Raw genomic sequence first — 68,147 nt, forward strand, 5'->3', positions numbered from 1 at the left:
GGGGGGGGGGGGGGGGGGGGGGGGGACCTTGAATATTGACCATATAATATGAAAGATTTGACTTGGTAAAAGTGAACCCAAAAAATGGTGACCAAGAAGGTGGGCTTAGACCGTGGAGTTTGGAATAGGAATTTTTTTTCCTTCAAAAAAGATTAAAATAACAACCGATCACTGTTGTGGTGAGATGAATAAAATTTCTTTATATAATGGCAGCGATAGATTATTCTCGAGAGGTTCATCATTTATTAGTTTTCCAAAAATAAAAAAAGAGTCAGATGAAAGGAGTCCGAATGAACCACTCAACCCCTAGGGCAAAATTAGTATAAATATTACAGGTTCACATGAATTTAATAATTTTTTTGTCAAATTTAAACATTTTCCTTTTATACTTTATTCTCTATGCTCAATATAGAGAAAGTAAGAAATTCACTAAATATCTATAAATATTTGATTGTAAATGTATATTTATTCGAGGTCGTTATAAAAACTCATAAATTTTGAATCTTGAATTTTCTTCTGTCTGCTTTTGTACGTCTCGCCCTTAATCAGATATTTCGCGTTTGAAGTTTGAACCATGTGAATAAAATATTTCCTAATAAGGAACATTATCTTACTTTTAATAAGTATTACACAATACAAATCTGAATTAGTCAAGATCTCAAAATATGTAACGAAAATCGAAAGAAAAAGAAGAAAAAAAAGAAAGAATCAATGAGTTTGATTTTTGACAAGACAATGAGAATAAACAAGTCCGTCAAAAGACGGGGTCGGTGTGACCCGACTAAGATTTGAGAAGTAATACTAACGTTTATTGTTTGATCAATTTTTATTTATTTGGGATAACTACACTTTCCTCCCTATAAGTTTTGTTTATTACATATCAGTCCATATTTATTTGTTTATTTATTGTATATGTATTTTCTTATATAATTAATTTCATCAATCCTTTTTATGAGCTCAAAACTATGATATACATCTAGTTTATACGTATATCGTTTGTCCAACTTATGATTTTCTGGCGCTTAGTCACCAATATTTCGTAAATCCTTTTCATCATGTTTATTTCAATATAACTCATATATATTTATTTTTTAAAATTCTTGCACTAGTTTAGAAGAGGAAAACTTCTTATAAACATGTTTTTTTTTTCAATTTTCAAGATGGAAATACTTTTATAAAAGAGGAGTATTTGAGGCTTATCTTTGATATAATGTAATAGTTAGGCTATCCACAAGGGTGGAGCTAGGTTGTACCCTGACTGCTGGTTTGACTGAATTCAGTAGCTTTGGTTCAAATCTTATAGTTATCTTTAAAATTTATTAAATATGTATGAATTATTAATTTTGAACAACTTGAAAAGATTAGAATTAAGAAAATTCATAAACCTCAAATCCTGACTCCGATTCTTGCAATCCATACGTTAAAATAATTAACTTTCATATAATCTCAATGGTTACAATTCAATCGACAAGTTGAAGGGGTTATAACATAAGTCTACAAAAATTAGAGAGGTTATTTGTCAAACATAAAAGATAAAAGGACTAAACTGCACTAATTTTATTTTCTTTTTCTTTTTTGGGTTTATTGTTTTGTTTACGCGTACTCGTTTTTCAGGTAAATATATAATTACGCTGCTTGTACGCGAATCTAACACGCATGCTTTACGAAAATTCCTCGGTTTTAATTTATTTATCAAGTTTTGAGTTAATATGAAATTTAAGAATCTTGTGGATTTAAATTAAAGATACGTAGAATAGAATGTATCAAAATATCTTATTTTTTAAAACTAACTAAAAAAGAAAAAGACAAATAAATTAAAACAAAGCGTGTAGCTTCTAATTACAAATATATATATTTTTAAGTATTTTTTTTCTTAAAAAAATAAATTATATAAGAGAATGTTGGAAGGGTTGATTTACTCTAATGTCCCTCTTTTAGGTTGTCGTTTTGATTTTGTCCCTATTTTTAGAACTTGTAAGAATATGTCTTAGAAAATTACCCTTTTAAATAACGTTAGACTCAAGGCTAATGTGCGCCCTTCTTTTAAAAAAATAAATATATATTTGCTTATATATATATATTGCTTGAAATTTGAATACCGATAAAAGATTAGACTACCATCTACCTTTTAAAATCATTTACAAAAAAATAGTTGTACTCTAACTTCTTCTTTTGTTGTAATATTCATATGGGAGCACATATGTTGTCATAAATATATTAATCCTCGCAACAAATGCTTCAGAGAGGTTTTGAATTGTAATAAAGTAGTAAGAACTCTTTCATTATTAATTAAAAATCTTAATTCAAACGCTAATAGATTTAGAGTCGCCTTTGTAACGATTTGAATCTCATATATATATTCATATATATATGTGACAGATACTTTTGTCTTACATATTCTTCTTTTGCATTAATTTGCTTTTCTTATTACCTATTGTTCTCTCGTAGTACTTAAACTTTTGGTTAGCTTGTCAGTTCAACTTTCTAATTCATTAATTAAAGAGAATTTTAATTATAAATGTTTAAGCAAGATTCTTCACAAACTATGGTGGATTTACCTTGACTCAATTAGTTTCAATAAATAAATAAATATTATATATTGGGATAAATTTGCATACTTTGTTTCAAGTGATGTCACAAAATAGCACTTCAACGAAATGTTTTGAATAGATAGATAGTAAGGAGTACGATATCAAAAATTTTGTGTACGCTACTGATCATAAAACATTTTGAAGATATATATTTTAAAAGATTAACACAAGAGAAGAAGAAAATGAGAAATTAATAAATTAAAACAAAAGAAAATGAAAACATAAAAAGAGAAAAAAGTAAAATATATATGAAAGCAAAATAATTTTTTTTTTTTGGGTCCTAGAATATTAAAGTTGTTTATTTAAAAAAATAATAAAAAATAGGCCTACAAGTGATGGTTTTGTCTTTTCTGTTATGCCTTGCCAATGCACAAAGTTAAAAAGAAATAAATACCAAACTTTCATAAGAAGCAAATTAAAACCCTTTAACAAAGTATATTTATATGCAAGCTTTCTATATAAATAGTGATCAAATCATACATTAAAAATATCAAACTAAAAAAAAAAAATACACAACAAAAATCTAACTAAATTTTTTCTCTTCTTTCTTCTTCATCCACAATTCCATTTGTTAATTATTCTTTTTCCTCTAATTAGAAGCCATGGATACCATTGTAACGCACCGATACTATCGACCAGCTTCAAGGATAACAATTTTTGCTTACATTTTTGGCATTATAGCTGCGATTCTTATGCTTGTTTGGTTGTTGCATTATCGTGAAGGCGTTGATCTCGATTCATACGATCCTAATAAGATTTTTAATGTAAGTATATACTATTGAAATTTTAGTGTAGCTTAGTTGGTTATTTACCTGAAATCCTGGACATTTACCTTGTTGATTATGAGAGTTCAATTTCCCGCCTTGTAATCCCCTTCCCATTTCCCTTTTTAACTTTTTTTTTTAAAAAAAAAATGTAAGTATATACTATAGTCTATATATATGTACCTTGATTTTAATTAATTGAAATTTAATGTTTAATTAAATGTCTTAATTAGACTTTATTGTTAAATGCTATTGTAAATATCTGCAGGTCCACCCACTCTTGATGTTCTTGGGGTTGGTTTTCTTGTCTGGTCAAGGTATCCACTATCGATATCTTTAGTATGTTATAACAAGTTTACTATAATTTATATTATAAATATACAGTTTGTACGATGTTATAAGTCATCTTAATGTGATAATGTAAAATAATTTAAATATTGACGGTAAATATACAAGTAAAACTCATTTCAAAATAGGTAAGTCGTAGAAAATAGTGGATGAACAATTACGTTGCAACTATTAATCCTTTCAATTCAATTTAGGTAACAAAGTTTTAATAGGTACGAAGTTTTAAGGGGAAAAAAATTGAAACTTTCAAACATACGAGTTTATGTTTCTATAATAAGATCTTCTTTTGAAGGTAAAATTAGAAGATCATTTCCAAATTTAATAACTATTTCTAAATTTAAAAATAACTAATTTTACGCTTCTCATTTCACACTTAATGACAAGTTTAATCTTATAATTACACAAATGTTATAACATGTTTAATGTCACAATTCACAAGTTCCAAAATATCATTATAGATCACACACACAAATAATCATTTTCAGAACCACAAATATCAAAATTCTACATTTCTTTCTTAAACTCAGATTGATTAATCAAATTGGAGTATGTTACATATATTAGAACATAAGTACATGCATAATAAATTTTGATTATTATTTTTGTATGTACAGCACTTATGGCATACATGACAGTGAGAGCAGAGAAGAAAGTACAAAAAATTGCACATTTTTTACTTCATTTATGTGCAATTATTCTGGGAATTGTTGGATTACATGCTGCATTCAAGTACCATGATAGAAGGGGTTTGAGAAACTTGTATAGCTTTCATTCATGGATAGGCATTGGCACCTTCTGCCTCTACATTTTACAGGTACTTATCCCGTCTCAGATAATCTGTCGTGTTTCTCTTTTACACATCTCATAAAAAAATAATAGTTAAAAGGGATTTTGACTATTTTACCCTCATTTTACGTCTTAAGATATACATATATCAGTCAAAAATGTATCTGAACTATTGTTTTTTCACGAGCTTCACATCCCAACTATCAATTGTTCCTTTTTCTAGTTGAAATATATATCATCATCTATGTATTAAAACATACCTCAATCAGTCGGTTAAAAAAAATTCTATCCACCTAGCCGTCGCCCGTCGACAATGTATACTCAATATATAATCAATATGTAATGTATACGTGTTGATTATACAAGCAAACATCTCTATAATAACATCACTTGTTCTCATATATTTTACTGGCATAGTGAAATGTTGTTATAGAGAACATATAATATAACATAACATGAAATATCGATTCCACAAAATTATGGTTGTTATAGTGAAATATTGATTACTCTTTCAAACTTCTTTGAAATGCTTTATAACTTAAGCGGAGGGTCTATTGGACACAACGTAATTTCTTTACCTCTATAAGGTAAAGATACGATCTATGTATACTCTACTCAAACCTCACTTGTAAAATTACACCAAGTATGCTTGTAATCCCGGCCCCCATTGTTCATTAATTTTAATTGTCTTCTAATTATGATTCTTAATTTTTTCAGTGGGTGATTGGACTATGTATGTACATGTTACCATACACAAGAAGAGAAACAAGAGCAGTAAATTTACCATGGCACATATCTGGTGGTAGAGCAATATTCTACATGATAATTGTTACAGCATTGACTGGATTAATGCAAAAATCAACATTTTTGCAACTTCCATTATTTTCTGGAGAATCAATTTTGATTAATTTCCTTGCAATTTTCATCCTACTTTTTGGTGTTACTGTTGATTTTTCTGTTTCTCTTGGACGTTATGCATGATAATTATTTGTTAAACATAGTTAAATTTCATATTATCAATCAATTAATAAGTACTTTTATACTCTAGAGGAGTGATGTATTGATGGGGTGATGTTCTTTGTATAATTTGTTTTTTTTTTGGGGGGGTTTGTTTTGCTTTTGAATTGTGTAAATTGTAATTGAAGTTTGTTTTTAATGAAGTGTTTGTTTTTATTTCAATTTTTTGCCTATGTAATTCTTCATAAGTTGAGTGTCTATCAGAATTAGTAGTCTCTATATATACCTCTCAAGGTAGGGATACGATTTACGTATATTTTATCCTCTTTAGATTCAGTTTGTGGTACTACACTGAATCAGATGTATCTCAGAAAGTCATGATCTTTCTTCTTGATTCTAATTTTTTTTAACGAAGAATACGACTTTCTAAGATAATAACTATTAGTTGACTAACAATCTGATAAATTAACCTCAAATGAAGTATAGAGTTATTTATTAATAATATGAACGACTTTTTTCGTGAGGTAATTAACCATGGTTACGTTGCACGACCACGCCATAGCTCCAATATGTATTACTAATCATTTGTTCGGTACACTGTTTCAATCTTCGTGTAACTAATGTTTGCATTAATACACTCAATTATGCATTGAAGAGTGTATTAGTAGTACTATGTATTTCTATGCATCAATAATGCAATGGGTTCTAATGCATGCTACTGCATGATTAAAGACACAATTATCCCTCAAAAACTTGTCCACAATCTCTCCACTATATTTGTGGAGGGTATTTTTGTAAACAAATATTTTTAAAAAAAATTATGCAATCGGTGATATTTTTAGTACATCAAACCAAACACTACATAAGAAAAATCTTAGCATAACTAATACAAATATAACTAATATAAACATTATTAATACACTATATATTTTTATTCGTATACATTCTAGCAATGAACCCTAAATTCATTGCACCCATGGTACAAGACCGTCTTAACCACTAAGCCTCTAAAGTCATCGCTTGGGGTCCCATATTTTCGGGGCCCCCAATTTAAAAAAAAAATACTTATACATATTACTTAAAATTATATGTATTTTTAAATTAAAAAAAAACATGTAAGAAGTATAAAAAAAATAACTGTTAGTATTCCCCACTTTTCTAAGGGAATGAAACATTTTTTGAAAATAATTCCCTTAAGTGGGAAATTGTGTTTCCTTATTTATCTCCTAAAAATTTGACCTTATATTATTATTTACCTTATACTCATCTTTTTATTCTCTATTTTATTATTTTTATTCTCAATATTGAACTCTCTCCTAAAAAAAATGATTTATTATTGCTTACAAGTTAAAAAAGAACAAAATTTTCTTTTGAGTGTCTTCTTCAAAATCTTAAGAAGTGCAACAAGCAATCATTATATTGAAGGAACCCAACACTATTTCAATATTGTTATATCAACTTATCAAATTCATGAGCCAGGTTTTATTATTCTTACTTTATTTTATAATTTTTCTTGAACTTTTGTTACTGTTGATATTCTTAGTTAGTAAGTATATATATTCTCGTTTTAGTTATTATTAAGAGAAATAATACAAGTAGAAGATAATGGTTTAATGGAAATACTCAATCACTTGAATAAAATAATGTTGAACAATTCTTGTAACTATTGTCCCGGCTGAAAGAAGTTTTTCGAATCTAAAATTGATAAAATCTTATCTAAGATCAACAATGTGAGATTGATGCATTAGCTATATTATCAATTGAAAAGGAATTACTAAAACAAATTGATTAGAAAACAATTAATGACTTCACATCTAAAAATGCTAGAAAATAGATTTTAAATAAATATATACATGATTTTTTATTTTTTTTATTTTGAAAAAAAAATAAAAAAAATATTAGGACCCCTCTTTAAGGTTTGACTTTAGGCTCCCAATCTTGTTGAGTCGACCCTGCCATGGTAGAATTGTCTTATAAAAGCTTACATCACAATTCACAACTAATTACTCTAAGTATATTTAATGGATTATTTTAAATCTACCCCAAATATAAGGAAAACTTTATTGTCATTTTCTCTTGAATATTTCCACAGTAACAAATTAATCACTCAAGTAAGGCATCCAAAACATTGAAGAAGAAAGTGAATCAAAAAATGACAAGTAGTCACCATTTATCAATGTGTGCCCACCTTAGTTCAACGTCTACAATCTTTTTGGTAAAATAATGCCAAAACCATATGATTATTTTATAAAAAATGAAATAATTGTCACTTGTCATGAATTTACGTGACTATCTAAGTAAGAGAAAAAGGAAGTCCAAGTGGCCTTGAAATAAACATAACAAGTGGATTATTATATTATATAATATATATAGTGTTTACTAAAAGTTAATTATCTACTTAACCAAAACCACAAATATTGGGTTAAAGAGCTCCACGTTGTAACTATATTAGACTTTGTGATCATTCTTTTTTATTCATCCAACTTCATCATCTTTAATAAAAAAAAAATTGAGTTCGAATTATGAAACAAAAAAATCTTGACAAAAAGTATTGGATGAGTCATCAAAAAATTTGTGTGAATAATATTATTTCACATTATATTGGTCCAGTTTTATTTAGTACATACTTCTTTGATTAAGACCTTATTATGAAGCATAAAAAGGGGTTAACATGTAACAATCAAAAATCCAATAAGGGGTCCATAATTTGGTTCCATCTTTGAAAATTTGACCCTTATTGAGTCTTTTTTAAAATAATTATTATTATATCTAATCCCAATATCTTATATTGTTTTATTTAAATAATATTAAACAGACTTATCTCTTTACTTGATGGAGAGTTTTTGATTAACGATAAAATTATTTTTGTGTGATTCATAAAATTTTCGTTATTTACATCACACATATTGAGGTGCGACCTTTCCTCAAACCCTGCATGAACAAGGAATGTTTTATACACGGATTGTCCATATCTCTTCTTTACTCCCTTTATTGGAAAAGTCTCGAAATTACAAACAATTCGATCATTATTCAATTAAGGGCCCCGTTAATTAAGATGAGAGTCAATACAAAGCTAACAAGTTAAGCTTTCTTAAACAGAAATCCTAATCTAAATACTTCCCGATCAATTGATATTGTTTAAATAATCAACTTCACAAAAAAGCATTTTTTTTATGTTTAACAAATTCTAAAATATATTCAACATAAAACATAATGACAGATCTAGACATTGTTATAAACTACAAATTCTCTACGTAACGTAAGCATATTAAATTCCTCTTTCACTTTGTCAACCACAAGTCTATGATAAATCTAGACACGAGGTTTCAAATTTAAATATAATTACTAAGGAAAAAAAAAATACTAAATAATTTCTTCTCATATGAACAAGTCCTAATAAACAAAGTTACTGGATGAAAAATAATAAATATCTCATAAAATTTGCCCAAAGATGCGCAAATTAATTTGAACATCATAATTGCATATATTAAAAAATAATAACAGTTAATCTAAAAGACACATATTAAGTATTCAAGTCTTTAACCAAAATTTTCACTCAAGTTCTACCAAACGTAAGTGTGGTTTAATAGGTTATACCTAAATATTTAAGGTCATTGTCTCACATTAACTATAGGCATTTAACTCTATTAATGTGTTTTAGTGTATATATAAAGATTAAATTAAATGTTCTGTTCCCTCCAATTCATTTCATATGCATGTGAGATATTGTCTAACTAGTGATAAAAAATAAAAATAAAAATAAAAAACATTAGAAAACATATCTCGCTGATTGTGTATTGAAGTCATTATTTTTTATGCGGTTAACCGTTGTTAAAATCACAATATATCACGCTCTCTTGTTAATGAATTATCCCTTTTGGTTAAAAAAAAAAAAGAGTGACCCTTTATACATTATGGAGGGAAAAAGTAGTTATTTTGATTCCGAACTCCAAATATCTTATTAGTATTATATATTAAACTTGGCAATAAGCAAGCAACCACTTTGGAACTCTTCTTTATTTGCCTATTTATCCTTTAGCCCTTTTCAAAACTATCCCATTTACACTTCTTCTTCCTTCTTTATCTTGTTCTTGTATCCTTCTTGTGTTGAATAAAATAATTGAAAGAATTAGTAAAAAAAAATCTTTTTAAAATGCCAAACAAGATTAGTAGTTCAAGCTACAAAGTGAAATCTCCAATGGCAATAACAATATTTGGACACTTGTTGTTCATAGCTATAACAACACTTGTGTTAGTTTGGCTTTTGCACTTTAGAGAAGGCCTTGCTTTCTCTTCATCCAATAAGCCCAAGATTTTCAATGTAAGTTTCTCATAGAACTAGTATTTACTGGTCACTTTTATATCATATCTTCGAGAAATATCTACGGTCTTAAAATTTGATCTACAATTTCAAATTTCAGAACTGAAACTTCAAGAGAGCTTTATTTGTAGAATTTGAAATTTCAAGACAACGGTTATTTTTTGTTGTAACTATTTTTTTAGAAACTATAGTGTCAGCTGACCACTTTTCAACTCTATTTTCAAAAAATATTCTTTGTCTAGGATATTAGTTATTTCTCAAAAGTAGTTTGTGGGAATTTTTTTTAATTTCTATATTTTATTTTTTATATGTTTAATTTCTCTTGTACTAATTATTTGGGTATTTTGGTACTTGCAGATTCATCCATTGCTTATGGTTATTGGATTTGTCTTAATGGCTGGAGAAGGTAGGATATTTTTTTCTGACATTACCAAAAATCTGTTTTATAAAAAAAATATTTTTTTAATTCTAGTATTATATTTGGTTTTTCAATTATCTTTGCTTTAGACACTTTCCTTTTTTTCTCGAAATTTCAATATTGCTTCTTCACTTTATATTTTCAAATTTGATTTTGAAAACTTTTTTTTTTTTGAGTTGAGAGTTAATCGAAAACCTCACATCTCATACAAGATGGAGGTAAAGTCCGTATGTATATACACTATACTTCCCAGATCACACTGAATATATTGTGGTCGTTGTTTACTTCTACTTTATATTCCAATCAACGGTCTCTTACTAGGTGATATTGATGAGGGTCGGACCTTTTTTTATTTATTTACTTGTTTGTTTGTTTCTCTTACTATATTATGAATTAACAATCTAAAATTTTGGATTTTTTTGAACAGCAATAATGGCATACACAACAACTCCAACATCAAGGAAAAATCATAAATTATTTCACATGATTCTTCATTTGATAGCTCTTTTGACTGGAATTATTGGAGTAATTGCAGTTTTCAAATTTCACAATGAATCTGGAATTCCTCATATGTATACATTTCACTCTTGGATTGGTCTTTCCACCATCATTCTCTTTGGTTTGCAGGTAAAATCAGTACGTCTCAATTTACGTGGCACAGTTTGAATTTTGATTCAATCTTTTAATTTTGACAACTACATAGAACATACTATAAGTCATAATACTTACAAGACGTAAAAAAAATATACAATCAGAAAGACTCATTTGAATCTCAAAATTCAGATACCATGACGATTTTTTTTGTTGTTTTTGCTAGTGGATATTGTCCTTTTTGACCTTCTTATACCCCCGGGCACGATCATCGACAAGGTCAAGGGTTGCACCATGGCATGCCCTAATTGGGATCACCATATTTTTCATGGCAATAGTAGCTGCAGAGACAGGCTTGGTGCAAAAATTCATATTTTTGGGCCTTACAAGGAACCAAGAAGGACTTATAGTTAATTTCATTGGCCTTTTGATCCTCCTCTTTGGAATTTCGGTTGGTGTCACTGTTCTCGTGTAAAATTCACAAATAATCACTTTTCAGTCTATGTAATTGAAAATCATAGTCGTTAATATGGATCTTCACTGAAACTCTACGATAATGACTATTTAAAAACGACAAAAAATGAGATGATGTGGTTATTAGTCAAATATTTAAATTTGTTGTAAATATTTTTTTGTATGTTGCTTCGTGTGTTATAAAGAATTACTTGGTTTTTGTATGGGTGGTTTGGTTTTGTATATATTTTTTTTCACTTACATATTTTTTTTTCTTGTATTTAAAACGGCTATGTAAATAGACTATTTTGTTTCTCTTTTAGTTGATTGTGTCAAGTGTATGACTATGACCTTTCTTTCGTAGTTTTGATTGATTGGATATTTTCATCACGCAAGTAGAGTGTATGCAAACCTTACCTTTACCTCAGAATTGAGGTAGAAGGTTGTTTTTTATAGAGATAGACCCTCGGCTCAAAACAAAAACAGACTAAAAAACACGTAATGGAAGTACAAGAGACAACACGTAGTAAACAAAACAACAAATAGTACTTAGCAGAATAGTACTACAACCAAACAATATTACCATCGAACTACATGAAACAACATATCAACAAAATCGAAGAACAAGAAACTACGAGCACATCACTCTAACTACTAGTAAGTAGTAAGGGCACCTTCTTATTCAATACACTATCCCACCTAAAATAATATATAGATTCCAGCATATCTTATACAAGGTTAGTAATAACGCACGGGTTATTACTAATCCTCACACTCTTATTTCATATACTATCCCGCAAATAAAATAATATATAGATTCCAGCATACCTTATACAGGTATTTATGCAGAAAAGGAAACTAAAACCAAATATTGTATTGAATAATGTTTAGTTTCATATGGAAAAAAACAAATGAACCAAACATTATAACTTAAAGGTATTCCAAAGACTTATAATATTTCACCAACCATTTACTATTAGAAAACTTGCAACAAGGAAACTAAGTAACTGTCACAATTACTGGAGAAACTGGCAAGGAAGAGATTATGCTATACCAATAGCTGTTTGGCGGCTTCCATTCTGTTTAATAAGCCTGCAACTTCTCTATCCAATCTCATCTTCATCTCACAATAATCGGAATGAGCGTTCTCCAAGGTCTTAAGATCTTCCATTTTTTTCCTTCTCCTTTCCTCCGTTTCTTGCAAACACAATTTGGAGAGTTTTTCATAATACACTTCGTTCAGTTTCATACTCTCCAGCCGAGCCAACTGCCTTAAACTCACTGCCTCTCCTCGTGCATCAGCTGCATGACTCTGAAACATTTGTGCCTCTGCTTCTTTGATGCGTACAATGCTTCCCAAGCTATCAACCTCATCTTTCTTTGATCGTTTCACTGGCCATTCATCTTCAATTGTTTTGATAGCTGTGAAAGAAGTGTTAAAATCATTTGGACAAGGATCAACATGCCTCATATCTTTTTGTCCGCTTGAAAAGCTCATGTCATAGAATGAGGACTTGGGAATAAGGGAGGTAGAGATAGAAAGATCAACAACTACATGCTTTCCAACAATAGTTACATTACCAAAGTCTGGCAATCCGTTGTTGCTTGTTAATTAAAGAAAATATAACTTGGAAAAGAAATGGCATGTTTTGTGTCAATGAAACATGTACTGGACGCTAAGGAACTAAGGAAAACTGGGAAAAGTGTTTTCGTTGATAATCTCTAATTCTTCTAAATTCATGAGGTTAAAGAAGAGCAATACTTGAAAATAGAAAAAATTCATAGGCATACAAGTAGGAAAATAGAACATTCATAACAAATTGCAACTAGGAAATAAATCATTCTTGAAGTACAAAACCATGAACAATTTAATAAACTTGCCCATTGCTAAGTGTCCCATACCGGTTGTGGGATGTGGAATTGGTTTTTTTGTATGGTCTTACACAATGCTCAACTCATCCGCTAGCTTTCAGGGTTGAGTTTAGTCCAAGATCCATATTTCCTTATCATGGCATTAGAGTCAAGCTCATCTAAACTCTTGGTTTACCCAGTGTTAGGTCCCCAATTATGTTGTCCACGTTCCAGTTGGCAGATTGGGGGAAAGATATGTGTCCCACATTGATTGTGTAATGTGGAATTGATCTGCTTATATGATATCAGATAATTCTCACCTCATGAGCTAGCTTCTAGGGTTAGGCAAGCGAAGGTCCATTTATTATCATCCATAGATTGTAGATTTCTAGAAATTGTAGGCGAGCTAATTGTGGTTATCTAAACACATGGCTAATTGTATATATACCAACATAACCATTTCAAATGGAAGTAATATTACGATTAAGGTAGCTACTATTTCTAACTTCATATTCCCTTTCGTGGTTTGGGCACCAAAAATCAGAAATAAGAATGAGTATAACATAAGGAAAACCAGAAATTGAAAAATAGAAACTTGTTCTTATGCTAATAAAGATAAAATGAATTGGTTTGTATACTTACTGCTGAATAACTGAAATATAAAATCGCAGGCGTCTGAAGGGGAAATCATCTTCATAGCTAGCTTTGTATGCAAGACATCTGCCTTAACATGCAACTCCTTGCCTTTAAAATCTTCACTCCCTTGGAAGATTTTCCGAACATAATCAAGCTCTTTCATCAGGGTCTCCTCACCCCATTCATTTGCAGAAGACATGAACACGTCCTTAATGAAGCCAAACATTTCCGAGGCATGACCACATCCCAGACAGTAAAATTGCATCTCGGTTGTCCCGGAGGGTCCTTTGAGACTTGGACCTGGCTTTATAAGATTTTGACGAATACCACAAACAGCATGACACCAATGCAAGCATGCATCACACCCTACCCAACTGCAAGTATTATTGGCACAGTCGAATTTCAGACACACAAGACACATGCATTCGCTGCAGAATCCCTTCTTCGTTGAACAAATCTTGCAACCGCGATCCTCAATAGGCAAAAGCCTCCTGCAATTAATGTTTCGACACCTTTCAAGTAAGAAAATTTCAACCAATTCTGATGTTAGAAGGCGGGTGTTTTTCGATAAGAAGCTTCCAAGACCTGTTCTTATTGAAACCAAAAATTCTAGTTGGATCTTATGGCAGTTCAAGAGAGTCCGATTGGTAAGATCAGATCTCTCATCGAGTCTGTTTTGAAGACTAATGAACTCATATATCCTTTCCGGCATTGTTATTAGGTTACTCAAGTATTCTTTTGTTGATTCAACTGTTTCGTCATCAAGCTGTTGCACAATCTGAGCCATAAGAGGAATAGGCTCTGACACTATTCTTCTAAGTAATTTCTGTTGCCTAGAAACCTCGTATGCTTTTCCTCCATCCCTTTTCTCCAAAAGTTTCAAATATCCCGAGCCTCTTTTCCTCGAATCCCTTGACTGACCGTCAACAACTCTAGGCCTTGCAGACAAGTCGGATAGGAAAATTGAATTGTTATCCGAGCTTGTAGTCCTATGAATACGATCACTACATGTTTCCTTATTGACCACTCGACTGTCAAACCATGTTCCACCAACATGGTTTGACAATGCAACACCACCGTCACCAATTGGCCTAAACCTGCTATGAACTGATCGAATAGTTCCTTTTCCGCAATTCTCTTGCCTAGCAAGCTTATGTGCATTTCCTCCATAACGTTTCAAATATCCCGAACCTCTTCCTCTCAAAGCATCTGACTGACCACTAACCATTATATCTAGAAGAATAAAAATTGCAGAGAGGTTAAAAAACTGACAGATTGGAAGGAAGAACTTCAGAAATTTGTCCTCTGAATTTCTCTCTGGGTAAAAATATTTTCACACCTTTTTTATACTAAAGCAAAATCCTATCTGTCTTTACAGATAGACACTAGCAAAATGACAAAAATGGTTTGTTATGTCTGAGGATAATTTCAAAGTAGTTTGTTAGATGGAATCTGATAGTGATTATTTTCTCCAGAGATTTTTTATTTTGAGTATCTATTTTTTTGTTCATTCTTTCCCTCTATTTTCCCTCAATTATCTCATGCAAAATACTCTAAGAAATCAGTAACATGTTTAGCGCGTTGAAGTCCAGAACTTAAATTATCATTGGGTTTTAAATAAAATCGTGTATATCAGCAATCAACACAACAATATGTGCTACTACCGTAAAGATATGGCATTTGGGTCTAACTCAACCCCAAAAGCTATCTCATGACGGGAGGTTTGTCCAAGTCCATATAAGGAGATCAATTTCCCATCCATTCCCCGATGTGGGACTTCTTAAAGCCTACAGCTCAATGAGAAGTCTCATTCTATCGATTTCACATCGATTCATTGGCATTTTCTAGTCTCACATATACTAGTTGTAGTCTCTGAACAATGGTCACTATACTGGTGAAGACGATCCTGTTCTATGTAATCTTGACATAAAGGACTCGCAAATGACACAATTGCACAACTTAATCAAGATTGTCAATACAGTCTCGTGTCAATAATTCAAAATTATGTAAATTTGTTTAGATTGGACACTGTAAAATTACTATTGTCAAACGAGAAAAGAAGAAGATTGCTAACCTTAATATCATGGACAAGTTGATGATTTGCATATATGAGGTAATTACTGTATAGCTACCATGCTGAAACCGATTATTCCACCAACGTGGGACTAATATGTCAGTGGTATTGAGAATGTCAGGCCCAAACATGTTTCTTAACACTTCCATTGCTTCTCTTAATGTGTCTCTTGATCAGATAGCTTCAACACGTTTCGACTCACCATTTGTCAAGGTTACCACCACCATATCGGAGCACAGGTAAGCATTTTTCATGTGCTGATGACATGAACACAGATCAACATCAAAAGACAGCTAAAAGCAGTTCTTGAGCACATAATGATGACTAGATGATGCATGGGAAAAATAGAAGTCTGAAGTTTATGCAAGTGTACTGTTGTATTCTCTTAATAAGACGTCTTAAGATACGTAATTGGTAGTCAACTTATATTGGCAGCTCCAAGAGAGGGGTTGTAGCATGAGGCATTCGTAAAAAAAGTAGCATTTTTTTATATGTGTGTGTGCAGAAGCCAAAATTATGCTCAGTTGAGTCATGAGTGTACAATTGTATAACCAAGAAAATTTCGCCGTGCCAAATCAGTAGATCTACACGAGTCTAGCATTATACTAATGTTCACATAAGAAAGTGGTACTCAGGAATAACATAGTGCATCAGAAGGACCGACCACCGACGTCATTTTTAAACTCACCAAGAACCTCTGAGGTTAGTTACTGGAATATATATAAACTCAAGGATATCAAGACCAGAAGCCTCACCTACTCTGCTAATAAGAAGAAAAATATGAGGTAACTGACTCTAATCGTACAGATAAACCTTTTTTTACCTATAGCAAGTTGATTCCTCCTGTAGACATCTCAAGAATGTGACCTTTCTAATATATGCAAGTATAACTGTGTAATTTGTCACTACAACTCTTTCCTGACAGATTATCTCAGTTATTGATCTCTCCTTGAAGCACAAAACCAATTTCCAAAAGAATATATCTTGAGCTAGCTTCTAAGCATATGAAAGTCCTACTTCCTCCCTCCTTACGAGACAAATGATTTATGTAGTAGCGTGCCCCGGCATGAATCCGATCTGGTTCTCGAAAATAGCCACATCCCTCCTCACCCTCATCTCCACCACTCTCTACCACGCATTCATAGTGTGGTTTAACAGCTTGTTACCCCTATAGTTGTAAAAATTCTAAAAGTCACCCTTGTTCTTGAACAACGGAATCATTGTACTCCATGCATCGGGCACCCTCGCCGTCTTGAAAACAACTTAGACAGCCGCACCATACCTACCCAGCCTGTGCTCTTCCAAAATTCCACTGGGATCTCGTCGGCCCGATCGTTCTAGCCATACGCATCCTACGAAAAGCACCCTCCTCAACATTTATACACCTACAATACCAACAATTGTGATGCTTCTCTGAGTGCTCCAAATCCCCAGCACAATGTCTATGTCCCTCTCTTCGTTCAAGAGTTTATAGAAGTATGACTACAAGAAGAATGAAAAACATTCAGCATGCTTATAAGTAGGAAAATAGAACATATATGCAAAATACAACTAGGATATAAATCATTCTAACAAATACAAACACCATGAACAATTTAATTAACTTGCCCATAGACTATAGGCTTCTTGAAGACTATAAACACCCGAATAATTATTTAACGAAGAGAAATTATATCTTAAGACATAGATGAGAATAAAATAGTAAAAATAAAAACCTTTTAATTAATGATTTCTTAAAGGGAAGGTAAAAGAGACATACCACAGATAATTTTGAGATGGAGGAAGTATTATAAAAATTACCCCATAATAGGAAACAAGATTTGACAATTTTGTAAAAAAAATGGATCCTGGGAAAAACTTAACCCCAAAAGCTAGCTGATGGTGCAAGACCCTTTAAGTAAACCAATTATACATCCCTCAACCGGTGTGGGACACTTAGCAATGGGCAAATTTATTCAATTGTACATGGTATTGTACTTACAGAAGGAATTATTTCCCAGTTGCAATTTGTGTTTAATGTTCTATTTTCCTACTTATAAGCGTATTGAATTTTTTCAATTTTCAATTATTGCTCTTCTTTAACCTCTATGAATTAAGAAGAATTAGAGAGTATCAGCGGAAACACTTTTCCCACCTTAGTTCTTCAGCGTCCACTTCATGTTTCATTGACACAAAACATGTCATTTCTTTACTAATTTATATTTTCTTTAATTAACTGGCAGCGACGGACTGTCAGACTTTAGTAATCCAACTAGTCTTGGAAAACATGCAGTTACTGATCTTACTGCATCGACCTCCCTTATTCCCAAATCCAAATTCTATGACACAAGCTCTTCAAGCGAACAAAAAGATATGAGACCTGTTGATCCTTGTCCAAATAATATTAACACTTCTTTCACAACTATGAAAACGTTGAAGATCAATGGTCAGTGAAACGATCGAAGAAAGATGAGGCCAATAGCTTTGGAAGCATTGTACACATCAAAGAAGCAGAGACACGAATGTTTCAGAGTTGTGCAGATGATGCACGAGGAGAGGCAGTGAGTTTAAAGTGGTTGGCTTGGCGGGAGAGTAAGAAACTGAACAAAGCGTATTATGAAAAACTCTCCAAATTGTGCTTGCAAGAACCAGAGGAAAGGAGGAGCAATTAAGACCTTTTGAGAATGCTCATTTCGATTATAATTATATGTAAATGAGAACAGATATGGAGATAGCAGGCTTATTAAACAGAATGGAAGCAGCTAAACAACTACTGGTATAGCCTAATCACTTCCTTGCTAGAAACTATATATTATTTTATGTGGGATAGTGTATTGAATAAGAATGCGGGGATAAGTTGTTCAGAATCAGAATCAGAAATGTAATCACTAATATATATATGCATCTAATGCACAGATATTTTGATCAGAATCAGAATCTAAGTTTCTCTAAGCTTCTTTATGTGATATATTTTCTTTTTTAGTCTATACCAAAAGAAGGAAATTTTTCTACGTTTAGAAATCTAACTTTTAAACTTTTTATTTTATCCTTAATGAGATAATTTATAGTCATACAAATATTTATGGTTTGTTTTAGACCACAAATTTCAAAAGTATTTTTTCTTTCTTAAACTTCGTCTGAGTCAAGGTCGGAGCTAGCATGGGAAATACAGGCTCGACAAAACTTAATAACTTCGGTCCAATCCTAATATATTTGTTGAAAAAATCACTAAATATGTATATATAATATACTCCAGAACCTATCAAATTTTGAATCCGTCTCCGATCTCAGTTAAAGTGCATTACATAAATTGGGACGGAATAAGTAATATTTTGGGAAAACATACATGTAACTCTAAAAACTCCTACAAAATGTGGCAGTGTTAGATAGTAAGTTCAATACTTCTGAACATCAAGACTCCAACTGTGCCAAAGGTAATATAGCATATGGTTTTCCAAATCCCAAAGTGAACATCAACACAAATTTCATAACAATAAACCACTGAGCTAAAAAGGAAATAGTCAACTATTTGAAGGATCACTTGGTTTAGAAGCAAGTTATGCGAGGATTAGTAAAGCACAGGTTATTACTAATCCTCATATTCTTATTCAATATACTATCCTACATAAAATAATATATAGATTTCATCGTACCTTATACAAGATTAGTAATTACGCCCGATTTATTATTAATCCTCGCATTCTTATTCCATACACTATCCTGCATATAAAATAATAAATAGATTCCAGCATACCTTATACATGTATTAGTCATGCGGAAAAGAAAACTAAAACCAAACATTGTATTGAATAATGCTAAGTTTTATATGGAAAAAACAAATGAACCAAACATTGTAACTTAAAGGTATTTCAAAGACTTATAATAGTTCACCAACCATTTACTATTAAATATTTGCAACAAGGAAACTAAGTAGCTATCACAATTACTAGAGAAACTGACAAGAGATTATGCTATACCAATAGCCGTTTGACGGCTTCCATTTTGTTTAATAAGCATGCAACCTCCGTATCCAATTTCATCTTCATCTCACAATAACAGGAATGAGAATTCTCCAAGGTTTTAAGCTCTTCCAATTTTTTCCTCCTCCTTTCCTCCGTTTCCTGCAAGCGCAATTTGGAGAGTTTTTCATAATACATTTCGTTCAGTTTCTTACTCTCCAGCCGAGCCAACCGCCTTAAACTCACTGCCTCTCCTCGTGCATCAGCTGCACGACTCTGAAACAGTTGTGCCTCTAATTCTTTGATGCGTACAATGCTTCCCAAGCCATCGACCTCATCTTTCTTCGATCGTTTCACTGACCGTTCATCTTCAATCGTTTTGATAGCTGTGAAAGAAGCGTTAAAATCATTTATAAAAGGATCAAAAGGCCTCATATCTTTTTGTCTGCTTGAAAAGTTCATGTCATAGAATGAGGAATTGGGAATAAGAAAAGTAGAGGCAGGAAAATCAGTAACTACAAGCTTTCCAAGAATAGCGATTACTTAAGTTTGGCAATTCGTTATTGCCTGTTAATTAAAGAAAAATATAATTAGTTAAGAAATGACACGTTTTGTGTCAATGAAACATGTAGTGGACGCTAAGGAACTAAGGGAGACTGGGAAAAGTGTTTCCGTTGAGAATCTCTAATTCTTTTAAATTCATAGAGGTTAAAGAAGCGCAATACTTGAAAATAGAAAAAATTCAGGCCTATAAGTAGGAAAATAGAACATTTATCACAAATTGCTACTAGGAAATAAATCATTCTTGAAGTAAAAAACCATGAACAATTTAATAAACTTGCCCATTGCTAAGTGTCCCATACCGATTGTGGGATGTGGAATTGGTTTCCTTGTATGGTCTTACACAATGCTCAACTTATCCGCTAGCTTTCAGGGTTGAGTTTTTCTCAAGATCCATATTTCCTTATTATGGCATTAGAGTCAAGCACATCCCAAACTCTAGGTTTACCCGGTGTTGGGTCCCCAATTATGTTGTCCACACTCCAGTTGGCAAGTTGGGGGAAGATATGTGCCCAGATCGATTGTGTAATGTGGAATTGGTCTTCTTATATGATATCAAATAATTCTAACCTCATGAGCTAGCTTCTAGGGTTAGGCTAGTAAAGGTCCATCTATTATCACCCATAGACTATAGATTTCTAGTAACTGTAAGCGAGCTACAAGGGGATTCAGTAATATTCAAGTTGACAAATGCAAGACAGAAGTCAGAGAATGACATCTCACTGCCCCTACTGTCAATTGTGGTTATCTAAACGCATGGTTAATTGTATATATACCAACACAACCATTTCAAACGGAATTAATATAACGATTTAGGTAGCAACTATTTCTAACTTAATATTCCCTTTCATGGTTTGTGCACCAAAAATAAAAAATAGGAATGAGTATAACATAAGGAAAACCAGAACATTGTAAAATAAAGACTTGTTCTTATGCAAATAAGATAAAATGAATTGGTTTGTATACTTACCGCTGAAAAACTGAAATATAAAATTGCAGGCGTCTGAAGGGGAAATCATCTTTGTAGCTAGCTTTGTATGCAAGACATCTGCCTTAACATGTAACTCCTTGCCTTTAAAATCTTCACTCCCTTGGAAGATTTTCCGAACATAATCAAGCTCTTTTATCAGGGTCTCCTCACCCCATTCATTCGCACAAGATATGAACACATCCTTAATGAAGCCAAACATTTCCGAGGCATGACCACATCCCAGACAGTAAAATTGCATCTCGGTTGTCCCAGAGGGTCCTTTGAGACTTGGACCTGGCTTTATAAGATTTCGACGAATACCACAAACAGCATGACACCAATGCAAGCATGCATCACACCCTACCCAACTGCAAGTATTATTGGCACAGTCGAATTTCAGACACACAAGACACATGCATTCGCTGCAGAATCCCTTCTTCGTTGAACAAATCTTGCAACCGCGATCCTCAATAGGCAAAATCCTCCTGCAATTAATGTTTCGACACCTTTCAAGTAAGAAAATTTCAACCAATTCTGATGTTAGAAGGTGGGTGTTTTCCAATAAGAAGCTTCCAAGACCTGTTCTTATTGAAACCAAAAATTCTAGTTGGATCTTATGGCAGTTCAAGAGAGTCTGATTGGTAAGATCAGATCTCTCATCAAGCCTGTTCTGAAGGCTAACAAACTCATATATCCCTTCCGGCATTGTTATTAGGTTCCTCAAGTATTCTTTTGTTGTGTCAACTGTTTCGTCATCAAGTTGTTGCATAATCTGAGCCATAAGAGGAATAGGCTCTGACACTATTCTTCTAAGTATTTTCTGTTGCCTAGAAAACTTATATGCTCCTCCTTCATCTCTTTTCTCCAAACGTTTCAAATATCCCGAGCCTCTTTTCCTCGAATCCCTTGACAGACCATCAACAACTCTAGGTCTCGCAGACAAGTTGGATAGGAAAATTGAATTGTTATTCGAGCTTGTAGTCCTATGAATACGATCACTACATGTTTCCTTATCGACCACTCGATTGTCAAACCATGTTCCACCAACATGGTTTGACAATGCAACACCACCGTCACCAATTGGCCTAAACCTGCTATGAACTGATCGAATAGTTCCTTTTCCGCAATTCTCTTGCCTAGTAAGCTTATGTGCATTTCCTCCATAACGTTTCAAATATCCCGAACCTCTTCCTCTCAAAGCATTTGACTGACCACTAACCATTATATCTAGAAGAATAAAAATTGCAGAGAGGTTAAAAAACTGACAGATTGGAAGGAAGAACTTCAGAAATTTGTCCTCTGAATTTTCTCTCTGGGTAAAAATATTTTCACACCTTTTTTATACTAAAGCATAAAAGTAAAATCCTATCTGTCTTTACAGATAGACACTAGCAAAATGACAAAAATGGTTTGTTATGTCTAAGGATAATTTCAAAGTAGTTTGTTAGATGTAATCTGATTGTGATTATTATTCATATTTTCTCTATTTTACTCAAAATCTCCTGCAAAATACTCTAAGAAATCATTAATAGTAAATCAAATAATTTCAAAAAGAGCACCAGCTCGGCTTATCATTAAGCTATCAATGGGTTTAAAATAAAATCACATAGATCAGCAATCAGAACAACAATATATGCCACAGCTCAATGAGAAATTGGAAAAAAGTTTATCAAAGAAATTCGATTCAATAACCTCTAGAAGATTTTGTTAAGAGTTCTAGACGCGATAAGTGCTTCCTTATGCGTAACTAGTTCCAAATATATTTTATCGTCTTCAACTTCATCATCAATATTATTTTCTCCAATGGTATCCACAATTTCTTCTAAGCTCTAGACCTCTAAACATGTATCATTTTTCACCTCGGATAATCTAAGAGGCTATTGACATCCATTTTACTGTGGTTTGTTTTAGAGCACAAATTTCAAAAGTATCAGAAAGTCACGCAAAAAACTATGGTTTGTTTTAGAGCACAAATTTCAAAAGTATTTCTTTCTTTCTTAAACTCCATCCGAGTCAAGGTCAGAGCTAGCTCGGGAAGTACGGATTTGAAAAAACCCAATAACTTCCATCCAAACCCTATATATTTTTTGAAAAAGTTCACTAAATATGTATATACAATAAACTCATAAACCTCAAATTTTGGATCTGTCTCTTTGGCCAAAGGCTATCTATGGCTGAACATCAAGACTCCAACTGTGCCAAAGATAAGATTCAGCCAAAGACTATCCATGGTTGTATCCAACAAGGCTCGGACAGAGAAATGCACAGTTACTTGAGAAATAGTCAAAGAAGGTTATACCAATGGCTGTTTGGCTGCTTCCTTTCTACTTAACAAGCCTGAAATCTCCATATGCAATTGCATTTTCATCTCGTTGTAATCGCAATGCAAATTCTCCAAAGTCTAGAGCTCTTCCAAAAAATTTCAACTCCTTTTCTCAGTTTCCAGCAAGCTCAGTTTGGAGGGTCATTCGGAATACTCTTCTTCCAGTATCTCGCTCTTCGGCCTAGTCAGACGCCTCAAACTCCCTACCTCTCCTAGTGCATCATTTGCAAGACTCTGAATCATTCGTGCCTCGGCTTCTTTGATCTGTACAATACTTTCCAAGATATCTACATCATCTTTCTTCAATCGTTTCACGGACCATTCATCTTCAATCGTTTTGGTCGGTGTGAAAGAAGAATTAACATTATGTGGACAATGATCAGCAGGCCTCATATCTTTTCGTCCGCTTGAAGAGCTCACGTCATAGAAGGAAAATTTGGGAATAAGGGAGGTAGATGCAGGATATAGTAACTGCATGTTTCCTAAGACTACGAGCCAGATTATTGAAGTCTGTTGCAGGAAAATTAAAAGGAGGAAAGTCCGACAAGCCATTGCTGCCTGTTAATTACAGAAAATCAAAATTAGTAAGATAATCGATATACTTGTGTAAATGAAAAACAAGAAGTGGAAGCTGTAAGAAATGCAATTCTTGAGAATGAAAAACATTCAACAGGCTTTTAAGTAGGAAAATAGAATATGCAAAGTGCAACTAGGATATAAATCATTCTAAAATGTACAAACACCATGAACAATTTACACCCATAGACTATAGGTTTCTTGAAGACTATGAACACCCGAATAAATATTTAATGAAGAGAGATCATATCATAAGACATAAATGAGGGTAAAATAGTCAAAAAAAAAACATGTTTTCTTAAGGGGCATGTAAAAGAGAAACAAGACAGATAATTTGAGTCGGAGGGAGTATTACACAAATTACCCCTTAATAGGAAACAAGATTTGACATTTTTCTGAAGGCTAACGAACTCATATTTCCTTTCAGGTGTTGTATTCTTTTTGTTGATTCAACTGTTTCTTCAGCAAGATGTTGCACAATCTGAGCCATTTTCCATTGCCTAGAAAGCTCATGTGCTCTTCCTCCATCCCTCTCCAAACATTTCAAATATCCCAAGCCTCTTCACCTTTGAATACTATTCCTACATGTTAACCATTCGACTGCCAAGACTAAAAGTTCCACCAAGATGGTTTTGACAATGCACCATCACCAATTGGACTTAACCAGCTAAACGGATCGATTACTTCCTTCTCCATAATTCTCTGCAAAAACGGATGAGAAAACAAGCATGACAAAGGAACTACCATAAAATCATTGGAACTAGTAGCCCCTTGTATTGTTCTTTGATAGTTCTAGTAACTGTATGCTCCTCCTAGGCCATAAATTGGCTGGAAGGTCACCTTCTCGAACCCGGTTCAAACCGGCTAAGGAGAGGAACATCAGGCATTGCTAAAGAGAAGGCAAGTTTCAATTTTTATCTTCTTATATCTGTTTTCTACTTCATGTTCAACCTCTATTTTACAACTATTCAATTTTTCAACAAATTTGTACTTTTCTTCAAAACCCAACTTGGAATTTTAACAAAGATAGCTTAGAATTAGCTCTTGACTGCCTAAAGTTTCAATCTTTTCCATTTCTGATACTGATTTCTCAAGAAAATGAATACCCTTTTCTTGATTCTCTATATTCTATACATTTTTTTTCCTCAGATTCACTGTTTTCACTTCAATTTTCCTTCTCATTAATCATTATATTTATGGAACTAGAAAAATTAAAATTTGCAGAGAGATTAAAAAACTTACAGATTGGAAGGAACAGCTTCAGAAATTTGTCCATCCGATAAAAAACTCTGCATAAATTTCGGTATATATCCCTCAACTTTGAATAATAGATAATTAAAAAAAAATCCTTTTTTTTTATATATTTTTCAATTTCTATCTGTATAAATATAACCAGTAAAATTGAAAGAAAACTCGTATTAGAAATGCAAAACAACAGTTTTCTAATACTCAAATATAAGATTTTAAAATTTTTTAAAATCCAAATAGATAAATTGCATGTTTTTATTAATCCATTTTATAATTGGTTCTATAGTTTTTTTTCTTCTAATTAATTTCCACTACTACTTTATTCTTTTATATACTTGATTTTGTGGCATTGTCATAAAACATAGGGATAGAAGTGTGCATTATATTTAAGATAGAAAAAATTCAATTATATTTCTTAATTGAACTTTATATGTGATATCTTTTTGGTTTCTAATATATATATATATGGTATATAATATAAATTATTAAATAAGGAAACTTATAAATATAAGTTGATCCAATATTGATGTTTGCAACAAATTTTATAGTGACAAAAAATAAATTGCAATCCCAAAAAAATATGATGAAACAATAATATTTTATTAATAAATAGTTCATGTACAATTTGCTCCTTCCTTGATTTTTCCTTCACAACATTTATCACTGATTAGAATATCATTAGTGATGTATTTCTCGAACTATGATTATTTGAATTTGATTATTTGAATTTGCGGAATATTCGAGATGGCTCCAAGAATTCTAACTGTAATCGAATACATCAAGTAGAGTTTCAACTTGAATCGAACACGTCTTTCAGAGTTGGAGTTGCATTGTTAAATAAGGAAACTTATTATAAGTTAAATCCAATACTAAATCGGACTTGCACTAATTAATCGTAACCAATTAAGGATGGGAAAGTTTTTATTTTCCATTATATATATCAATGAAAAATCCCTAATGTTCTTCTTATTGTTGTAATTAAATTCAATTTTGTAATAATGGACAAAATTAATGAGTATTGGAAGGCAACAAACAAGAATATGATGGATTACTTGGTGCGATACAATTAATAAGCCTTTTCCTCATAAGCATACTATTATGAAAGTCGATGATATTTATGGAATCACATTGTTTACTCCATCGCAAATTTTTCAATCTATGGAAGAACCGAAAAATCGATCCAATTTTCGATCCTAACAAGAGACTTATGGGGTACGTTAAAATTTCATGGTGGTACTATTATTGTGGTGAAAAGAAGAAGAGGATGAGAAAGAGTGAGTGGCATATGAGAGAATATTATGTCGTGCCTAAAATTAATTTTCGATGCAACGTTGAGAAAAAAGGCGTTATATTTGTCATGATGTTTAAGAATCAGAAACGAAAACGTAATACGAATGATAATGATAATAATAATGATCAAGATGATGAGATGCAGATTGTTCAATCTCCACAAGGAGTTCAACTTGATGATCATCAAGACTTAGTTGCTAATCAGATTACTCAATCTTTACAAGGCATTCACCTTTAAGATTATTGAGATTATTGCTTATTGGTTGTGTAATTTGTCATATTTAAAATTAAATGTATTACATAATTTTTAAGAATAAGTTGTCTGTTCGCAAAAATACATCGTCATTATTGTTGTTTCACTAAGAGGAAAAAAGAAATTGTTTTATGCATATGAATGGTCAAATTTGTTTGAGGGTACATTAATCAACATTCATGTTATATACATAAAAATAATTCTAACCTTATATATACAGTATAATTTTCCTATTAACGGGGTCGCATGAACCACCTTTTGTCGCTATAGCTCCGCCCCTGATTGGACTAACAAGAAAGTAAGTATATACAGAGGATATAAGGTATCAATAGTATCACAAAAATGTGAAAAAATTCCTTATGATCTTGTACAAGTTTATATATAAACAAAGTTACTATGAATTAAGCACATTTCAGGAATAAAAAGAGTCTAAAGCGATAAAACTCGAAATCTCAATTCAATCTAAGACATTCAATCAATCTCCCTGTACAATACAACGTGGATTTAACACAACGTAACATCGCGTTTTTCTTTTTTCGGAAAAGGAGGATGTCGAAATAGATATAGAAATGTGAATGGCAACAGTGTCACAGTTTCAAATTAAGGTCTGGCAATGATGGTTGTGTTTTAGGTGGTGGAGCCATTGGTACAAAATTTATGTTGGACCTCTGACCTGAATTAAGCACGACGTTGCTACCAACCCCGTCAACTTGGCGGAAGCTCCCGGGCCAAAACATCTCCATGTCATCATCCTCCATGTATACTGGCACCCCGAAATAGCCCTGTTCGAATCTTGCCCCGCCTCTAATAGCATGCATATGTCTTTCTTGTTGTTGTGAGGCATGTTGATGCATGGAGGCATGAGCTTCGATGCCAAGAGATCGATATGGGGAGCCGTGAAGGGGGAGCGATGCCAAGCTAGCGTACCTCTCTGATAGCATTCCCATCCGCATCGCCCTCTTTGCTAGAGTCCTCTCCCTCTTATGTGCATTTTGATGTCCTCCCAAAGCTTGTGAACTATAAAACTTGCGCCTACAAAAGTTGCACGAGAATATCCTCGATACTTGTGCAGCTGGAGGATGAGGCACTACTTCACTGCCAGCCTCGGGATTTCCCTTCGACTCGGGATCAGCACCGCTGTTGAAGCCAAGAGTCAAGTCAAGTGTAACCAGTTTCGACTCCTGCTGAAGATTGAGAGAGTTTGTCAGACAGGACGAATTGGTCGTGCTGTCCTTGTAAGGATCAGGAGAAACTTCTTGGGTAGAAGTGTTGGAGGCAACTTGGCTACTGCTGACTTCGGACTCGTCTTCCGATTCAAGATTGAAATTTGGTGGCTTCATGCTGCTCCGGAAAAAACGCAGTGCAGATTTGATACTTAGGTAACAATAGGTCGAAAAATAACTACGCGGTGATGACTTCCGGTCCTTGACTAACCTACAGGTATACAGAGAAGTAAATCATTTTCTGAATGACAAAATAACCTCCTCTGCCATGTGTTGGATAGCAGAACTCATGGCAGAACCGGAATTTACCAATAGAGTTCAACATATAAAAAAGTAAACACACGAAGAAGTCAAAGGAGTATAAGAAGTACACGAGAGTATTCACGAGGTACTTAAGCAAACCAAAGACAGAGTATAAGTAAATTATAATGTAATCAAGTTCCGAGTTCGGACAAGCAAAACATGTATTTCTCTTCAGACTAGTACCTAGAAGGTTAGAAAGGTGCTCCAACGACCATCTCAGAAAGCCAGAAAACTTGTTCATTCTTATCTTTTACTTCAATCATCACCTCTAAAGTCTGAACTAGCAACAAAATGTTTATCGATGTCCTAGACTACAGTTTACGAGACCTCAAACAAAGCTTAAAGACGTGTTTTTAGATTATCACACTCTACTCAAATCTTCAAGAATGCATAAAATAGAAGCGGACAAGTTCCCTACGTATCAGAAAAGGAAAAAAAACAGTCTGCTTTATGTTAAGGTTATGATGTTAACATAACATTACAGAAGGCCTGCAAGTTAATTACCTATGCTTTGTCGTAAGCTTAACATATTAATAGCATGAAATTCGCTCCGATAAATAGTTTTTTTACTCCAAATATTCTTGAACTCCAACCAACTGTGAGCTCATTAGTAAGCAAATCTCATTAGTTCTACTTTTCCAAGAAAGATTTCAAAAAATTGCCAAGACAACGAGAGAACCTTACAATGATGCATCTTGAACCTTCTAAAACAATCCAACGACGCTAAAAAATATTTCGGTCAAAATTCCAGCTAAACTGCATCCACTTGTTCTGTGTTACTCAAGAAATTAAACGAGATGCATAACAATCTGTAAACTATTTGCTTTAAGCATGAAAGTTTAAGGATAACGGTAGGTTGGTGGCTAACACCAATTCGATCAAACCCCCGTCCGGGAGGAATGTACCTCATCCCAAAATGAACACATACTTACTCTTATCTCGTAGAGATAGAGAAGTTATTTCCGAAAGACTCTCAGCTCAAGTACAACAAATCAACTAATCTAATCTCAATATTACAAAGAATCTAAAAACTTCTATTATTGACTAAATTTTTTTAAAAAAGGTTAGAAACTTTACTAGCTCAATTGTCTTCTTCAATCCAATCAATTTTGTTTTCATTCTAGTGGGATCTTATCAAAGTACATCTCAAGTTAACTATATCAGAGTTCAAAATTCAGTACAAAAATGAAGAATTTAATGAAAATAAAAACAATAGTTCATTTTTCCCCCTTCGCTGAATATTTGTAAAAACAGAATTTGCCCACAAACACAAATAGTGTATGAGAGTAACGTGTACACAGACCTTACCTCTACTTGGGGAACTAGAGATATTGTTTTCGATAGAAGAAGTCTAAAGAACTAGTAATAACATATATAAGATCCCAAATTGATTAAAATCATATAAACAAGAACCATATACAAACTAGAAACAACTACATATGTCATATCCACAAAAATTAAGCAAAAAAAAAAAAATCCAAATTTTACAAACAAATTAATATTAAAGTCAAAACAAGTATATACACTTCTAGGGGGAAAAAATCAAGAAAATAAAAGGGAAATATCAAATCTTGAAAAAAAAACATACCTTTTTTTTTCTTTTTTAATTTTATTGATGAATTTTTCAATGATATGACAAGTCTTGTTGTTGTTCTTCTTTGTGTGTATTTTTAGCTTTTACTAAATATGGTGAGGCAGAATTATAAGAGATAACAGAAAAGAGGAAAAAAAAAATAGAAGGAGATAAGATCATTAGATATAGAGAGAGAGAGAGAAAAAAAAATGGTGGGATGTCAGAGAAAGTCAGAAAAGAAATGAGATATAATACATACTGATTAGTTAGTACTATACACTATTTTTGTTGTTCATAATCATAGCTGAAAAAGGCATTTAACAATAAAGACAGAGGAAAGAGTTGTGGGGTTGGGTGGGTGGGGTGGGGAAAATAGTGTTGGTAGGAAAATAAGTTTGTATTTGTTCGGACATAAAAATTGTGAAATTTGAAAAGGAAAAATTGTTTGAAAATGAATATTTTTGGACTTTTATGAGCGCTTTATTAGAGTGGAAATTGTGAAAACACATTACAATAAAAATAACTTTTAACGGCAATAAATATACATATTATAAAAAGGGCTAAAGTCTTTACTGACCTTAGTTAAGTATCATTAGATCTAATGTCGTTAAAGGCTTTAGAGACATATCCAAAGAGGACTAATTGCCGCTAAAAATACTTATTTAACGGTAATTAAGCTATTATCATTAATTAATTGTTGCTAAAGATAATTTTTTATGTAGTGACAATATTTTAAATATCAAAAAATTATAATAATTTTATGTTCAAATAGTTCTTCGAAATAATATTGAGAAAAAGGTGAACATTATTCATGGACAAGGATATCTCTTGTGTTAGAATATTTGATGAAATTATTTTATTCAATCACTATTTTTTTCAATGGAAATGTTCAATGACTATTCCTATAAATGTAAAAATTAGGCAAATGACATAGTATAAGAAAGAAATTACTTCCTTTCCCTAATCTTTCATTAATTATCAAAAATCCCTTTTTTTAGTGTTTTTCGGATACATAATATAGCAGTGTGGATACTTAATATAGCAGCGCGGATACTTTAATTAATAACGGGCGGATACTTAAATTATTAAGTTGTTAGCAGCACGGATACTTAAATTAACGGGCGGATGCATAATATAGCAGCGCGGATACTTTAATTAATAATGGGCGGATACTTAAACTAATAAAGTATCCGGTTAAGTTGAAATGGGGGAAAATAAGGGATTTTTGTATTTTAGTAAAAGAGTAGGGAAATATTGAGAATAGGTAAAGAAGTGTTGTGTATTTAAGTAATTTTTCCTAAATATTTTGATTGAACGGTGAAAAAATAAGTGAATTAGAAAACTTTTTATTATTTTAGTGAGAATCTATTTCTTATCATGGATTTTTACAATGAGTTAATTCAGTGACAAAATTATACTTTATAACACATATTTCTTATTAATTTGCAGTTTAAAAAAATCTTATGCTCTTAGTAATTAACTTCTATATGAAATAACTTATTTCTTTATTTATACTTAAAATAGTTCTAATTAAGACTAAATAATAAGTACTTATTAAATAAAATAATTTTATAAAATATTTTACAATTATTATCTTTATTCCACAAACTAAAACAAACCTGATTTAAGTGTTACTTAAAAGGTCCCTACAGAAAAAGAGAAGAAAACAGAATCCATTTACATCAATCAAGTTAAAAGAGCATAAGATTCTGTTCAACTTTTTCATTTAAATTCTATCTTTCATTTTCTTTTTCCAAAAATAAAAAATAAAAAATAATAATTAAATTATTTAGTTATTTACTCATAAAATTTTCAATTTCTATAATTAATATACCTAACTTTTTTTCAAGTGAAATATGTATAGATTCAACTTTTAAATATCGTTTTCAAAAATTTTATACATGTGTGTCAGGAATGAGTTGGCTAGAGACTGGAGAGCAGGGACTACCTATATAATCCCTCCGTTTCAAAAAGAATGACCTTCTTTCATTTTTAGTCTGTTTCAAAAAGAATGGCCCCTTTCCTTTTTTGGTAACATTTTACTTTCAACTTTTCACGTGGCATGCTTAAGACCACAAGATTAAAGGGCAATTTTGTACATTTGACATAACTTTAAATTAAGGCCACAAGATTCAAAAGTCTTCTTTATTTTCTTAAATTTCGTGTCAAGTCAAACTAGGTCACTCTTTGTGAAATAGAGGGAGTATATTTTTTAGATGAAATGATTTCACTTTATTAATCCTAGTATATATTAACATGAATTTACATTAAAGTTTTTAGCCTCCTCCCTACTTTAAGGTTTATCAAGAACACCTAATTAAATAGAGTATAGTGGACCTGTATTGATTTAGTTAGATCCAATAATAATGTAGATTGTATATCAAAAATAATTTGAAAAACATAAGAAGTCGAGTTTGGGGCTTAGTAGCTTTGAGGTATGTTAAAGACTTACTTGTTAAGAAATGATTTTTGATCATATCATACTTAAATGTATACAAAATGATTTTGTGGCTAAGTATTTGTCGCAACAAACAAGTGCATAGTTCACATTGTTTGAAGTTGATACGATTTAAAATTCATAAATCATGATAATACCTAAATTTAAAAATGCAACTACAAATTTCAATAATAACTTTAGTTGCTTTACTTTCTTTACTGTTTACTTCTTTTATTTGGATTTGTTGTATTTGAGTCAAGATTTTTTCAAAAACAATTTCTCTATTCGTGATAAAACCTGTGTACACTCAATTTTCCTCATATTTCACTTGTAAAATTTTACTTTGTATGTTGTTGAGATTTGCAGTTGTTGCAACCCCAATTCCACCCCAGCCCCACCCTACATCCAATTAATCATAGATGTGAGGTTACATACATTATTTAGACTCCTCCCTACTTTAAGGTTTATCAACAACACCTAATTGAATAGAGTATAATAAACTAGAATTGATTTAGTTAGATCTAATAATAATGTAGATTGTGAATCGAAAATAGTAGCTTTGAGGTAGGCCAAGACTTACTTACTAAATATGATTTTCGACTATATCATCCATACAAAGTAAGTATTTGACTAAATGTCTAAAAAAATAATTTTGTGCCTAAGTACTTGCTTGTCGCACCAAGTACTTAGTTCGCCATGTTTGAAATTGTCACGACTCAAAATTCATCAAACCATGATAACACCTAAACTTAGAAATCCAATTACAAACTTTATTAATTATTTTAGTTGTTATATACTTGTTTTATTGTTTTCTTCTCCTTTTACTTGAATTTGTTGCATTTGAGTCGAGAGTCAATCAAAAACAATCTCTCTATCAGTGATAAGGCCTGTGTATACTCAATTTTCCTCAGATTCTACTTGTAAAATTTTACTCTGTATATTGTTGCAACCCCAACCCTACCCTACATCCAATTAATCATATATGTGAAGTTACATTCATTATTTATATATAGCCCATATAGCAACATACCACATTTGATGGCAACAAGCCAATTTGCAATTAGACAAAAGGGCATGGACCACAGACAGTCTCTATAAAGTTGTGTGAACAATTTTTTGGCAGCTTCCATTCAACAAAATGTGCTCATCTCCATTCCTAGGTTTAAAAGTTTATATTATTTTTTTTATAATATAAAGTTTTAAGTTTATATTAGCTCAATTTTAGCAATTATTGAGCTAATATATAGCTAGGTACCCATCCCTATCATTTGAAAAGAAAATGAGATTGTGAAATTCTTCTTCATCACAATTTAAGGTGAAAGTTATTTTACTTCTTCGACTTTGTTTTAAAAATCAAATATCTCTCCCTGATTTTGAATAATTAATAGACATTTCACTCTCCTATTTTGTGCAATGTCTATTTCTACCTTGTCTCAATCTCGTCTATGTTATAGGTATATAATAGTTTTTTTTCACCTATCTCTTTTGGTTATGATTAAAATTAAACTATACTAATATATATTTAAAAAGGTTATTGATATGAACAAATTATTCTAATTAATTTTTTTGTGTTCAGTTAATTTTTTATTTGAATAGTATATATGTTTTAAAATTATTTTACTTTATAAATAACTTTATTTGTTCTATAGGCAGGTCTATAGTATAAATAAAAAAGAAGGAGAAAATAGTCATAATCTTAAGAAAGTAAAAAGAGGCAAAGGTTAATAATTTAGAGGGTAAAATAGATATTTAAAATATTCAATTGAGATTAAAAAAAGGTAAGAATATTTATAATATTGTTTAAAGTGGGGGGAGATATTAGATTTGTAAAAATTTGTCGCTATTTATATCAAATCAATAAATGTATAATATTTATACATAAACTTATAATATTTAATCATAATTGTTAAATATGTATATTGACCTTATTTAATTATTTAATTATAATAAATTATGATATAAATATTTTGTGCGGATAAGTATTTAGCCTAAATTATTTCCTCCCTCATAATTTATGCTTCTGTGCTTGGAAAAGATATCTAAAACTTTAATTATTTTATTTTTTTTTAAAATCATTTAATAGCCATAATTCTTTTTTATTTTTATTCTTTTTAAAATTTCGAATAATGATTGCCTTTAATATTGGCTCCACCACTTCCATAATGCAAGTTGTAGAAGTAAGTCATATTTGGATTATATTAATTTAAAAAACTACTTGAATAAAAAAATCTAAAAGATGTGGAATCAAACTAAAGTGAATAAAACTATATTTTGGAAAGAACAAAATAATAATATATAAAATATATATTATTGCTCAAGTCCTTCTAGACATTTCAAATTTCTATAAAAGGTACTTAATAATTAATTGTCCTAATATGCTACTCCATTCATTAAACTTTATTGTTCCTTTTGTCCATAATGCTCATCATATTTAGTTAAACCTTTCCACAATTGCATCTTCTATTTGCTTCTTTCTTTTTCTTTTTATTTTGCTATTGTAATAAAATATTAAAAAATTGATTAAAAAAATTTGACTGTTATAATAAAATATTGTTATAAAAGATATAATTATGAAAAAATATATATAATATAACATATATTCCAAAAAAAGAAAAAGTTATTATAGTGAAATATTATTATAGAAGATATTATAAAAATGTCTGGACGGTATATCTTAATTCACTAAAGGGATAAATAATAATAATAATTACATATTCATAATAAATTGAAATAATAATTAGAAAAATAAAGGGTATAATAAGCCACGTGTCTATAAATTTATAATTAAGGTAGAGGTAGCAAGTGAATAACCAAAAGATTGAAAATTTGTACAATTTATATACAGTTAACTAGTAGAGCTACTATCATTTTATTCCTATAGGTGTTAACAAACTCTACACACTATACGTGTTATATTGTATTGCGTTATATTATATTATAAATATTATTTTAATGAATATAATATTTAGATATATCGTATTTAAATTGGGATGGGGAGTAATAATTTTCACTTCCCAACCTTCAAATAAAAACATAAACAAAATGAAAATTTTATTGTACAAAATGTCCAAATGACCACTTTGCCATCCAAAGACAAATAAAATGACTATTTTACCCCTCAAAAGTTGTTGAATAAAAGGTGACAATAATACAATACAAAAATCCTAACTATATGTTTATTATTTTACAGTTAGAACTTAGAAACAATAATTGCCGACAACTCCATATGTTGCATAGTACTTAATAATTAAAGATTTTTATTTTGATTTCACACTCGGTGCGGGGATTGGAGTCCACATTGGAGTTTCGATTAAATTCATATTGCGCACGGCAAAATCTATCATTCGGAGGTGACGCTTTCAACAAAATTTTCTTCATATCCAGAGCTCGAATCTGATACATCTGATTAAGGTGAAGCAGTTTCACCACTGCATCACAATTCGTACGGAAATAATTAAAGACTCAAAAGACATAAAAACACTTCCTCTTTGAACTTTCTCTATTTTCACGTGCTCATGCAACCATTTGAGAAAAATAACAAAACAATTTTGGTTTTTGAGTTTGACAAAATTGATTATTATTGGTCTCCACTGTTTAATATTTTGACGGAATCAAATAATAATTAAAACATATTCAGTGAGATTTTATAAGTGAGTTTTGAAAAAAGTGAATGTACACGAACCTTATCCCACTTTTATCAAGTAGAAAAGTTATTTTTCTAAAAGGTTAACCCTTGATTAAAAAAAGTAATTTTTAAATAGGTTGAAGAAGTCCAAGCGTGAAAAGAATATGATGAAAATAACTATAAAAAGAAAAGTAATGACAATATAAATAGAAATACAGACAGAGAAAAAACAATAACGATAATAATTATATTATATTATACTAGTAGGAAACAGAACGGCAAAAATACCTATGAGAAGAAACTATTATTATATAATTGAACCAAATTTGTTTAGGCCTGAAACATAATTATTATTGTTAGTTTCGGGTAAATATAGGGACAGAGTTGTGATAACAAATTCAGTAGAATATTTTTGATTCAAATCATGTATATTGTCTTAAAAAATTATTTAAATATAGAAATAATCTTTCAAAATCTAGTAAGTAAATAAATCATGATTTAAAACTCATAAACTAAAAATCGTATAGATATATTTTTTTGATTTCACAAATGGAGTGTAGTAGGTAAGGGGTGAGGATGGTTTGTTGCAAAAGATTTTCTTGAAGATACACTTTGAAGCGTTATGAGATTTCGATTTCTCTCTCTCTCTCTATATATATATTTATTTTTATTTTTTTATTTTTTTTTTATTTTTATTTTGCTATTTTTAGTCTATTTTCTAAAGTTTAGTGCAACTTTTAATTATTATATTTAGTTTTCTGTAAACAGATGAAAGATGAAATATCATTATATTTGGAAATTAGGTCACATGACTATTATTTAATTTTCAAATCCCATTTGCACTTTATTTTATTTATACATATCATTATCCAACGTTTCTTAATCCTTTAATTTAATTAAACTAATCGCTCATTACAAAGAATATTCTTTAATCTCGAGTCTCCAACCTTCAATTTAATATGGTTTTAAATAATGTTTTCGTACTAAGTATGTTTGTAATTTTTGGTAAATGAGTTTCTGACATTATTATTAAAATAATAACTGTGCATGAATTCATTACGTAGAGGAATTTCTTTTCTATTTTAACCTTTTATAATTCTTTAGATATTTTTAGATACATGTCGGAAAAAAATAATGTGTATACAAACTTTTTGATAGGGAGATTGTTTTTGATAGACTTTTGGTTCAATGATAAATGAAAAAGAAATAGTAATAATAAACAAAAACATCAACAAGATAATAAAATAAACAAAGTGAAAGAAACAATCGGATAATACTAAATAGATCCAAGAATAAGCAAACATAAAAATAATACTATTTTTTTACATTTATGCTCAAGAATTGTGTAATTTCCCAAAAAATGAAAGGAAACTTACAGAAATTGTACTAGTTAATTAGGAATTAATTACTTAGATGCACTATAGTTTATAATATTACGAATCTTAGCAGATTTTGGTGCGTCCAAATACGTGTATCTTGGGATACATGGAGTTGAAATTAGGTGTAATTTGTTCTAAATACATTGTATTCAAATGAATTCGCATGTATATGAGATACATAGATAAATCTGGCTCGCCTCCCTCCCATCTCGCTCGCCACTCTCCTATGTATTTGATATCCTAGATACATGTAAATTACGCTAGATACATACAAATACATGTATCTAGTGCGATTCACATGTATTTGGCATCTAGGATACATGGATATCTCTCTCCCCATGTCACTCGCCTCCCTCTTCATCTTGCTCGCCTCCCTCCCTATTTAAGTGTATCTGGTAGCAAAAATACAGACCTTACTCTACTTCATGATGATAGAGATGTTGTTTTCAATAGACTCTCAATTCAAGGATCGATAGATGAAAAAAGAAGCAGTATAACATACGCTAATATTAACAAGATACTAAGATAAACAAAGTGAAAGAAATAATCAGGTAATACTAAATAGATCTAAGAATAAGCAAACGTAAAAAAAATATACATTTTTCTAAAAAATTATGCTCAAGAATTGTGTAATTTTCCAAAAAATAAACAAATGAAAATGGGTGAGATTGAGGCCCAACTATCCTATTGGGCTAGAATTAGAAGTTTCAAGTGGACTGGACAGGTCTCTAGTAATTGAGAGTAAAAATTTGACGGGTTTTATTTAGATACCGCTATTTAACTTTTAATTCAATTTTTAAAACTTTTGCACTTCTATTCCATTCGAAACAATTTCCGATAGAACAAAGTTAGTTCAGACAAAAATGATTGAACTTCAGGCACATATAACTAAAGTTAAAATAAAAATGGTTGAACTTTAGTCATAGTTTGAAGTTTAGGCTTGACATGTCTGAAGTTGTTCCGAAATTGATAAATTTATAATTTATCACTTGTTTAACTTGTTTTCTCTATTCCATGTAATTTTCATTATTTTTAACGAACATATTTTTCTAGAGAAAATATGTTTCGAAATTTTTAACCAACCAAACATGAAAAATAAAAAGTTTTCCTCTGCACCGAACACACCCAAAGAAGTTAAAATTTGTAACTTCATGAATTTAAATCTCAATTACTTTAAAAGAAGGGGAAAAAATTGAGATGACTAAATTGTTTTGTTAATCTTTAAGGGCTAATTGAATAATAGCCCAATTAATCCAACAAAAGATCCATCTTTTCTTTAAGGCCTCATTTTTGTTGCAAATGTGTAAAAACTTTTTATTTAGACTATAATATATATATTTTTAACTTGTAGTGAACTTGCCATACTTCAAACAAAAATATGTTGCTTCTTTACATTCAATTTAATAAGTACCTTGAGTTAGAATTAAGAAATTTTACTAACTGAATCAAGAAAATCTGAATAGACATAATTGAAAGAGTACGACTCACTTCTTCTCCCTCTTCAGAACTTTGCTCGATGTTGGTTAATAGAAATTTCCTGATACTAACTACTATGTGAATGTGATCAATATATTTGAATATGACATAATTCAATAATGTTAGCTCAAATCCTACGTATGAAAACTCAATTACTTACAAACACTTAAAACTATTGTCCTAAAATCTAAAAATCATAAAATTCAAAATTCAGAATCCACTTGTGAATTGAATTTTTTTATTTCCCCTACAATATTATTAACAATTATTCTGTCAACTACTTACGTTTGAGATTTTAGAAGAATAAGAATTTGAGGATATAAATGATTGCTATGAAAGGTGAGAACTATATGGTAAACCAAAAATAATATGCCTTAGCTGCCATCCACTATATATATGTAGTGATCATTTCATTTCCTTTTCCTTTCATAATTTATATTCACAGATTTAAATAAATATCTGTAATGATGACAAAAATAATAAATAAATAAATAAATCAGAGCTATGATTTCTAGATCTTATGAAGGTGTGGAGAGAATAGGAAACCTATTTGTGGTTTGATGCATTTTATTTGTGTTGGGAGATATTAGGAAAGCAATGATGAATTCAAAGAAAGAGAAACTTATATCCAATATTCAATATTCGTATCGAATTTTAGATGAAATTAAATTCATGTTATATAAGGATTATTAAAAGAAATAATACAACCAAAGTTCAAAAATAGTCATTTTCCAAATTCTTGTAATTAAAAAAGTAACAATGAGTGTGCAAATTTTCACACTCATGCTAATATTTAACTTCTATACACCATATAATTTTTCGTAAAGGGTGTACAAATCTAAGAGTTGTTCTCGGACATCCTCGAGATATAACTTGTTCAATCAATTCGATCACCTTAACGAATTTGTCTAGTACTTTCTCTAGCATATTTGTGGAAGTTTCTTCTTATCTAGAACCTTATAAGTCCAACAATAACTTAACTGTCACCAACTATATACTAAAGCATCTTTCAATTTCATTTTTATAAAATCCTAGCTGTCTTATGCCAACTCATCAATTCCTTTGGGAGAAATTTTTATTTTTTTATTTTATGAGTTTAAAGATTGTCTTGTCACTTGATATTTGTCTGGAATATATATACGTTGATGGGTCCCAGAAATGACTCAAAGATTTTATTTTTGTGAAAAACATGAAGAAATATTGTAGTGGGTGAAATTTCAAAGGCAATGAACCCCCACCATAACAAAAAAAAACGTTTTTTTCTTAATTTACACTTTTCGGTCGAATTTATTTTTATAATTATAATTTTCATCTGTTTATCGCATTTTAATTAATTTTACGAAATATGTGTATCATTTTCTATCAATACAAATGCCGAAATCAAGAATGGAACAAATGGTAGAATTGACTAGAAGTTTTAGGTTTACTGAAATTCTTAATTAACCTATTAATCATTAGGTAGCTCATAAGTATAAGTAATTTCATATATATATGACTTGTGAGGTTTGAGGGTAGAAGTATAAAATGTAAACAGACCTTATTTCTATCTCGTAAAGATAAAAAGATTATTTTTAACAAATCTCAATTCAAGTAACACACACTTAAATAATTTCAAAGAAAAAAAAAACATAACAAATTACAGAAAAAACATAACATAACATTCAAAAACAACTCCAAATAAATTGTTTTTTTTTTCAACATTTGAAAGTAATATAATAGGGGGGAAAATGTGGATGGTCAATTGATGTTTGAAGAGACAAACTTGTAACTACTAAGTTGTTTTTTAGTGTGAATAATCATTTCTTTTGAGATTTTGTTGTCGGCTCTTTATATTTTTTATTATTTATAACGGTAGAAAATGTACACCGAAAGGCATCATATTTTAATAAATAAATTTTAAAATTAAATGTTAATTTACTCTAATTAAAATATAACAAAATTCAGTCGGTGTTTAGTATTCATATTAGAATTAGAGTGATTCAAATTCATGCCAGAAAGTTTTATTATTAAGAGAGTAAAATACTATCTATCAAAAGTAATTTTATTCTGAAAAAAGTTTGGAATCGTAACGAATAAAAAAGAATTTAACGGTCTAATTACTACAATATTTAGTGATATTATTCATGAATAACTAAGATAATAGATATCTATATATGCTTCTAACTAAGAGAAACTGACTAATGACAAGTATCAATCAATTAAATAAATAAATAAATAAATAAATATATATATATATATATAAAGTTCACCAACAAGAGGGTTCATTCACGCTCTTAATTAGAGTTTTGAGTATCGTTTGATATGCAAATTAAATTATTCTGAATTAATTTATTATTTAGAAGATAACTAAATAATTTCACATTTGATAAGATAAAATGATATATATCTCAGAATTAAACGTGAGATGAAATTAATTTATACAATATTGTATTGATGCTACTCTACCAACTAAACGGTCGTATGATTATACATTATCTTATTAAAGTTAAATGGTTTGTAATAACATGAAATAATAGAAAATTATGTCATGAAAAGAATAATATAACAAGATTTTTGGGACATGCATGGGATTATACCCTTAACATTGGTATATCCAATATACATAAAAAGCTTTTTCTACTTTTAGGGATTCTTTTAGCTAGTTGAGTTTTAATTTATAAAAAGAATAAAAGTATATAGTAAAACATTTTCTGACATTGGACATACAAACTCTCACGTGTGCACTATCAAAAAAGAGAAATTAACATTAGCATCATTTACAATGCATTTGGGATCTCAATATATATGGATCCTCTTCTTCCCTAAGGCTGCAAATTCTTGAATAATTACAAAAACAAGAAAACAAATAGAAGCCTACAATATTTCACACACAAACCTTGTAAATTCACCAATAAAATAATAATAAAAAATGATACATTTCAATATTTTCTTAATGAAAAATAATATATTCAAATGTTATGACATGTTTAGTACAAGTTTCAAAAAGTCGTATATCTATGCAAGGTGATGTTTGGCGTAAAATAAATATATTTAGTTGTTAATAAGTAATAAGCCTGTATTAGAGTTTTTTTTTTCACGGTGTAGGACATGTTTTCGAGCTAGTGAGTACTTTTGGAGCTTCAAGAAGACACATGCATTCTACGTCATCTTACTCGACATTTTATGTTTATTATGTCATGTAGAATTATTTAATTTTATACAAATTTGAATATCTATTTGTACACATTCAAAGCCGTAAATCTTGTTAGGACTAATCTTTCCCACTTAGCAAAGGTGAGATAAAATTAACCTCAACGGCCGTTACTATGATTAGTTAAAAGTCCAACTTAATTAAAGCTTTCACACCTTTAACAGAATTGACCCCAAAATTGAAGCCGTTAACTTCGGTCTTAAAAAAAAAGCCCCATGATTTTTGCTCCTCTCTAGTCAAGAGACTCTTTTTTCTCTTCCTCGGTGTTCGTTATTCGATTCGTAGTCTGATTAATTCAGATTTATATAAAAAAGTTTCACTTTAGAGGATAAAGTGCTCCCTTATAAAAGACATTATCATGTCCAAAGCTCTAATCTTAGACCTTGAATTATATGATAAACGAGTACTGACTACTTCATCTCGAATATTTTATTTAAGTGTGGGACCCACTTTGCAACGGCTAGTGGTGGTGACATGGAGATGCATTAAGTAATGTCAAATCTCAAAATTGATAAAGTGGGGTATGGCACTTGTCATTAGCCTCGCCGGCGCTAATTGCTCTACTTGCTAAACTAGCGCCACCCCACGCGTAAGACCACTCCACTTAAAAAAATAACAATTCAAAAATATTCTCTCCGTTTATTTTAGACTTGACACATCTAATAAATGAATAACAATTATATAATTACATTATTATTATTGATCACCAAGTGTCTAAAGTGCATGAACTTGCATAAGTAGAATGGATGTAATTATTAGGTACAAAAAAAATACCTAATGTCATAAGTGCTGTAAAATTTATATAATTATACCAAAAATAATGGTTATTCTTTTTGTAGTGTATAAAACCTCATGTTATTTTTGGCACTAATTACTCCTTTGTTTTTATTTATATGTTACCATTTTAGATTTCATGTCCCTTAAGAAATTAAGTAAGTTTATTATCGTATTCTAATTTAGAGATCTTTTGAAGTCAAGTTTTTAATAAATGGACATGAATTAATTAATTTGACCAATGAACATGGATAAATTATTTAATTTTTCTATGTTGGTAAAAAAATAGTGTCATTTATGCATTGATTTTGTGAAATTACAAATATTAAGGAACATCTATATTTAATAAGAACGACATATAAATAGAAACAAAGGGAGTACTAAAGGAAGGAGTTACCAATATATAGTGGAATCAAACTGAGTTTCACACACTATCAAATGATGTGATGTCGTAGATGAAGTTGTTATTTTTCTTAATCAAAAGCCTCATATTCGAGTTGTGAATTTCTTAGTAGGAAGTGTTTTTCCTCGAATGACGCTTTACATGAACCTGAATCCAATCGAGTTCTAATATGATTATCGATTTGAGGTAAAATCGAGATTGTATTAATCTATCAGGGGTACTTTTGGAAAGTAAACAGTCAACCGATAAAGGTCGGCGCGTGGGGCGGTTACCTGGTGAACACTGCAGACAAAACTGTCCAATTTTATATAGGAAAACAATTATACTAAAAATTAAAACACATAAATAATGGTAGAATTAGATTTAAAAAATAAATGAAGAAAAAAATGCAAAAATATTAAACATGACAAGATAGAGCAACCTGAAAATGTTTTAAGTGAAACAAAATAATATGATAATTAAAATAAAAACTGAAAAAGATAAAACTACAAGAGTTATAAATTTGGATTTAATTGGGACATAATATAAATATCAAATGGGAAATTGAAAAATAAAAAAAATAAAATTAAAGAATTGCTAAATTAAAGGCCAATAATTAACCACATATGGTGATAAATAAATTATAAGTTGAGGAAAAGAAAGGGAAACCACTTTCTAGTCCAAAAAGCATTATCTATCATTATTTTTAAAGCCAATGATTCAACATTATTATAAAAAAAATATTTTTAAAAAATTAATCATATGATGGCCCCACTTCTTAATCTTTGAGTGAGCATTTTTATTATTTTTGTATAAAAGGTATACCTTTGCGTTTGTGGCAATTTTAGAACTTTTGTCAAAGGCTTCTTAGAGGGATAAAGTGGACAAAATTTAAATGTTATCAGAGTAAAAAATGGTCAAAAAGGGAAGAAAAAAAGGGTTCAATTATTGAATGACAAATTGAAATATTGTGATCTTTATTCTATATTTGTTATAATGGATGCTAATTACTAGTAATTAGGAATAATTACTAGTAATTAGGAATAATTACTTTTTGACTTTTAACACTTCTATTGTGGTTAAAGAGTAATTCTTCGTTTATGTTCTAATGCTAGGGAATAGGATATCTCGTGACCTTTTTTTTTATTCACTTGGTATAATTTATTTTGGAATCTTGATTAGTTTAGATTCATGTTACGTAAGTTTTATTAAAATAGAAAATGTTTCGTACACACTGTGATTGTTTTATACTAGAGTTTGAATTCGAGACCTCTAATTAAAAGTGGATGAATCATTTTATCAACCTAATGTTTTAAGTTTCTCATTCAATATCCGGTACTTGTTTTGAAGTCTCAACTAATTTAAATTCGTACCAAATATCCAAGGAAAAAACTCATATGGATAATTGCACTTTTGGTCCAATAGCTAGCAAAATGCTTATTTCGATAGTTGTAATTTAGATCAAGCATATTTAACGCACAACTACTAGAGACATTTCACGTTCAAGACCTGAAAATAGAGAGTCGATAAATGTCATTTTATAAACTTAGCAAAATTGTAGCTTTTCCATGTGTGAATCAAGTGGCCCCTTAATGCCATAATTCATGTTTTGTGTAAAGAAAATAATCATAATTGCAAAGGTATTATCATGTGTTGGGATTTTGGGAATAATAATAAAATTTTACAATAAGAAAAGTTCAAAAAGTGGTTATAGACTATAGTCCTTATAATTTTACTGTTTCAATTTAGTAACAAGTAGTAGCATGATATTGGAATTACCTTTTCTAATTATGTTTTAAAAATCTTTTTTTTTTGTTTCTTTCATGATTTTTCTAAATAATTTATTCTACAAGGATGTCCTCATCTATATTAGCTTAGGTGCCAACTTTTGTTGCCAAACCAAATTATTTCTATGTTTAATTGGAGACACTACTTTATCATCCCTAAAATGTGATTAAGTGTGATAATTATCAAATATGAATTAGGCACAAGAAAAATCAATCAAGCAAGAAGCTTTTTCTAAAAACATGCTTTTTGGAAGAAGTTAAATACTATTCACCAATCGAGTCACATGTTCTATCATATTCATACATAATATTTTTTTACGAAGTTATAACAAAACGAATAACTTATACAAATCTTTTTTATTAACACTATGGATAAAATAGAATATTTTTTCTCTTCATAATTTTTTAAATAACTATTTGTAGCAAATATGAGTGGGAGAGAGGAGGGGTCTAGCCTCATCATCTAGATCTGTATAACTATTTGTTGTTATATTTGTTTTGTATTCTGCTACTTTGATGTTTTCATTCTTATAATTTGAATTGTGAGTATTTCAAAAACATCTCTACCTTATAAAGTTAAGGATAAAATCAACATAAATCATACCCTTTTCAAACTTCACTTATGAGACTGTACAAAATATGTTATTGTTAGTGAACATGAGAATTAAACCAATTACAAATTTCTATGCTTAATTAGAGCCACTAATTTATCCTCACATGGATGTGATTAAGAGAGTTAACTACTAAAAATGAACTAGGCACAAGAAAATTTAGTCTATGAAGAACTTAATTAGGTATAATGACTATATTTAAGTACTTATTAGTCAAATAAGAAAAACTTTGATTAGTCAAATGCCACTCTTTTCTCATTATTAAAATTAGGCCAAAAGACATTCTCCTCACATCACTTTAATTAGAGGTACAAACATCTAATGAGTCAGCAAAAAACATGTGATTTTAATTAAATAATTATTTATTTCTATGTTTAAGTATTCCATTTTAGGCTAGTAATAATTTAATTTGTAGAATCCAAGTTTACCTTTTCCCTATTTTTCCTTTTCTTTTTCTCCTCATTTCACCAAACTTTTTTTTCATTTTTCTTTATTTGGGAGGTTTATTTAGCAGGGCGAATATAAAGCATCATGTACGGGTTCATGTGAATTTAGTAGATTTATTTAACTTATATATAAAAATGTATTAAATAATATTTGTTATTTTGTATTAATTTAAGATAACTACAGAAATTGAAAATTTTTAAATTTTGAATTTGTCCTTACAATTTATCAAAACAAGGAAGGATGAAAAAAAAATATACATTTCATTTTAGTGATAATTTTACATCTTCCAAAATTCTATGTGCTATATTCTCATGCTTTTCTTGTTGTCCATTTTTAAACCAGTTTTTATTTTATATACTTATTATTACAAATTTCCTTCTTATTTTCTCAAAAAAAAAAAAAAACAGTTGCCAACTATTATAAAATAAAGAAAAAAAAGTCACTTTTTTATTTTAAAATTTGTTACCCTAGTGGTTTTTGAAAATACAACATCCAAAAGAAAAAAGAAACTTCCAGAATAATTAATTGCTTGGCACTAGTTCTTTATCTTAGTTGTAAAAACCAAACAAGGATGAATTAATTTTCCTTTTTCCCCAACTTCTTGCCTCTGTTTATTTTCTTTTATAATTAATATAAATCTCTTTTTCTTATTGCCACTTAATTTTAAAAAATACAAAGAGAATCAACAAAAGAAAATTAATCCATTTTTCACAGCCAGAAAAAAAAAACATATTTCATAGGAATCTAATAAAACTATAAAAGGGGCTCCTCTTTTTTTTTTTAAAGATTCCAAACTATCACTATATATATATATATATAGTAATTAATCAACTGAACTATTAAAATTTTCTATGACAAATAATAGTAACATATAATTAAATGAAGTCATGCATCTATTGATTTGCCGTAAACACTCCTTACAACTCTATTTAAAAGAAAAATACTCCCTAATAGTTTTTTTTTATAACCAAAAACTCAAAATCCCAAACTTTTTTATTACTAATTTTTTTATTTTTTGGGTCAAAATGTTGTGAATACCCTCATACCTAAAAAAGTCTCACCACCCCATATAATATACCCTCTCTTCCCTTTTTATTATTTGGTCTTTCTTCTCAATCAAAATTAGTCCTTTTTTTTCTCTTCTTCTTCTTCTTCCTCTCCTCTGTAGAGACTGGGACTTCATTTTTTTTCCCCACTTCTCATGCATTACAACTCTATAGAAAAATACAACAAAAAAGAACTAATCTTTGGGTGTCCATAACTGATAAAAGGGGTAAAAAAAGATAATACCCAAAAAAAATAAAAAATAAAAATGGTGAACTATTATATGTTTTTTTTCATATTTTTATCTTGTATTCTTGTTTTGGTTTCTGGGTTTTCAAGAAATTTGCCAATTTTAGCTTTTGATGAAGGCTACTCTCATTTATTTGGTGATAATAATCTTATGATCCTTAAAGATGGAAAATCAGTTCATATTTCTCTTGATAAAAGAACAGGTTTGTTCTTTTTTTTTTTTTGAAAAAAAATATATTATAAAGGAGAGTTTATTTATTTTTTGTGTTTTTTAATGGATGATTTATTTTACAGGGGCTGGATTTGTGTCTCAAGACCTTTATTTTCATGGATTTTTTAGTGCTTCTATTAAGTTACCTGCAGATTATACAGCTGGTGTTGTTGTTGCATTTTATGTAAGTTATTATGAACTCACTAATGATATTTTATTTATTTTTGTATAAATTAGAAGTTTTTTGCTTGTCATGAGTGAAAGTTTTGATTTTTTCAGTTTTTTTTTTCACACCTATATGATTCTTGATGATTATTCACATGTTAATTTGTTTTTGTAAAATTTTCTTGTGTAAAGATTGGATGTTTAACCTCCCAATGATGTTAATTAGTAAATTTTCAGTCTGTGTTATGTTAATGAAATGAGCTAACAGTTGTATTTTTCATTATGTAAAGTAGTAGAAGTTTTTGCTTCCCATGAGTGAAAGTTTTGATCTTTTTAGATTTTTGTTTCATACCCATATGGATTCTTGATGATTTTTTTAAAAATTTATCACTTTTTTTCCTCAGTTTTTAATCATTTTTTCCTTTAAAGAATGGGTTTTTAATCATCTAATGGAAATTGTGTTTATAATAATAAATTATTAGTAGCTTTTGCTTCCAAGAGGTGAAAGTTCTGATCTTTTCAAACTTTTCTTGATGATTTTTAAATATGTTAATTAATTTTGTAAATTTCTCCCTTTGAATGATTTTTTAACCATCTAATGGGAATTGGTAATTTTCATGTTGTGTTAATAATGAAAACTAAAATCTTGATTTTTTTGTTGAATTTTTACTAAATTTGGTTGATGACAGATGTCTAATGGGGACATGTTTGAGAAGAACCATGATGAAATTGATTTTGAGTTTTTGGGAAATATTAGAGGCAAAGATTGGAGAATTCAGACTAATATTTATGGGAATGGTAGCACAAGTGTTGGCAGAGAAGAAAGATATGGACTTTGGTTTGATCCTTCTGAAGATTTTCATCAATACAGTATCCTGTGGACTGAGAATTTGATCATGTAAGTTACACTAGTAGTTAATATCTCTGCCCTTTTAATGTTTTCTTCCTAATTTTTATCATGTATGGTCTACGGGCAGAGCTAGGTCGAAAAATGGCACCATATATACACAGTTAGAATTCATTTTTATGCATATTTACACGGTTAGAATTCATTTTTATGCATATATCGTAGATGTTGAACCCCCTTGGCTTGAATCCCCTTGGTGAATATCCTGGTTCTGCCACTAGTGTTGTTTGTAACCTATGTTTCTCGGACTTGAAATGTAGTGGATTTTTGGAGGATTTGACAGGGGATACGAGTACGACAACATTTTTAGAGAGTTAGGTTGTAACAACTTTTTTGCTTCTCATACCATGAGTTTTCACATCCAGCTATTATACTGAACAATCTTTGGTCCTCTGAGCTGTGATCTCTTGTCTGATATGATGTTAAAATGGTTTCCTTTATGAGTAAAGGTTCATTTAGATGTCTGTGTTTTGTGATACACATGTTTCTGTTTTTAACTAATTTTGTATAATAATTACAACAATCCTTACCAAACTTGTTGAATTATTTGTTTTTCATAGTTAAGCTTAAGAATCAAATTAATAGAACAATGTGTGACTAGAAATTTTGTTCTGATATGTTGTCACAAGATTTTTGATTGATTTTTTGTGTCAATGAATGTACATGAGTGACAAGGCCTTTCTTAACATACCCTTTTGTTGGCATGGGACTATGGGAATCTTTTGTTTGTTTCTTTTTATTGTTTTGCTTAACATGGTAAATTCCCTATTATGACGGTTGTGCTCGTCTTGGACTTGGCCGTGCCCTTTTGGGCTGGTCAGGTTCATGCGATGCCAACATCAACAAGGAGTGGGGGTAAGGTCTGCGTACACATTACTCTCGCCAAACCCCACTTATGGGATTGCATTGGGCTTGTTCGGACTCTTCAAAAATGCAGCCTATTGTGCGTCTGATCCTCCAAAATTAGTGTATATTCGGAAGGATCAGACACGGATGTGGCAACATTTTTGGAGAGTCCGAGCAACATAGCTGTCATGTACTTGGTGGACTCTTCAAAAATGCCACTCTGATTCTGTTTTGTTTGTATTTGTGTTGTTTTGCATCTTGTTGCAGCTTTTATGTAGATAATGTTCCCATAAGAGAGATCAAGAGGACAAAAGCCATGGGTGGGGACTTCCCATCTAAGCCAATGTCTTTAATAGCTACAATATGGGATGGTTCTAATTGGGCTACAAATGGTGGAAAATACAAAGTCAATTACAAATACGCCCCGTATATTGCTGAGTTCTCCGATTTCGTCCTCCACGGATGTGCAGTCGATCCAATCGAACTATCATCCAAATGTGAAAACACTACGCCAAAAACTCCATCGATCCCTACCGGTATCACCCTTGACCAAAGACGAAAGATGGAGAACTTCAGAAAGAAGCAAATGCAATATTCATACTGCTACGACAAGACTCGGTACAAGGTCCCTCCTCCGGAGTGCGTGATTGATCCTAAGGAAACTGAACGACTCCGAGCCTTTGACCCAGTTACATTCGGAGGATCCCACCACCATCACGGTAAACAACACCGCCGGAGCAGATCAAAGTTGAAGGATGATGATGTATCCTTTATGTAAAAAAAGACCCAATGCCATATGTTTTTCTCTATATAGTCACATGATGATGATCATTTGAGGTTTTGTTATTTTCACATGTGAATAGAGGATATAAAAGGATATATTGTTGGGGGTATGTATATATGTCATACCTATATAGGGGTCCCAAGCCATGTTCTAGCTGATGTATTTTGTTGTTTGGGCCTTTAATTTATAAATTCAACTTGTTGGTGATTTTGTGTACTTTTTTTTGTGTCACTTTTTAATAAATGCATGAATAGTACAAAGATTATTTATTATACTTTTGTGTGTTCTTTAAACATGTTTGTTGCTATTCATTATGTCTTATTATAAGTTTTTATTAGGCCTCTTTTGTCATGTTGTGAGGACCATTTGTCAAATGGTTGGCTACAAAAATCCAAAGTATTGTGACTGCTGGAAATCTAAAGACCATATTATTATCTTTTGCCAATTGTTGGGTGGGGTGGTAGTAAAATACACATTTATTCTTTACTACATGTCTTGAATTCGAGCATTAGAAATGAAATTGTATTCTATAAGAGGTCTTGAATTCAAGCTTTGAGAACGAGATTGCCTTTGAGAACATAGACAATGATAAAAGATTGATACTTCAAACTTTAAAAACTTCGATCGAACATATATGATGACAAGTTCAAGCTGTGAAATTAACATCTAATGCTTGCATAAGGGTATTGTCTACATCAACATATGACCCTTCCCCCAAATCTGGCCTGAGTGAGGAATGCCTAAGTACTTTGTTGTAATTTACATGTTAAAAGTACCGAGTTCAAATGAAACCAGTAACATAAAGCTACATCTGATACCCATACAATTAACCCAATAACCCAATTATCGGTTCGTGTTATTGATTTAACCATTACTTTGCACAACCCTAAGTTGAACAATGAAATATATCACCTAATGAGAAGAAACGACAGGGGCTTAACCAAATGTATACTCATCTCTTCCTTAAAATATTGGCAACTCTCCCACGATGATGACATACTCAGTGTAGTCCCATGAGGATCTTACCCCTACCTCATAGGTGGTAGAGAGACTGTTTCCGATAGACTCTCGACTCAAGGATTTCAATCAAATAAGTATTTAAAAATAAAATTAAAAAAAATACACTGGATTAACCAAAACAGAAGTGCTAAAAATTGAGGATTAAAAACTGGTAAAACAACCAAAACAGAGTCAAGAAAAATCAATGGCTCTTGTTCTCTTTGGTCTTGAGTTCAACTACTAGCTTGAAGTTTTAATGGGTCAAAAGGTACCTCCATCATGATCATGATGTACATGTTCTATCTCAAAACAGAACTCGAAAAGAATATATTAGAGTATTATATAAGAAATAAAAATAAAAACATGTTCGAGTAGGGTCAGTTGTCGAATGGCGTAGATGGGGCATTAGAAGATTAGGACAGTTATGTTCCTACTTGAAGCATACTACTGACTGTGTTTTTCATCTTCACTGTATGTGTTTCTCCATATGTTAAACAACCGTGATCACGACTTGAACAACATTCAATCAAAACCAACGTCTACCCCTTTTTTCTTCAAGAATTCCCTGGCTTCAACAATATCCTACAGAAGAAACAGCAAATGAACAATGATAAGATATGCTTTTAGTTAGATTTTCATCACCCTTTTTCCAATAATATGATCCTTTTATTCACAATGAAATGCTAAGAAGCCGAAGCCCTTGTTTTCCCGACACTATCTTGGCTAACAACAACCTTGTCAGCTAGCAGAATAGTAGGCAACTATGTTGCTCGGATTCTCCAAAAATGTTAACCAACCTCCTCCACTTCTGGAGGATCTTGCACCAACCCGTCAACATTTTTGAAGAGTCCAAGCAATATAGGTATGCAGTATTTCTTGAATGAAAAGTGCAACTGTACCTGCTGTAAGAAAAGTGCCTCTTGAGGACATGTGGGAAAATTCATTAGACCAATGCCAACCATTAACAGACCATAGCAACCAAGGGACACAATGAGGTATAGAGGCAACTGTAACAACGATAGCAATAAACTAAGAATCACTGAAAAGTAAGAAACTTTAACAAAATGTCATTGACAAAGGTAACAGAAAGATGGTCAGTCAATAAGAGCTCACCAGCCAGGTATAGCTCTCCGGAATAGTTGATGTCTGCAACAAGCCTATCCAAACAGCAGTTACTGCAAGCAATAACGCCAAAATCTTCACGATATGTTTCATTGGATCTGCAGCGATGCATTACTTTGATGTGAGCACTAGAGGAGACTAAAGTTTTTCATTGATTAACATATAGTAGAAGTCAACGACTGAAACATTAAGACGCCAACTAAATAAACTTTCAGGGTGTGTTTGGTAAAAAATAAGAGGTTTTCTTACTTATTTTCCAGTGTTTGGTTGGTGAGTGGCAAAAAATTTTCAACGTTGGTAGGTGAGTAAAATATTTTCCTTTCTTTGGTTGTAAGGAGAAGGTTTGCTAACAATATTACAGAAATGGCTTCTGTGTTATTCTCTAACCCCCGCCCCCACCCCAAATTGATCTACATCAATAAAACAACAAAGGGATTTTTACACAGTATAACTGCCATGCAAAAGAGTAGCCGTCAGATATATATATATCATTCCTTCGGGAGTAAACTACTTTTCTGTCATAATCAAAGCCAATGCAAGAAAACAGAAAGCAAAGACCTCCATATTATTTTTCAAAAAGTTATAAAAACTTTAAATCCAGACTAACAAAATACTAGATGATGCAACGAACTAACAAAATTCTGGAGCACTATATGAAAGCCAACAACTAAAATCCAGTATGGATACAGAAGATCAGATAGGAAAAAATGAAAGAACTAAAACCTACTGCCAACCCCATCTGGCAATGTTCTTCTAACTGATGATGTGTTTTAGTTTTGTTGCTTGAATCTTTCCAACCACAAATATTCCATTGGTTTTCACCACCTAAATTATTTCTCGCCCTTTCTCTCCATTTGTTTATTGTTACAGGAAACGTATCAGATCTCTAAACGTCCACCAGATAAGCAAGCATAATCAACAACATATTTTCTGTAACAACTCCAATTTCACAATAGAAACACTCAAATATTATAATCACTAAACTCAAAGTTACAACGGGAAAATGGAACTCACAAGGAAATTGCAGAACAACAATGGACTAGTAAAACAAAGAAACTATTGAAGAAGATAACTAGAAAGGAGATGTAAAGCTTAGACTCAAAGAAAGGGATGAGAGGACTAGACATTTTTCTCAACAATCTGCATAAGTCTAATTTACTCCCACAAGTTGTATTTATCAACTTGAATCCCAAACATAGTCTCTTAATTTGGTGTTGAGCTGGTTTGCCCATACTGGTCCTGGCCCGTTCATAACAATACCTCCCTCCTGAATACAAACCTTGTCCTCAAGGTTCAAGTACAGCAATGGCAACGATAAAAACTATCACTCTTGTAAAGTGAAAGATGCTTCTCTATCTCAATTCCATTAGGGAGTAGTGTGATAACACTTCCGTAACTAAGATGCAACACAAATATTCCCTTTTGCTTTCCAAGCCAGAGAATTGGTTGATGATTACATTTAAATGGTTGATCCAACTCCTCAACGGACTTCAGTACAACAATTGATTTGTGCAAATGCAAGGCCATGTAACAGATTCTTAAAGAAGTTGAGAACACTAGAATAGCTGATAGTGTATCCTCATGGAAGGGAAGTAGATTAGTGTACCATGGAACAGATAAAGAGTCGGTCCCAACAGTCCAAAAAGTAATACATGGGACAATCATTTTCTCATCCATTGACTTTCTTGCTGGCATATCATTGCCTTTTCCAATATCGAAAATTCCCAATCCAATATTTAAGAACACAGCAGCTTTGATGGAATATACAATGCGATATCGATCGCCTAAACCAACTGTGAAAACTAGTAGAGTTGAAACAAGGAGAGATATCGAAGAGACAGGAGGCTCGGCATCTCCAAAAGCATAGAAGTAATCAACACCGCCAGTGAGTAAACCAAAGATTAAGCCGGCTGTAAACATTTGACAAGGAATGAATAAGATCTTAGTGTCTAGTCCTCATTGAAAATATTCAATCATTTGTTGTAAGCAAATGGATGACGACCTCCAGAAGCCATAAGCTGAGAACCAGCAGCAAATTCCCTGAACCATTCACAACAGCAGCATACGACACTGGTCGAGGACTTCTTGAAAAAACCGGCAGTGACTACCAGACCATGGAGAAGAAGAAGGCGAAGAATGAAACCCATTGTTCGGTATCATGATTCTAGGGGAAGATTATGGAAATGGGTTGAATTTATTCGCATTTGAAATGGAACTAAAAGGAGGTGTCGAAGGTGCAGATGAACAGTTCGATAAAAGTCCTAAACAAATCATCTCCTTATCACCTTGGTCTTGTTTAAGTAAATAACCTTCGATTTTTGAAGCATTTTCTGGATCCCAACTTTGAATTCTTGATAAAATTGTTTTTGTTGATTCATATGAATTCATGGTGATTTATTTTATGTGCTAAAAGATTAGTGCAACTATATGGCTGTTTCACTTTTTAAGCTCTCCACTTTTCACAAACACAAATCACCTTAAAATCCACCAATAACTTTAATCCCATAAACTTTTACAGAAACCCCAATACAATTTTAGGTAATTTGATCCCACCCAGATGATAAAAATCTAATCTTTTCACCTAAAAAATCCACCAATAACTCTAATCCCATAAACTTTACATAAACCCCAACACAATTTTAGGTACTTTAATCACACCCAGATGATAAAAATCTAATCTTTTCACCAAATTGTCTAAAAATCCACCAATAACACTAATCCCATAAACTTTTACAGAAACCCCCAATACAATTTTAGCCAATTTAGATCACACCCATATGATAAAAATCAAATCTTTTGTTTAGAACAAAGAAAGTAATACGTGAAAAGTAAAACTACAATCATAAAATAAAACAAACCTGATATTGAATATAAAGCCTGCTCCGATCAGTTCCAATCAGGTTTTGCAGTTGTGTTTTTCTTTTTTTAACAAAAATTAAGTTAAGGTATTTTTTCTACAAATTTAATACTCCACCATTTAGACACCTCTAGCAGGCAGCAGTTGACGTGTCTGCCTATTTTTATTTAATTAATATTATACTATTATATAGTAAAGTTTATTATTTTACACTATTGTAACAAAATATATAGTATAATTTAATCGGACCTTCAATGCAAATAGCTAGTGGGGCATTGGTCATAGCATACTAAAAACAAAAATACAAGTTTTGGGGAAGTTCAGAAGTGGCCCTAAAATAAGCTGTTGTTGAAGTTCCAATAATGGCAGATAGTGAACACCCTCGTCTAATTCTCCATAACTTTCTTCCTCTTGATCTTTGCAAGGTCCAATTTCCCAAATTTACAATTTAAAAAAAGTAAAAATATGAAAAAAAGATTCATTCTTTTGATAATTTTACATACTATATGTGATGTTTTAATGTTTTTTTTTTGTTAATGGCAGGAGTTAGAGTTTATACACAAGAGTTGTTGTACAGTAGGGTACAGGCCAAATGTGTTCTCTACAACATTATCTCATCTTATTGCAACTAATTGTGCCCCCTTGATCATGCCCATCATTCCAATCAGAGGTTTCTTTAATTTTTTTGCTCTAATTTTTTTATTCTTGAAATCTAATCTGTTTATTGCGAAGTTGATTCCTCAGGTGGTCGCTCGACTAAAAGTTTATATATCTTATAAAGTATCTTTCTTTGTTTGGAATCATGAATAAATGTGACTTTCCGAAATAGTAACTACTCCATCAGTTTTAATTTACTTTGTCATGTTTTGAGTTGACATGGAGTTTAATAGAGTAAAGTTTGAATCTTTGTAGTCTTAAATGAAAGATATATCTAATGTATCAAAATACCTTTTAGTTTTGTGGTTTTAAACATGCAAGTTATTAAAGATTTGCCAAAAAAAGAAGCATATCTTTTAAACGGATAAAAAGAAAAGTAGGACAAATAAATTGAAACGGAGAGAGTATTAGTTGAGTGACTATTTGAGAAATCAACCTTTTACTGGCCCCACAAAGGTAGGGGGTAAGGTATGCGTATACTCTAATCTCCTTAGACCTCACTTGTGGGATTACATTGGGTATGTTGTAGTTTCTGTTTACCAGGTAATTTCAGTATAAAGTTGATATTTTTGTTAATTTTTACTTAATCTTTGATTTTTGCTTTATGGGTGTGTGGTAGAGAAGCTAAGGGAGAAAGCAGAAGAGTATTTTGGTTGCCAGTACGAGTTGTTTGTCGAATTCACTGGTCTAATCAGGTTGAGACTCCATTTCTTTCCCTTCTAAACTTATTTATGATCATATCCTTTTTACCAAGCTAAATTAGGCAGAGTTTCATCAAAACTCTGCCTAATTTAGCTTGGTAAAGCATAGTCCATCTCAAGCCTTTGCAGAGACAACATTGTGGTTACGGGTTTGGCAGCATCGAGTAGCTAGGCTCAAACTCTGTATTGTATTGAAAAAGTCATTTAATATGTACAAATAATCTGTCCGGAATTCGGTGAGCAAAATAAATTATGATTCATAACCCATAATCTAAAAATCGTGGCTCCGCCTCTGGTCTCAAGAATAGATAGAGGAGGAGGATTAGTGTAGGCTGTAAGCTTTATCTACTTCTAACTACTGAATGGACTTGGATGGAGGGGAACAAATATATTGGATTCATATACAGGCTTTTGCAGCTATTTTGAAATGAGGACTAGCTGATATCGTCGTATGTGCCTTTTCAATTTCTAGAGTTGATAATCGAGAAAGCCATTAGAATAAAGAGAGATGACCTGCCCAAGTAGGAAAAAGACTTTGGGTCAGTTTGGTATAGAACATGAATTTCTTTGACAACTTAAGACGTTTCTTGTCACATTAGAAGATATATTTCCCCAATGTAGTATCAATCACATTGTTTCCCCTTCAGGATTTTATCCTTCCTGTTTTTGATCATAGTGAATTAAAAATCTTGACTGCTATGGAGCTATTTGTCTAATGTTCTGTATGAATTACAGCTGGTGTAGAGGAGCAAGCATCGGTTGGCACAGTGATGATAATAGACCTTACCTTAAACAACGGGATTTTGCGGTGCGTTCTTTACTTCTTGTTGTATTTTTCTGTCGTTGTTATTTGCTACATATTGGTAGTTTATGTTATTAACAATGTATTGCTTCGTCTTGCAGATAGCTGTTATTACTTATTAGTATTCATGTTTCTCAAAATCGTTTTTGTTGATAAAACCAACAACATTTTCATGCCAGCTATACATGATTCTTATTGATGGATACTTGCTTATTGATTTTCAATTGTTAGCCAATAAATGTAGAAAATACACCCTTCCGCTTCCTCGGGTTGGTGAATATGCAGGACAGACAAAGGCTGACAGACACTATTCACATTTGGTTTGTAGAACAAAAGCTGACTCGTGCCCAGTATCTTCCTAGAGATGAAGACCAAAAGGCCTTGCAGTTGACAATAGAGTTATATAGTTAAATTCTCACTTAGGTTTATTTTTGTTTTTCATGATTAATGAAGCACTAGCTGACTTTTTGGGCGGGGGATTAGGTAAGGGGATCATCTCTCCCCGTTACTGTATTATTTCATCATGGGAATCTTATAGTAAACTAGTGACAGACCTGTAAGAGTAGCTGCATAAGTGGATTTAGGTTGGATAACAGGTAGGGACACCATGTGTCAGTGTCGTACTTATTTACTTGTGGATGTACACTCATTATTTTGTAGTTGAGAGTAACCAATATTCGATTATGTTGTGATGTCTGGTCTGAGAATTCAGCATTTAGAGATTTGTAACATCTGATGTATGCATTCTGAAATCACTGAAATCATGGTGGCTAATCTTTTTATGATGAACAATTCTGAGATGTCCTAGAGTGTATGTTTTTGCTATACTTCTTCAAGATTAGGAATGGGATGAACTGATAAAGTATTTCCAGAAAATTTCCATCTGCTCTTACTTTGTTAATAAGATGATTCGATGCTTAGGAAAATGTCAAACATGAAGCATTTCTCGTTAGTTCTTTTAAATGGATGTGCTACATAATGCTTATGGAAGCATGTCTTGAAAATGTGTGCACCAAATATATTAGTTTTCTTTACTTGGTATGCAACCTAGAATGCTATCCTAGTAGCAATAATCTTATGAGTAGATAACAGATTGTTGTAAGTTTGTGTTTTATGGGCAAAACATTGGTTTAGATGTGTCTCTTATTTTCTATGTTGCAACCTTTGTTGGACCTTTGAGCTTTTGTTTGATAGTGCATGGTTGCTAAAATAAATAGTGGTAGATACTTGGGCTAGGTAGGGGTTAAGGATGATTGTCTTCCACCTTGCCCTTTTTGGAGTTATTTGGAGAGAAATAGATAAGAATGTGAAGGTGTTAAGTGATCATCTCGGAGTGTGATGAGTTCCAATTTATTTTTATTGCACTTTTGGCATATTGTATATATGTATTTATTATTTCTTATGAAGTATGTTCTCGTTTGTTTATTCTCCTTTATGAAGTGTATCCTTTTTTATTTCTCCTCCTTTTTCTTTTCTCTTTCATTTGGTTCCTTGAGAGTTCCTTCCGTTTTTCTCTTTTTTCTATCTTGACATCTTCCCACCTGTATGAACAATACTTCGCTCTCTTTTCCCATCTTTGTAAAATTAGTGCAAGTGAGATCAAAGCATCTTATATACAAAGTCAAAGATGATCTAGAAATAGAGAAGTTGAGGTAGCGGAACTACAGAAGTTCTATTGCAGATATATCAAGTTGGATTTTAGCCTGTGTTTGGCCAAGCTTTCGAAATCTGCTTATTTTGTGAAGTGCTTTTTGCCAGAATTGTTTTTCGAAAAAAGTACTTTGGAGAGTAGCAGATTGTGTTTGTCTAATCAATTTGAAAAGCACTTTTACAATATTAGAGCAACAATTTGTGCCTGGTCAAGGTTCTAAAAGTTCATTTTGGGAAAATATACTTCCAGCTTCTGAAAAACAGCTTATGCTACTATTCAAAAACACTTTTTTCCTCTAAAAGCTTGGATGAACACCTCAACTCTCTAAAACAAGCACTCCTTTTTTATTTTTAAAAAGGCACTGTTGGCTTTCAGAAGCTTGGCCATGCTATTAGTCATCAGAGTTGGATTATAAAAGAAGACTATAGGTGAATTTAGTTACGGTCTGGTGGTGGCATGAGTGCTGTTAAGAAGGTTGGTCAGAGGTTGACCGTTTTCTCTCATATCCAACATGTCATGTTTGCGTGATATCAAGTGGCATATTATGTCAATATTTTTTTTTGAAAATGAGGAAAAAAAAGCTATTGCCATCTGGATTATAGCTTCTTATGGTCTAGTGTGCTGAATGAATATAACTTCTGCCTTGTAGTGATACATAAGGTCAAAATGTGGTAACAGAGACGATTGATCAAATGGGTTCATTATGGATATTGGTCTGTTAGTGGATGTTAGGATATCTGATATTTGCAGAACACTAAAGTAATGAGAGGTGCTAGAGTCACTGTTATATCATGGCTACGTCAGAACTTTTGAGGTCCTTATTCATTTACTCCGACTGAAAATGTTTAATTCTTTTGTTGAAGGCAGTGTGTTATTTAAACAGCTATGATGCAGATTTCAAAGGTGGTATCTTTCACTTCAAGGATGGAGAACCTGCAGACATTGTGCCCATGGCTGGTGTAAGTGATTTGTGGACTTGATGGTGCATTTGACTACTTAAGCTACATCTAGAATATGTAACATTCTCTGGCATTTTGTATGGTTGCTTACAATGTAAATCCGTTTTCCGTTCCAATGTAATGTAAATCTTGAACAAGTTTGTTAGTTCTGTCAGCTTCTGATGCAAGTTATAATTTGCTAGCTGCCTATAGTTTATTGCTCTACAGTAAAGATCGATATTTCAAATCCTTTTTTTTTTTCATTGCTCTTCCTTACTGATGATAATTCTATCTCATTAGGATGTTATCATGTACACGGCTGATGACCGGAATATACATTCTGTTGATGAGGTATCCTCTCTCTTCTTTTAGAAAAGATAGAACCTCTTTGTGTGTGTCTTTCACTTGACTCCAATCCCTTTTATTTTGTTATGGACTTGATTTCAGCTTGTTATGTTGTACGCTCCGTTGCTTAACCCTTCAATCTGGATGGCCTGCATAAATCTGTCTTTCACTTAAAGTAAATGGTCGCTCCTGTTTTATTTTGTTGGGGTGGATTGTAAGTTGATCTTGTTACCTTAAGTTAGCATTACTTTGTATTCATTGTTAATGCACTGCCATTATGGCTGATACAAACCAACAACAACAACAAACCCCATGTAATACGCAACCTTACCACTACCTATATGGGGTAGAGAGGTTGTTTCTGGTTGACCCTCAGCAACCCTCCTCCTTTTGCCGGTATTGGGACCAGCAATGTGAACGAGCTCACACAGGCGGAGTTATGGCTGATATAAACGAAAGAGCTGAATACTCTGCCAGCTATGTGGTGCATCAGTTAGCCAGACTCCTTGATCTCAATACCCGCCTAATCTTTTGTGTTGTCTGATCATTTTGAGCTCACTATCATACCATTTAGACATTAAGTTATTACTTATTTTTGAAGGAGGAGCTTAAAGTCGGTAAGGAAATTTCATTCATTTGGAACACTAGTCTATTTCATAGTTACCACAGGCCACAATTTTCTGTGTAGGGGAAACAAACTTATATTTCTAATTTTATAGTAGTCCTAAGTACACTAAAGAAAGAAGACTCGAGGGGCTTTTGCACTTTCTTACACTCTTTCCGTTTGTTTTTTTCTTTTTCTGGATAAAGACAAATTCTCCTCCTAATTTTGTACAAATACATCGTGCCTTTAATTGGCACTGCACACATGCTGGTCAGATCCAGACACGATCGGTAATCTTGTCATCTTCTGCTGATGAAAAGCCTTGCAGCATTGAAAAAATTATAGATTGGCACTGGAAAAAAGATATAATCTTATTCTTTAACCACGTCCACACTATCAATGGATCAACCAGCTGCAGAGAGAGAAGCAACTGGTTCAACTTCTGCTTGCATGGTATTTATTGAAGTAAAACGACAATATACCCAGGGTAATCCCACAATTGGGGTCTGGGGAGGGTAGGATGTACACAGACCTTACCTCTACTTTGTGGGGTAGAGGGGATATTTCCTATAGACCCTCAGTTCATGATATTTATTGAAGTGTCGAATCAATAGACAAATCATTGAACTTGAAGAAATTCTGGTTAGTCTGGGATGCCAGTGAGCAAAGACGGAGGGTGCTTCCGCTCAGCGGAAAAAAAAGAAGATCATGCCATACTTTTTCTAAGCATGGTTAACAGGTTAGCTGGCTTGGGAAACTACTACAGAGCGTGCAATAATCATTTCAGATAAAATGGACATTTCTTTTCTCCATATTCGTTGTAACTAGATCAACTTTCTCCCTTATGAATCATCTCAATGTATCTCTCGTTAATTTTAAGAATCTTCATCTTCTTATGCGCTGCCCCATAATAGCTTTCTCCCCTTCTCTTTTTCTAATTCACTGATTCTTCCATACAGATTACTGAAGGGGAGCGAATTACACTTACTTTATGGTTCAGCCGTGATGCGTCTTATGATGAAGATCCTAAACTCATCTCATCTCTCTCACCAGCTTTATTGGGTGTTGCGGATAGCAAGTTGCATTCATATATACCTGTGCCAGGGTCCATCAATATGTACTGGTTTCCACCAGACGAAGCTTCAAGTTTCTTGTCTGGATTTGATATACGCTGCGGAAGATTGCATGTTCTTGGATTCGATATCTATCCATTTCAGGATACTTTCCATTTATCAGAATCAGAATCATCTTACAACTTACTGGAGTTACTGTCAGGACCACTACTTATAGCACGAGACAGCAAAATGTTCGAGCCCCAATTTCTTAATATAATGCATGCACTTCAGGTACCTTCCTTTAATCTTGTCCTTGAAAAGATTAGTATGACTTTTTCAGTATTATATCATCAGAAATCATGTACAATGAAATTGCTAACTGTTTAGTCATTCTTCAAAAATTCTACTGAGTTTTGCATCAATTCTTTGATCCTGATAGGAAGGTTTTTGAAGTCGAAGTTTCAAATGTCTCATTCAAAAGATATATACTAGTATTTGATTAACGGGATGATGGTCAGAAACACACCTTGAAGTATCATTTTTTTTGCGAGTTTCCTACCAGAACAACCAGGTGTTTGCGTTTCCTAACTATTTATCAAAACACACTTTGAAATTAATGAGTCAGCTGCCACGTGGATGAAATTTTATGGGAAAATTAAGTTGTCATGCACCTTTTGGCGATTGTATTCAACACATAATTTGATCAGCTTCGAGATGTATTTTGATAAATAGTTGGTGATAGTTCAGGCAGGAAATACAAACACCAACACCTGATAGTTCATGTATGAAACTCGCAAAAAAGTGACATTTCAGGTGTGTTTTCGACTATTATGTCTTGATGAATTGGTTGGTGGATTTCATATTCGACTTCTTTGTATGGCAGATGGTGCAGTTCTATCTCTGGAGGTTCTCCAATTCAAAGATAAAAGTCGAAGGAACGACTCTAAATGTAACTCCAACTTCCCAGACACAAAAAACAGTAATAGATCATCTGAAATCTGTGTTTCTGAAGGATCTTCAACTCGCGAGACGTTTCTTTGGCCATTCGAAACCTATGAAGGACATGGAGTATGAATTTGATTGGGATACTTTTTCAGCTGCAGTTGTTGAATGGGAATGTTATGTTGTAAAATTACAGAAGGAACTGGTTCTGCATTTACCTCATTGGAAAACTAATCAATCCATCTTTTGTGTTACATTAGGAGGAGATCTTGAGGATTGAATATATTATTTGGTCTAACTTCATATACATATTTTTCAATAGAGAGATACTTTGATTGATTATTGTGATTTCTTTCATCTGTACCACTTGTTAGGACTGAAATAATATGGTGTCATGAGTAAACTAGCAAAGCAAATCTCGAAAGAAAAACGAGAAATCTACCAAAGGAGACACAAATATGTATGGTGGTTTGGGTAATCTAACTACATCCACAAGAGGAACAATTCATTGTATAAAAGAGTACATGATATAGAAAGAAATAACCTTATAAATCAGAATAGAGGTTAACGCAAGTGTTAACGTAACACTTGTGTCTCACTATAGGATGTAGTAGATATCCTATGAAATTAGTCAAGGCAGACACTATGGTTATAAAAAGAAAGGCCATCTAGCTTCTAGCATATTCGTAAGGAGTACACCACAATGTTTTCTTAAAAAAATAGTAATATTTTTGTGTTTAAAAAACAGCATGTTAAAAAATAATGACGTTCATTTGTGAAACTATTTCACTTAAATATACAATTTATTAATAAAAACTCATTTAACTAATAGTGGAGACAAGAAATACTAGGTGATTCTTCCCATATGTTCTAATCTTGGTGGACAGAATTACTTGACACATGTTGCTGGTGTGGAAGGCAGCTGGTGGCTGATGACAAATATCCCGTGAAATTAATCGAGATGTGTGAAAGCTAATCAAAAAAGAAAAACACATTTAACCAAAACCAAAAACAAAGGTGGATAGAAGCAAACTTATTCTTTCTACCTAATATATATACATTTTTATTATTTTACCTACATACTGCATTTTAGATTTCCAATAGAAAATATCTGAAAAAAGGCAATTTGTGATAAATTAAAGTTGAATATAATTGGATTATACTCTTCTTCACTCCCTCACCTCAAATTAATTCTATAAAATTTAGATTTGAGATTTGGTTCATGTGGCTAATATTCTTCCATGTCAACAAATCCAAAGCAATTTGCAAAATTCTAGAGATAATAATGGAGGGTGCATGTTTTATGGAAAATATAATATTACCATACAAGTCATGAGATATATTAAATAAATACAAATAGTTGAAAAAAATATTAAAAAAATAAAATCATATATTTCCATATGTACTCTAGTCTAAATCTACACGTAAGTTTTACATTATAAAAATTAATTATTCTGTTTAATTTTATAGTACTTGAGGTTTGGTGATACTATTCCAAAATAATGAACGTACACACTATTGAAATTATAATCCACTATCATACAAAATTAACACAAAAGATTATTGATCTTGATTAACTCTCCCTCCAACCTCTTATTATTTATTTAAGGGTAGATGGTCAAATTTATTTGTAAACTATGCGATATTATCATTTGTCAATAGTTGAGGTCAAATATTCTCTCATATGTTATTATTAAAATAGACTAAATTTGTCTTTAGCCATATGTCTTGCAATTAATGATTAAAGTTTTTAATTGGAGGATAAATTGAATTTCTTTCGCATAGTAATTTGACCCTCCTCTAATTTTGAATTATTATTAATTATTTGTATTCGACTTTCTTTCTCACTCCCTACTATTACCTCTACCATCGATCACTTAATTCCATAATTATTTGCCAATGATTAAAATCGTTACTCTCCGTCCAATTTTAATTGTCATGGTTTCCTTTTTTAGAGTCAAACTATAAGAACTTTGACCAATATGTTACGAAGTATTTTTTTCATCATATTGATATGCAAAAAAATGTCATTTATATTACTTTTCGTATAGTTTTTGAGTATCTAATTTTTTTAAAACAACATCGAATTAATGTAATCTAATTTAACTTTAAAAATTAGTTAGATTGATTTTTGAAAAGAGCAACATGACAAATAAAAGTGGACGGAGTGAGTAGTTCCTTATTGAGATATGTTAAGGACATTGTTCTTTTATATTTATTTATCAATTTTCAAAATTATTTTCAGTTAAGCTCAACAAGTACCAAATAATTAAGTACAAAGAAATATATCAGTCCTTTTAAAAAAAAATTATATGGTGTATTTTGACTTAACATATAATTTAAGAAAAAATATTAAAAGAATTTTTAAATTTGTGATTTTAAACCTAATATGAAATGCACGAGATTGTAAAAACATATTATCTAGGGGGGAAATACAATAATTTTATCATTTTGAAATATAAATACTTATTATTATTTTGAAACAAACTAATTAAAAACCATAATTAGGACTTAGGAGTCAATAGAATGAAGCAAAAGGACGGACTTGGCTCATCTCCATTACACCTTCTCTCCATTTCCTCAAGTGCATATTTAGATAAGTGACATTTGTCATATTTATAATTTAAAGGTTTTGGATTAAATTAATTTAACATGCCTCTTAATCATAGTTAAAAAACAAATTAGGAAAACACTCACCAACTTTGATAAGAGAATTTTCATCTTCCACTCCTCATTTATATCATCAATTTAATTATATTTTATGATTTCTCGTTGATATAATTATAATTTTATTTAAAACTTTAATCAATTGAAATAAGAATATCCTTAATAAACAAAAAAAATACGTAGAAGATACAAAATACAAAAAAATAACTCGAGATAATCTCTAAAAAAATTAGTATTAAAATACATTTTAGATCAAGTTTTCTAAATTAATTTTAACATATACCATTATTTTTCTTATTGAATCTTGTAAACTACCTTTGACGGGAAAAAAAGTCTTAAGTATATTTTAATTAGTAAAAAAAAGTATTTGACAAATAAATTATGCCAAAATAAAGACAAAATGGAGAGGAAAGAAGATATTGTATAATCTTTAAAGTAAAAAAAAAAGATATTGTATAATAGTAATTGTAAAATATATTTAGAATATTTTCTATTTTTTAAGAAATAAAGTTGGTCTCCTCTTTTTTCCTTAATTATTTTGCTTCATTTTTTGGTCAGATATATAAAAAAAAAACGAAGGATATTCTTTAACTTTCGATTAGGAAAATGATATTAATTCAGAGGTAAAACATATATCATAAAAATAATGATATTAGTGAGGAGCCAAAATTAGTGAAAGATGATATTTTTTTTATTAAACTTGGTAAGTTCTTTTCCTAATTTATTTTTTAACTATGGTTCAAAGACATGTTAAATTAATTTAATTTAGACCTTTAAATTATAAATATGACAAGTGTCACTTATCTAAATATGCACTTGAGGAAATAGTGAGAAGATGTAATGGAGATGATCCAATTAGAAGCTTAGAATATTAAACATTATCGAGGCACAAATATAGTTTCCTAGTGTTTTCCAACAAATGTCTTGACACGTAAGCATAATTGTGTTTCCTATTATTGGTGCATAACGGTTCTTGGTGTTTTTTTCTTGCAAAATTTTCTACAAAAATGGAAAAAAAAATGGACCCATCCCACTTGCTTTACTAAGTAATTTTCTTCTTAAAAATATAAATAAGAAAACCTTTCAAATCAACTAACAAACGCAAGAGTTTAAGGATGTGGAGCCCTATCATAAATTAAATAAACAAGAAAAAGACAATATAAAGTTTAACTATATGTCTTATGTTGTATGGAGCATGGTATTGATGGGTAAAAAATTCACACGTCTAGAAAAAGGAAAATAGAAAAATGAGAATATTGAGATGAATGTGTAAATATAATAAGAGAGATTATAAAATTTGAAGCGAAGGTATTCAAAATAAGGTGGAAGTGACGTATGTGATGGACAAGATAAATGTTCGACATACGAAGAGGAGATAAACTGAAATGGTTTGGGAATATGAAGAGAAGATACATAAATGCCTCAGTGAGGAGGCGTGAGAGGTTAACTATGTTGCGTTTGCGTTTGAGAAGAGGTATATGCATGTAGGCCGAAGAAGTATTGATGAAATCGAGTTGATTACAAGACATGACACGACACACACGTAACTTATCGATGACATGATTCTAGATATAGAATGATATGAATTTCAAAGATTAGGGTAGAAAATTAATATATAGTTGAATGTAATTGTCTAATTTTTCTGTTTTAACGAGTCTCTTCTATTTTGTAGAAAATAAATCTTCAGTCCACATGTAAACACAAGAACCTTAAAATTCTCACACTAAACTTATGCATTGAATTTTTTGTCTTATTTTTTTGTTTGTTTGTTTAGTTAACAATTTAAATCTCTCAATTTTGATGTATGTGATTTTTTTAAATTTATCTAATTTAATTTTAAAATGTTCATTATACCTAATTAATTAAATAATTTAATTATATAATCACACAAATATCAATAATGTATTTTAGACCATAATTTTTATAAAAAAAACTTTCAATTTGTGACCAATAAAATATACATCGCATAAATTGAGATACAAAAATATAGGAGTATTAGCATTGCTTATTTATTTATTAGTAAAATTAACTTTATCTTATTTATATATGTAGTTATATAATGTGAAATTGTGGTGGGATGGTTCTTTCATCTTTAATCAGAGATCTCAGATTTAAGTCCGCAAAATGAAAAAAATCATATTGAAAGCCTTATCCTTATAAATGAGCATGAACTAATTAATGCGTGAATCTAAATTTAGTCGATCCTCAATTTAGGTATCATCAAATAAAAAATTAAAAAGAAAAGAAGAATTAAAAAGTGATATGATCGTCATAACGTTAGCTTACACTTTCTTGGGGATTCTAAGACCCGAATTTTATTAATGCAAATATCGAACATCGAGTTAGAAACAAAAGGAGTGGTACTTATATATGTATATTATCATCATCATAACGTCATGATACTATTGCCTCTACTCCTTATTCCTAATCTTATATATATATATA

At 31.3% G+C, this 68,147-nt stretch overlaps 9 protein-coding genes across 12 annotated transcripts; 4 read left to right on the top strand and 5 right to left on the bottom strand.

Moving 5' to 3' along the window:
• The first annotated feature begins 3,102 nt into the window (after nt 1-3,102).
• LOC102605721 (probable transmembrane ascorbate ferrireductase 3) lies at nt 3,103-5,636 on the top strand. The gene is made up of 4 exons (XM_006364017.2): nt 3,103-3,355; nt 3,624-3,672; nt 4,318-4,517; nt 5,207-5,636. The coding sequence occupies exons 1-4, from the start codon at nt 3,194-3,196 to the stop codon at nt 5,468-5,470; spliced, it is 675 nt and encodes a 224-aa protein (XP_006364079.1). The 5' UTR covers nt 3,103-3,193; the 3' UTR covers nt 5,471-5,636.
• A 3,770-nt stretch (nt 5,637-9,406) lies between these two features.
• Nucleotides 9,407-11,474, top strand: LOC102598463 (probable ascorbate-specific transmembrane electron transporter 1). The gene is made up of 4 exons (XM_006363994.2): nt 9,407-9,767; nt 10,125-10,173; nt 10,613-10,812; nt 11,003-11,474. The coding sequence occupies exons 1-4, from the start codon at nt 9,600-9,602 to the stop codon at nt 11,249-11,251; spliced, it is 666 nt and encodes a 221-aa protein (XP_006364056.1). The 5' UTR covers nt 9,407-9,599; the 3' UTR covers nt 11,252-11,474.
• A 595-nt stretch (nt 11,475-12,069) lies between these two features.
• On the bottom strand, nt 12,070-18,573 carry LOC102599131 (protein OBERON 3-like). Of its 2 annotated transcripts, XM_015303757.1 has the most exons (4): nt 17,925-18,573; nt 15,791-16,047; nt 13,723-14,949; nt 12,070-12,651 (listed from the first exon to the last, which is right to left on the bottom strand). In XM_015303757.1, the coding sequence occupies exons 3-4, from the start codon at nt 14,942-14,944 to the stop codon at nt 12,278-12,280; spliced, it is 1,596 nt and encodes a 531-aa protein (XP_015159243.1). In that variant the 5' UTR covers nt 14,945-14,949; nt 15,791-16,047; nt 17,925-18,573; the 3' UTR covers nt 12,070-12,277. The 2 variants fall into 2 exon arrangements, with proteins under 2 accessions (XP_015159243.1, XP_006364058.1); XM_006363996.2 differs by lacking the exon at nt 17,925-18,573 and having other exon boundaries at nt 15,791-16,604.
• LOC102598799 (protein OBERON 3-like) lies at nt 17,188-25,471 on the bottom strand. Its single transcript, XM_015303756.1, has 7 exons — nt 25,401-25,471; nt 24,523-24,860; nt 23,559-24,140; nt 21,260-22,486; nt 19,747-20,114; nt 19,423-19,489; nt 17,188-17,272 (listed from the first exon to the last, which is right to left on the bottom strand). The coding sequence occupies exons 4-6, from the start codon at nt 22,479-22,481 to the stop codon at nt 19,424-19,426; spliced, it is 1,656 nt and encodes a 551-aa protein (XP_015159242.1). The 5' UTR covers nt 22,482-22,486; nt 23,559-24,140; nt 24,523-24,860; nt 25,401-25,471; the 3' UTR covers nt 17,188-17,272; nt 19,423.
• Nucleotides 25,472-27,267: 1,796 nt separating this feature from the next.
• LOC102599457 (zinc finger protein 4-like) lies at nt 27,268-30,151 on the bottom strand. Of its 2 annotated transcripts, none has more exons than XM_015303762.1 (2): nt 30,062-30,151; nt 27,268-28,381 (listed from the first exon to the last, which is right to left on the bottom strand). In XM_015303762.1, exon 2 carries the CDS (start codon nt 28,287-28,289, stop codon nt 27,537-27,539), a length of 753 nt encoding a protein of 250 aa, XP_015159248.1. In that variant the 5' UTR covers nt 28,290-28,381; nt 30,062-30,151; the 3' UTR covers nt 27,268-27,536. The 2 variants fall into 2 exon arrangements, with proteins under 2 accessions (XP_015159248.1, XP_006364059.1); XM_006363997.2 differs by lacking the exon at nt 30,062-30,151 and adding an exon at nt 28,659-28,907 and having other exon boundaries at nt 27,268-28,383.
• Nucleotides 30,152-47,255: 17,104 nt separating this feature from the next.
• LOC102599785 (probable xyloglucan endotransglucosylase/hydrolase protein 28) lies at nt 47,256-50,634 on the top strand. The gene is made up of 4 exons (XM_006363998.2): nt 47,256-47,652; nt 47,744-47,844; nt 48,515-48,723; nt 49,846-50,634. Exons 1-4 carry the CDS (start codon nt 47,469-47,471, stop codon nt 50,354-50,356), a joined length of 1,005 nt encoding a protein of 334 aa, XP_006364060.1. The 5' UTR covers nt 47,256-47,468; the 3' UTR covers nt 50,357-50,634.
• An 857-nt stretch (nt 50,635-51,491) lies between these two features.
• On the bottom strand, nt 51,492-55,448 carry LOC102600116 (dolichol-phosphate mannosyltransferase subunit 3). The gene is made up of 4 exons (XM_006363999.2): nt 55,342-55,448; nt 52,475-52,581; nt 52,261-52,368; nt 51,492-51,943 (listed from the first exon to the last, which is right to left on the bottom strand). Exons 2-4 carry the CDS (start codon nt 52,574-52,576, stop codon nt 51,884-51,886), a joined length of 270 nt encoding a protein of 89 aa, XP_006364061.1. The 5' UTR covers nt 52,577-52,581; nt 55,342-55,448; the 3' UTR covers nt 51,492-51,883.
• Nucleotides 53,007-55,327, bottom strand: LOC107058263 (uncharacterized). Its single transcript, XM_015303765.1, has one exon. It carries the CDS (start codon nt 54,401-54,403, stop codon nt 53,777-53,779), a length of 627 nt encoding a protein of 208 aa, XP_015159251.1. The 5' UTR covers nt 54,404-55,327; the 3' UTR covers nt 53,007-53,776.
• A 192-nt stretch (nt 55,449-55,640) lies between the features above and the next one.
• LOC102600453 (prolyl 3-hydroxylase 1) lies at nt 55,641-63,357 on the top strand. 2 transcript variants are annotated; one of them, XM_006364000.2, is made up of 8 exons: nt 55,641-55,765; nt 55,884-56,010; nt 56,617-56,692; nt 57,434-57,506; nt 60,015-60,110; nt 60,390-60,440; nt 61,998-62,384; nt 62,977-63,357. In XM_006364000.2, exons 1-8 carry the CDS (start codon nt 55,703-55,705, stop codon nt 63,313-63,315), a joined length of 1,212 nt encoding a protein of 403 aa, XP_006364062.1. In that variant the 5' UTR covers nt 55,641-55,702; the 3' UTR covers nt 63,316-63,357. The 2 variants fall into 2 exon arrangements, with proteins under 2 accessions (XP_006364062.1, XP_006364064.1); XM_006364002.2 differs by lacking the exon at nt 62,977-63,357 and adding an exon at nt 62,533-62,799.
• The last annotated feature ends 4,790 nt before the right edge of the window (nt 63,358-68,147 follow it).

Source organism: Solanum tuberosum, unplaced genomic scaffold, assembly GCF_000226075.1.
Source record: "Solanum tuberosum cultivar DM 1-3 516 R44 unplaced genomic scaffold, SolTub_3.0 scf00469, whole genome shotgun sequence".
Taxonomy (NCBI): domain Eukaryota; kingdom Viridiplantae; phylum Streptophyta; class Magnoliopsida; order Solanales; family Solanaceae; genus Solanum; species Solanum tuberosum.

Excerpts from the sequence above, each read along its gene's own strand:
- LOC102599785 (XM_006363998.2), top strand. The coding sequence starts at position 47,469 with ATGGTGAACTATTATATGTTTTTTTTCATATTTTTATCTTGTATTCTT. Across the intron at positions 47,653-47,743 it reads TTCTCTTGATAAAAGAACAG|GGGCTGGATTTGTGTCTCAA; the intron begins GTTTGTTCTTTT and ends TTTATTTTACAG. Across the intron at positions 47,845-48,514 it reads GTGTTGTTGTTGCATTTTAT|ATGTCTAATGGGGACATGTT; the intron begins GTAAGTTATTAT and ends GGTTGATGACAG.
- LOC102598799 (XM_015303756.1), bottom strand. The coding sequence starts at position 22,481 with ATGGTTAGTGGTCAGTCAAATGCTTTGAGAGGAAGAGGTTCGGGATAT. Across the intron at positions 20,115-21,259 it reads TATATTTCAGTTTTTCAGCG|CTATCAAAACGATTGAAGAT; the intron begins GTAAGTATACAA and ends CTTCTTTCACAG. Across the intron at positions 19,490-19,746 it reads AAGCCGTCAAACGGCTATTG|GATAGTGTATGGAATAAGAA; the intron begins GTATAGCATAAT and ends TTTTATATGCAG.
- LOC102599131 (XM_015303757.1), bottom strand. The coding sequence starts at position 14,944 with ATGGTTAGTGGTCAGTCAGATGCTTTGAGAGGAAGAGGTTCGGGATAT. Across the intron at positions 12,652-13,722 it reads TATATTTCAGTTATTCAGCA|CTATCAAAACAATTGAAGAT; the intron begins GTAAGTATACAA and ends CTTCTTTCACAG.
- LOC102600116 (XM_006363999.2), bottom strand. The coding sequence starts at position 52,576 with ATGAAACATATCGTGAAGATTTTGGCGTTATTGCTTGCAGTAACTGCT. Across the intron at positions 52,369-52,474 it reads CGGAGAGCTATACCTGGCTG|TTGCCTCTATACCTCATTGT; the intron begins GTGAGCTCTTAT and ends TCGTTGTTACAG. Across the intron at positions 51,944-52,260 it reads AGGCACTTTTCTTACAGCAG|GATATTGTTGAAGCCAGGGA; the intron begins GTACAGTTGCAC and ends TTTCTTCTGTAG.
- LOC107058263 (XM_015303765.1), bottom strand. The coding sequence starts at position 54,403 with ATGTTTACAGCCGGCTTAATCTTTGGTTTACTCACTGGCGGTGTTGAT.
- LOC102605721 (XM_006364017.2), top strand. The coding sequence starts at position 3,194 with ATGGATACCATTGTAACGCACCGATACTATCGACCAGCTTCAAGGATA. Across the intron at positions 3,356-3,623 it reads ATCCTAATAAGATTTTTAAT|GTCCACCCACTCTTGATGTT; the intron begins GTAAGTATATAC and ends AAATATCTGCAG. Across the intron at positions 3,673-4,317 it reads GGTTTTCTTGTCTGGTCAAG|CACTTATGGCATACATGACA; the intron begins GTATCCACTATC and ends TTGTATGTACAG.
- LOC102598463 (XM_006363994.2), top strand. The coding sequence starts at position 9,600 with ATGCCAAACAAGATTAGTAGTTCAAGCTACAAAGTGAAATCTCCAATG. Across the intron at positions 9,768-10,124 it reads ATAAGCCCAAGATTTTCAAT|ATTCATCCATTGCTTATGGT; the intron begins GTAAGTTTCTCA and ends TGGTACTTGCAG. Across the intron at positions 10,174-10,612 it reads TGTCTTAATGGCTGGAGAAG|CAATAATGGCATACACAACA; the intron begins GTAGGATATTTT and ends TTTTTTGAACAG.
- LOC102599457 (XM_015303762.1), bottom strand. The coding sequence starts at position 28,289 with ATGAAGCCACCAAATTTCAATCTTGAATCGGAAGACGAGTCCGAAGTC.
- LOC102600453 (XM_006364000.2), top strand. The coding sequence starts at position 55,703 with ATGGCAGATAGTGAACACCCTCGTCTAATTCTCCATAACTTTCTTCCT. Across the intron at positions 57,507-60,014 it reads TTAAACAACGGGATTTTGCG|GCAGTGTGTTATTTAAACAG; the intron begins GTGCGTTCTTTA and ends CTTTTGTTGAAG. Across the intron at positions 62,385-62,976 it reads ATATAATGCATGCACTTCAG|ATGGTGCAGTTCTATCTCTG; the intron begins GTACCTTCCTTT and ends TTTGTATGGCAG.